This window comes from Anastrepha ludens, chromosome 6 (genome assembly GCF_028408465.1).
Source record: "Anastrepha ludens isolate Willacy chromosome 6, idAnaLude1.1, whole genome shotgun sequence".
Taxonomy (NCBI): Eukaryota; Metazoa; Arthropoda; class Insecta; order Diptera; family Tephritidae; genus Anastrepha; species Anastrepha ludens.
The window spans coordinates 49,294,412-49,366,500 of NC_071502.1; the positions used below are offsets into that span (position 1 = coordinate 49,294,412).

The 72,089-nt window shown below is 36.5% G+C and overlaps 3 protein-coding genes across 3 annotated transcripts; all 3 read right to left on the minus strand.

Moving 5' to 3' along the window:
- Window positions 1–3,238: 3,238 nt before the first annotated feature.
- Window positions 3,239–5,447, minus strand: LOC128867054 (uncharacterized). Its single transcript, XM_054108149.1, has 2 exons — window positions 5,043–5,447; window positions 3,239–3,571 (listed from the first exon to the last, which is right to left on the minus strand). The coding sequence occupies exons 1-2, from the start codon at window positions 5,445–5,447 to the stop codon at window positions 3,239–3,241; spliced, it is 738 nt and encodes a 245-aa protein (XP_053964124.1).
- Window positions 5,448–31,421: 25,974 nt separating this feature from the next.
- LOC128867967 (uncharacterized) lies at window positions 31,422–32,697 on the minus strand. The gene is made up of 2 exons (XM_054109616.1): window positions 32,180–32,697; window positions 31,422–32,065 (listed from the first exon to the last, which is right to left on the minus strand). The coding sequence occupies exons 1-2, from the start codon at window positions 32,558–32,560 to the stop codon at window positions 31,526–31,528; spliced, it is 921 nt and encodes a 306-aa protein (XP_053965591.1). The 5' UTR covers window positions 32,561–32,697; the 3' UTR covers window positions 31,422–31,525.
- A 5,549-nt stretch (window positions 32,698–38,246) lies between these two features.
- Window positions 38,247–51,899, minus strand: LOC128867056 (serine-rich adhesin for platelets-like). The gene has a single exon (XM_054108150.1). It carries the CDS (start codon window positions 51,897–51,899, stop codon window positions 38,247–38,249), a length of 13,653 nt encoding a protein of 4,550 aa, XP_053964125.1.
- Between the last annotated feature and the right edge of the window lie 20,190 nt (window positions 51,900–72,089).

Below are 72,089 nucleotides of genomic sequence, written 5' to 3' on the forward strand. Positions count from 1 at the left end.
TTTCGGTTCTATTGGTTTTCGCAGTAAAGAAAATTCGGTAAATTCTGGAAGACGGGTGAGTTTTTCAAGGACTTCTTGACAACTGTCATTTTAATTTTTTAATGTAAAAAAAATTGTTTTTGTAGCGATTCCAGCATATGGTATAACGTTGAATTTAATACCACCAGTGCATATTTAAAATTGTATTGGTTTAGTGAAGCAAACTGAAAACTTTTGAATGCCTATGACAATATTATGCATTCTAACTTAGGAGCCGTACAAATATAAATTTTTTATAAATAATAATGAAAATGGTCAATGCCAATGTTTTTTAAAAAAAGTGTTCGCTTCCATTGAAATTTGCATCCTTGAAAATTATGCTGAATGAGGTGCATACATTTCCACCTAGAAAGCGATTTCATACAAGATAAGTATCGGTTAATTCGTGTTCTCTTACACCTCCTTTCAAATACACATAGTTAACCACCCAACATCGAGTGGCCGATAAGAGTTATTGGACATTCCTTTAAAAATTCGTGTGCTGTAAGCTTCCAAGATGGAATCGGGAGTCGAAGCAGAGGTTTTCTCTAAATCAGCCACTTTATCTATCTTAAAGGAGAACACTGCTAGTGTTTTTCAAGCAGAAGTCTTTGCGATCCTGAAGGCATGCAAAATGCTTAGGGAATGTGGGAGCGAGGGAGACATTAACATTTTCTCCGATAGCCAAGCCGCGATTAAGGCTCTGACGACGTCATGGTGCAGAACGAAATTAGTAAGCTCCTGTAAGGAGGAGATCAAATCTCTTGCGTGCGCAAGTAACATTTCTCTGATCTGGGTTCCAGGACATAGGAACATAGAGGGATATGAAATTGCAGAAAAGCTTGCCAGGAAGGGGGCTGAATTGGCCTCAGAGACATCCTACCCGGTCATTGGTATCCCCCTGACAGTTGTTAAGGGGAACTGCACATATTATTTCTCAGGAAAGCGCAGAAAAGATGGAGCTCCATTTCTTCATGTGCTATTTCGAAAACCCTTTGGCCCCAATACGAAATACGAAGGACTCAGAAAGTTCTTTGGACTCCTCGCAATTCAATTTCCAAACACGTAGCTGTGTTTACCGGTCACTGGATAATCGGCACACATGCGGAAAAGCTAGGGACCTTGCAAAAGCTATGAGGACCTTTCAGAGAAGGGGACTGTAGAGCTTTTTTTCTGTAAATGTCCGGGCTTGGCAGCTAGAAGACTAAGGTCACTAGGAGATCCTTTCTTGGACAGCCTGTGGCAATGCGCCAACCTAAATCCAATCAATCTTCCCCATTATATCAACAACTCTGGTTGGTTGTAGATATCTGCCTGTTGGAGGTTTCATATTGGTATCAAAACGGCGCTTTAGTGCTACTTGAGGAGTGCCAGATGCACTTCAACCATTTCACCTACCTTGGCTTGATTATGTATAAGAAAAAGGAAACTCAAAAAATTAAAAAAAAACTTAATAAATTTGAGATTTATTCAAGGTAGAAAGTTTAGCTATAGTTTTGTTTTTAGGTGAGCTATATTCGTTTTTTTTTCAACATTACTAAATTTTTTTTAACTTTCAAAGACAAAATTTTGTTTAAAAAATACAGCTTTTTTAAGAAAATTTTTCAGGACAAAAACTTTTTCTGTAATTTTTTCCAAAAAAAAGAAGAATTAAAACTATATTTTATCTGAAAAATTAAAAAAAAACTGTTATTGTTAAAATACTAAAAGACACCGCAGACATTTCGCTTCAAAAAAAAACTCTACACAAAAATTATCCACATTGAAAAAATTCAAAAACTATTAAATTTTTTCTTAAATTTTTTCAGTTTAATGACAGGAGAAGAGATAAATCGAAGCTTTTTGAAAAATACAATAACGAAAACAAAAAAATTCACCAAAATTTAAAAAAAAAATGTTTAAACTTTATTTTATACGGAAAACTAAAACTAAAATTTAATTCTTAAAATGTTAAAAACAACCGAATATATTTCCCTTGAGAATATTCTACAAAAAATTCCAGCATCGAAGATATTTCACTTCAAAAGACTTGTAAAACTTTTCCAATTAAACAAATTTTTTCAACATCTCTCCAGTTTAGCGACGAAAATAAGAGAAAAATCAGAGGGAGGTGTTTTTCGAAAAATAACAAAACAGTATTTCCAATTTTTTTTTAGAAAAGAACAATTTTTTGAAGTACATTTTATACGAAAAATTAAAAAAATTATATTAATTGTTAAAATGTTAAAAAGCACCGAGGATATTTCATTTCACAAAACTCTATAAAAATTTTCCATATTGAACAAATCAGAAATCATTAAATTTTTGCAAAATTGTTGCAGTTTAGCGACAAAAACAAGAGAAAAATCGGAGAAAAGTGAAAAATAACAATCAAAAAATATTCCCATGAAAATAACACAAAAAAAATATTCCAAAAATTTTTAGAAAAAAAGCATGGTTATTTTAATTTTTAAACAAATTTCCTCAGTATATTTTATACGAAAAAAAAAATTATTTTAATTTTTAAACAAAGTATAGAAGTATATTTTATAGGAAAAATTAAAAAAAAAACCCGAAGATATTTCACCTCAAAATACCCTCAAAAATTTTTCCAAATTGAACAAGTTCAAAAATTATTACCTGTTTTTCAAAATAGTTTCAGTTTACTGGCAAAAACAAGAGATTGAATAAATTCCACAACTCTAAATTTTCTTCACAATTCATTCCGTTTACTTCTTATTAATGGAGCCTACAAATAAACCAATTTTTATAGGAATTAAAGGCAATGTTTGAAATGCTTGAATCATTTGACATGGAATCACTCGTTAATAAAGTGTATTACAAAAAATGTATAACAATAACCAAAATAATATAAAACAAGCTGTGTTCGCTGTATTAAAAAAAAAAAAAATCTTTTTTTCTCTTTTTTATTTGAAAGATAGATCGGAAATCTTGCTATTAAATTATCGCATCTTAGCTATGGCTACCCAAACGAGGGCCCACTTGGGCGAAGAATCGAGTTCGTCCATTTGGTTGCCATACAGGGGCAAAACAGCTTATATTCAAAATTTGTATTTCTATTTCTTCACTGATTACTTTATTTTGAATAAATTATTATAAATTCGTTTAACTACTATATTTAATTTGAATATTCCTGTATTATATGGAAATTATAAATTCTTTGTTATCACTCCAGTCCAGTTTCACTCTGCATTCGTCTTTGCTTTCCGAGCTTTCCTACCTATTGACGTCCCATAATATTACGTTTACGGCGATAAACATCCTCTTCTGGGAAATTCTCCGTTACTGGATCAACAGTTGTTTCTGCAGCTTCGGTTGTCGTAGTTGATGGCGCTCCTGTTGATGACTCTTCAGTTGTTGGCACCCAGTTGCCTTGCAAACATTTTTCTAGATTATTTGCGCTGGCAGATAAGTTGGAGATGTAAGCAACTCGGGCAACAGCAGTGCAATTAGTTAAATCATTTTCTACACGTTGATATTCGATATTCAAAACTCGTAGAACCGACTCCGAAGCGGCAGAAATTTCAAACAGTTCTTGAGTGTTATTGCTGGACTATATGCACGTGGAAAGGAAGAGAGGAAAGTAAAAGATAAATAAATATTAACGAAGGAAAATAGTGGATAAAAGGATAAGAATTTACGATCAAAGCCTGTGATTTGAATGAATTTATATTTTTTTGGTTTCGAGTTTATTATTTGTATATCTTTATTTATTGGGCACAGTTTTGCAAAATAGCGGCCATTTTCGTAGACGAGTACGTTTACGAGCAACTTACTGCCAGTATTTCCAGCGATTGATTTTCCCACTGCAAATATTGCTATGAGTTTCAAGTAGTTTCTTCTAAAATCTAGTTGCCACGTGTGCAGCAATATTTGGCTGCAACCCTCAAATTAGATGCATTTTTGACTATTTTTCAAAAAATATATTGCGTTCTTGGAGATAGCCGTCAATTTCCTCTTCGAGAATCCCCCAGAGTTCTATGTCGTACCGTACTTGGGCACTCACACAGATAGGAAAAAACTGTTTCTCTAGATTCTTCTTGATTGCAGCTTTTACATTTATTGTAATGGGGGTAAGGTTGTAATAAAAACTTTTTAAAAGCGATTTCATGAAGAAATAATTTAAATTTTTACAAAAAAAGTGGTTTGTTGAACTTTTCTCGTATTCAAGCGAAATTCGTTTCCCGAAATATCAGGATCACAATAAAAATATCCCGAAATTATCGACAATTTTCGGTAATGATTGCTTCCCCATACCAAATTCTCAGCAATCTCTGCAATTTGGAGTTTAGATAGACAAGTTAGATGGCAAGAGTACCATGTGTACACTTCAAGTGGGACAACAGTGCCTTTTTGATACCATAAAGTAGACCACTACCTACGAAATAAGACCTCTACTTGAAAAATAGAACTAGTTTTCGGCAGTTTAAAGGAGACTGAAATACTGGCTGATCTAGAAAAATCCCGCTCTAACTCCAGATTTCGTCTTCAACTCGTCGGTGAAAACCGAGGCACCTATGTCCGTGCAGACTCTGTCCTCCTTTTGGAGTTTAAAACACAGAATTTGGTTCAATACACACATACATTCATGTACTTATACATTCTTCCTCCCTAAGTATTTTTTTTTGTTTTTGGTGGGTGAGGTAGGGTTCAAAATGCCTTCGCACTTACAGCGACCGTCGTCTACTGCGTCGTGTGGTGTGGCCACTAAAACGATCCCTCCTCTCCTTCTGGGGAGACACCCTTGAATGTTTAAGGTGAATTTTTTTGCTAGCGAATCAAATAGTAGTACCACGTTCTGTAAACTAAAAATTTACAATGTTTCATGGAACGACAATAAGAACTTTTGCAATGACAACTCGTACAAGATTTAAAAACTAGAATATTCAAACGCTTTTCTCATAATAAGTACATACTTTCCTCAAATATTTAACTTATTTCATTTTCATTTCTTCCCACCAAATAGCAATTTATCCTTCACTCTCAACTTACATATTTCTCCTTCTATTTCACGCAGCACTTACCGCATTATTGTAGCAAGAGTAGAATTTCAAGCCATCGTCAATCTGCTCACAAGCGCTAAGCGTGTCACACATGCTTTGACCACGATTCACAAGATCATCGCGCTCTTTGGCGTTTTGCTCCGACAACGTTAGCTTCGATTGAGTGGCCTCATATTCGCAGTTGTCGTATTCCACGTTGTAGGTTTTAAAGATATTAGACTGGTCGCTGCCATACCAATTGAAGCAGAGAGTGTAATTCACAGAGATTGCCCTAGCGCTGCGCGTCTCACTCATTGAGTTCACCATATGGCGCATAACCAACTGTTGTTGAGCCAAAAAGGACTGCCAATCCGGTGGACTACTTGCAAGGGAAGCGGCGGGGCAGGCTGCTACCACCAAAACAGGAAGTACAAATTTTGCAAACATTTTGTATTGGTTTATTCGGAAAATTTTTTTAATGCTTAAAATCTTGGATAATTTTTTCGAACTCTTCACTTCATATGCTGCGCCCGTTCACTTTAAGACTGTACCTTTGGAGTATTGAGGCTCTGCATTTATATAGATATCTCCACTTTTTGATAAACTCATTCGCATTGATTATATTTTAAGAAAATATTTTTTATCGACTTCTTCATTGCTGACAAATTTTTTGCAAATTGTAAATTGAACCCTTAATCAGACGTGATAGACATTTTGATATGGTTTGGACATACACTCATCAATTTTATGACTAAAAAATGCCGCAAAAACGTGAATATTTAAAAATTCGTCATTGTTGAACAAGTTAATAGACTTTCATTGTGAAGTATTGCCTTATATCAATGTTTAGTACCTTACGTTTAATTGTTGAGTAGCACACAGTTCACTCACTTATAGTCAGAGTGACCTTGTCTGTGGGGAAGTTCAATTTCAAAGCGCTTACCGTACAAAAAAAAAAAAATACCCACACCTTTGGTGTTGATAAATTCTAGCACTTTCAGCACAGTATTTTCGTAATTACATTTTATTTTATTGAAAAACTTCGAAATACTTTTCAGCAAACATTGAGCAAAGAAAAAAACATTGCTAAAAGCATTACTAAAGGACTTAAATTATTCTTTTATCTTAAAGATTGAACCACTCATTTTTTTTTATTTAACAAAAATGATAAAAACAACTCTCGAAAATTAAAAACAAACATATTTTATGCTAAGAAATTAAAAACAAAATATAAAACCGCAGATATTTCACTTCAGATACTCGTAAATCTCAAAATCATTAGCTCGTAAATATACCATTTTCAGAAAAATTTACGACATTGTCCAAAATACTTGGATTACTTAACATGGATTCGCCCACTTCAGCTGCCCAATCAATTGGACGATTCTAATCGCGTGAGAAATGTTTAAATACAAATAGATGAGCCTGTGCATGTACTGTCCTACCATAAGCAGGCCCCTCATACCATTCAGATTGATAACTCCTTTTGGCAGCTAAATCTATGCTGAGCTATTGCAGGAGGGTACGTCGATTGTTTATTTTTCCTGCAAATATTTAAATGATAAAAGATATCAAATCAGCAATACTCATAACTCCTGCAGTGGCAGATACACTGCTGGAGACCTTCAGTCTTTTTTATTTTTTGCAGTCAGATGTTCAAGTATCTGACTCATTAATCTTTTCTTCTAATTTGTTGCTCTTGGGCTCTGATAGGGTTGGTGATTTAAGTGATCCCGGTGGTGTAGATCTCGAAAATTTAGGGTATTTTCAGGAGCTTTTTTAATAATAAAAAAATTAAAAGCGATATTTCAGTTTTTTAGGTTTTTTATTTAACTTCTTGTATATATACTTATTTATTTATTTGTTTATATAAATAGAATATAGTAACACTAAGGTCTTTTAATAGTACTTCAACAATATTATAGACAACTGGAATATTTTTAACATACAAGTTTCTTAATCTAAATTTTACACCAGTTCATTTACGAATCAATCCAATATACTTAACTTAACTATAATAATAAGAAGAAAAGAAGAAATAGGAAAAGAAAAGAAGGATTTAGAAAAGAAAGAACAAAAGTAGTAATTAGAGAATGTAGTGAGAAATTTAATGCCCTAATTTAATGCAATCAAACGCTTTTAAAGTAATTATAGACTTGTGCCCTGAAGTTAAATCTGTTAAGTTCAGCCTTCAACGTGTCGGGTAGTGAGTTCCACACTTTAACAGCGTTAATGAAAAATAATCTAGATGATGGTAGGTAATTAAATTTTGGAACGATGAATTTGTTGTGTCTGCGAGACCTTACTGGTATCAACTTCTCTGTCAGATAGGGAGGAGACTTGAATAACGTAAGTTTGCACAAAAATATGCATATTCTAGCAGACAAATAACTATTAAGGCAACAGCCCAGTAACCTTGTTCGCCATACAGAGATATGGTCATATCTGCCAATCTCATATACATACATACCGCGTGGCGTTATTAAATGCCACATTAAGTTTATGGCAAGATGTGACGTCGAGTTTGCTGTATACCACCTCAGAGTACGTAATGAGAGGCATAATTAGCTGGAGAACTAATTTGCGCCTCGTTTTCTCTGGCGTGAATGTTGCAAAGACTCTCAGCTTACGCAATGTAGCATAAATGTTCCCCACAACCCTATTTATATGGTCAGCACAGGTAAGTTTTGTGTTGAGAATAAACCCCAAATTTTTTACCTTATCCATAAAGGTAAGGGAACTTGTACCTATTCAAATTTTAGGGATATTGTTAACATGCACAACACTATTACATATAGGTAAGACATATGACTTTGACGCGTTCAGACATAAAGAGTTTTCATTAGCCCATATAGAAATAGCAGACAAATACGACTGGACAAGTACAATTGTATATCATCAGCATACGCATGGACATTCACAAACTGACAAACGTTAAAAACATCATTGACAAAAAGACTGAATAAAAGCTGACCAAGGATAGACCCTTGCGGAACACCAGTGTGTACGTATCTAGACTGAGATGTTGATTTACTTGTCTTGACCTTCTGCGTTCTGTCTCCAAGGTAGCTGGCCATAAGCTTCACCGCACTGTCTTTCAAGCCGAAATAGTGTTTAAGCTTCAAACATAACAATTTGTGATTCACTGAGTCAAATGCTTTAGAAAAGTCAAGTAAGCAAAGTAGAGTCAAGTCTCCGTTGTCAAAACTAATTCTAATGTCGTCCAGTATTTTAACCATTGCAGTCGAGCAGCTGTGACTTTGTTTGAAGCCAGATTGTAGTGGAGAGAGAAGACGATTGTTCTGTACAAATGATGAAATTTGTGTGGCCATCAAGTTTTCGCAAACTTTGGAAAATGTGGGCAGTATGCTGATAGGTCTATAGTCACCAGCATAAATAGCATTTGCCTTTTTTGCGACTGGGAAAACTATAGCCTTTTTCCATACTGCTGGGAAACATGAACTAGTCAAGCAATGGTTTATTATATGGGTAAGGGGTTCTATTATATATTGGATGACTATACGGACGAATTTTAGCGAGATACCATCGTCGCCTATTGCATTAGACTTTATTTTGGATAAAGCTTTCAGGACATCTACCTCACAAACTGTCATAAATTGAAATTGTTCTTTTAGAGTAGCACAAGGTGAGGACTCTTTTAAAGCAGGAGCACAATTTGTTTTCTTACCAACACTAATGAAGTAGTCATGAAGTTCATCAAGGTCTATCTCATATTCGGGACTTTCCTTGCCATGAATTTTAAATTTTTTTAGGTTGCGCCACAGTTCTCTTGTTGGAAGTGACGGATCAAGTTTTGAGTGACTGTACCAACGTTTCGCTTGTCGTATTATTGCAGTGGTTTCATACTAAAATATTTTTTTTTTTTTTTTTAATTTTAATTATGTTAAAAAGAACGCTCAAGTTGACCCTCCCAAAAAATTGGACCTGGGTGGTGTTGTCCAATTGGCTCTTCTGTTTATGTGAAACACAAAAACCAAAAAAATTATTAATGACTGTATGACTGTAGCTATGTCCCGTAGTAGAATAAAGAAATTTTACAAAATGGCGCCTTTTTCAATTTGGCACTCTAAAGTCGGGTTTTTTTTCAGTTTTTTAATCAAAAAAATACGAAATATTTGATATAATAATATAATTCTAGTACGGGCAGTAGCCACTCATGTTGTAAACGTCATTTTAAGATTTCAGGCGATTCGGTTGAATAGTTTTTTGTTTTTTTTTGGACAACTCCAGGCCGGAAAAAGTCGTTTTGAGATAATTGAGTTTAGAGTTAGGTACTGGAGCGCGCGGGCCAGTCTCTACCTAATAGGACTATGAATAAGTTCGTTTCGGTTTTACAACAGATGGCGTAACTTGATTATTATTCCATCGATCCACATTTCCAAACATTCATTGGAGAGCTACTGTCGTAAGGCACAAACGTCAGTATAAGTTTTTTATTTGAAGCGTAAACAACAATATTTTTACCACACTTGAAAATGTCGAATTTCGTGCCAAATAATGTGTTTTTGCGGGGAATTCTTCTTCATTATTTTAATATGAAGAAAAAAGCAGCCGAAAGTCATCGTATCTTGGTGGAAGTTTATGGTGAGCATGCTCTATCTGAGCGAACGTGCCAGAAGTGGTTTGCACGCTTTAAAAGTGGTGATTTTGGCTTGGAAGACGAAGAACGCGAGGGTGCGCCGCCAAAGTTCATGGATACCGAATTGGAGGAATTGCTCGATCAAGATCCGGCTCAAACGCAAGAAGAGGTTGCAAAAACTTTGGGAGTTGATCAATCAACCATTTCCAAACGTTTAAAAGCCATGGGAATGATCCGAAAGGTAGGCCATTGGGTGCCGTATGAATTGAAGCCAAGAGACGTTGAACGCCGTTTTATGGCATGCGAACAACTGCTTCAACGGCACAAAAGAAAGGGTTTTTTGCATCGAATTGTGACTGGCGATGAAAAGTGGGTCCATTACGACAATCCAAAACGTCGGGCAACGTATGGATACCCTGGCCATGCTTCAACATCGACGTCGGCGCAGAATATTCATGGCCTGAAGGTTATGCTGTGTATCTGGTGGGACCAGCTGGGTGTTGTGTATTATGAGCTACTGAAACCGAATGAAACGATTACGGGGGATGTCTACCGACGACAATTGATGCGTTTGAGCCGAGCACTGCGAGAAAAACGGCCGCAATACGCCGATAGACACGACAAAGTTATTTTGCAACATGACAATGCTCGGCCACATGTTGCACAAGTGGTCAAAACATACTTAGAAACGCTCAAATGGGATGTCCTACCCCACCCGCCGTATAGTCCAGACCTTGCGCCATCCGATTACTATCTCTTCCGATCGATGCAACATGGCCTGGCTGACCAGCACTTCCGTAATTACGATGAAGTCAAAAAATGGATCGATTCGTGGATTGCGGCAAAACCGACCGAATTTTTCACAAAGGGAATCCGTGAATTGCCAGAAAGATGGGAAAAAGTAGTAGTAAGCGATGGACAATATTTTGAATATTAAATTTGTAACCATTTTACGTCAATAAAGTTTCAAATTTCGAAAAAAAACCGCACGAACTTATTCATAGTCCTATTAGTTAATGGGGTTTAGAAGCTATAATATTGGAATTTCCGCATGAAAATTTCGCAGTATATTCTTAAGATACTACACTTTCGAAATATCGAAAAAACAAAAAATCGATTTTTTGGAATTTCTAATACCAAAAAAATTCAATTGTTTGTCTCATCAACGCTCGTCTCATTTCAGTAGCTGTTTCTATGTTGTTTCATCGTGCTTATCTTCATCAAATTCTTTTCTTTTTTTATATGTTCTGTTTAACAATCTGTTAAGTTCCTAATTAGTAGCACTCACATGTTCCCTATCGTAGCAGAAAGGAGGAACATTAAAATAATTGTCAAAAAACAGTTCGCATGTTTGCATCAATTTCTTGTATTCTCCGTCCTCGATCATTTGTTGGTAGCGAGTTCTTTAATTCAACATAAAATATGCCGCCTTTAAATTTTTGCTTTCTGTTAAATAAAGTGATAAAATTATATAAAATAAAGTAAAAGTTTCATTATTTATTCTTAAAAACATGCACTAAACTATTCAAAAAATGGGTCAAGGCACATCAAATATACTCGCCTGAAAACCTTGTCGCTTCGAATTTGATGAAATTTGACGAAGCTGCTCTACTAAACTGTAGCAGCACCGCACGGTGCATGCAGTACAATTGACCAATGTATGTAGAGTTGCTACAAAAAATAAATAAATTTAAAACACAACTTGTTTTTTTCTAACAACAACACATTGATTAGTTACCATGCGAGCCGTGGCGTTTAAGTAAAAAAATAAATGATGACATTGAAAATACTCATATTAGGTATCAGATATTTGGAAAACTCCAAGCTTTCATTTGAATACAAACTTATAAAAAAATTCATATATTAAAATTAAAAACAAAAAACCTAAAAAATTTGTTTAAATAATAGCAAAAAAATAATATATATTATAATCTTCAAAAAATAAAAAAAAAACATTATAAAATAGGTTCAAAATAATTTAAGAAATTAAAAAAAAAAATATTAAAAAAAAATAAAAAATTAATTTCTTTAAAATAAAAAAAAAGTATGATTTATATGAAATTCAATTAAAGAAATAGTGTGTTTAAATTTTTTTAGCTAAATTTTAAAATAATTTTATATATATAATTGGCGCTTACACTCTTAAGTGGCGCAGCTCCTCCAGCACTTTCAAATTTTCATTTTTTTGTTAGCTTTAAAAATTCATTTAAAATTTGGAGAATATCTTTCCAATGTTTTACGATTAATAGAAACTCTAAAAAGCCCTTAAAAAGTCAGCGAAGAAATGAGCGTCGAACGAAGGATGCATAAGATCGAAAATTTTAATCGCATCTTTCTCAAAATACGTTTTTATTCGCGCAATCGAATATACAACAACTCAAAAAGTCATCAAGATATCAACTTAAAATTTTACGGGGATATTCTTTAACATTTTGATCTTAGCATATACCTTCAATTTTTTTATTAATTATCACTAAAAACGCTGTTTTGATCAATTTGTTTATAAAAAAGTTTAATTTTTTCCTTTTTCACTTCAAATTAAAAATTTGTTTTTCGTCAAAAATAGTAAGTGCAAAGCGGAACAACTTATTTTAATGAAAAAATGTTATCTGATCTAATTTGTATCTCGTTATCGACTCCAAGGAGCCATGTTTGAGCAGCTTTAGCTCCGCCATTTTATTTTTCCTTATTTCAAAAAATTTTTTGTATATCCTTTTATGCATGAATATTAATATATACAGTGCACTCGCGATAACTCGAACTAATTAAAACAGGCGCTGTTCGATTTATCGAATTTGTTCGACTTATCAATTGAGTGTGCTATGTTAAAAAAACAGTCATCGATATCGATTTTTCGATCGATTGTTGAAAATGGAAGCCAGTAGAAAATTTCTGTAGTATAGTTTCGTTATACGAATCACATTTTGGTCCATTGGCTGGATCAATGGTGTCACATTCGGCGGCATAAACATAGTTAAAATTAAACCATCCTCGGACATTAATTCGATTTCGTTGGGATGTGATGGGGCATTATCAATTAGAAGAAGAGCCTTCTCAGGTAGTCCCCCATCTTTCAAATATTTTCTTACCTAAATATTAAAGTAATTTAACTTGGTTAAAAAAATTGTTTTAATGAATCTGGATTTTACCTGCGGCACGAACGAATTATGAAACCAGTCTTTGAAAATCGCCGAAGTCATCCAGACTGATTTGGAATTTTTGTACTCCACCGGACAGTTAAAATTTTTGAAAACACGAGGATTTCTTGCTTTGTCAATAACGAGAAGTTTAAGCTTATGGTTGCCGGTAGCGTTAGTGCAAGCCATAAATTGCCTTATCTTTCTTTTTTATAAGACTTATGGTGGACTTGGCTACCCCATATTCCTTCGCTAGAGAAGTAACACTACGTCCACGTTTAATTTTGTTAAGGACTTCAGCCCTCTCTTCTAATGTTAAACACTTCAACCTTTTACAATCCATTACTCACGTGCACTGATACACTACAAATGACAAATTTAAAGCAATTTGGTCAATGCAAGATGTTGTTCCCAGAAAACTAACGGGATATTAACGCCGAAATATTCATATGGACAATACACTAGTATACATATAATTTATATACATATACTATTACATATGTATCTATGTACAAAATGTACATGTTTGAAAAGAATGTGTGTACAAATAAATTTGTTTTTTTGTTCGAGTTATAGCGCTTTCTTATTGTTCGAGTTACAAAGAAGTCAATAGGGGAAAAAATGTGTTCGAGTTAGCACGTCGTTCGACTTAGCGGCTATTCGAGTTACCGCGAGTGCACTGTAATTTATTTTAAGATAATAAATTCACTCAGCTTTTCGCAAGAAAAATTGAAAAATTCGTTGTCCGGAGGAGCTGCCCCCCTTAAGTGAGCGTTTTAGCTGAGCTCCTATTCTTATTTGAAGTGTGCGTCTTTATGTTCTTTATGCCGCTCCCGAACCACAAATGGTTTTTTTTATTTTTATTAAAAACTTTTTATTGCAGAAATACACTCTGAGATTTGCCGTTCTTTGCCGAGGAGCGAACACTATTAGAAAAATATGTTCTACCATTTGATGCTTTTTTATTGTCTTTTTTTATAATATAATAGGACTATGAATAAGTTCGTGCGGTTTTACAACAGATGGCGTAACTTGATTATTATTCCATCGATCCACATTTCCAAACATTCATTGGAGAGCTACTGTCGTAAGGCACAAACGTCAGTATACGTTTTTTATTTGAAGCGTAAACAACAATATTTTTACCACACTTGAAAATGTCGAATTTCGTGCCAACATCGACGTCGGCGCAGAATATTCATGGCCTGAAGGTTATGCTGTGTATCTGGTGGGACCAGCTGGGTGTTGTGTATTATGAGCTACTGAAACCGAATGAAACGATTACGGGGGATGTCTACCGACGACAATTGATGCGTTTGAGCCGAGCACTGCGAGAAAAACGGCCGCAATACGCCGATAGACACGACAAAGTTATTTTGCAACATGACAATGCTCGGCCACATGTTGCACAAGTGGTCAAAACATACTTAGAAACGCTCAAATGGGATGTCCTACCCCACCCGCCGTATAGTCCAGACCTTGCGCCATCCGATTACTATCTCTTCCGATCGATGCAACATGGCCTGGCTGACCAGCACTTCCGTAATTACGATGAAGTCAAAAAATGGATCGATTCGTGGATTGCGGCAAAACCGACCGAATTTTTCACAAAGGGAATCCGTGAATTGCCAGAAAGATGGGAAAAAGTAGTAGTAAGCGATGGACAATATTTTGAATATTAAATTTGTAACCATTTTACGTCAATAAAGTTTCAAATTTCGAAAAAAAACCGCACGAACTTATTCATAGTCCTATTATATAAAAATAAAATAAAATTTTTAAAAATAAAATAATTTTTTATTTATATAAAAATAAAAATAATTATACATATATATTTAAAACGTCGTTTTATGTTTACATATATTTACATTTAACAATTTTTAATATAATTTTTTTGCATAAAAAAATTCTTGAAATTTTCAGCACAAAATACGTAAAAGGTTTTACACAAAGCATTAATTTTGTTTTCTTTCAGCTCGACAATTACTTCATTTAGAATTCATTCAATTATTTTATGGAATTATGTATATATGAAAACAGATGTTCGAATGAAATAGCGAATTTTAGCTAATTTTTGAAAAATTCTAAAAATTATTTTTACAGAAAACTAATGGCTTTTACAAATAATCGTAGTAAGATCCAGCGGACCTTTATACAACTCAGGTATTGTATGTATGTATATTATAATTGGCGCGTACACCCTTTTTGGGTGCGTCTTGATGTTGTTCCACAAATGGAGGATATTACTTAGAAAATAAAAGAATGAGAAGGTGTGCCGTAATTTTTTTCTTTTAATATATGTTCAGTACAGTGCCACTTACTTCGCCCGAAATAGGAGCAGAAGTCAAAATGTTCAATAATATTCCCAAAGACCTTATCATTAATTTAAGGACCAGTAGAAATGAGAAAAGCTTAGGAAACAATTTAGGAAGCTATCAACTAAATCCAACTTCTATACATTATTTACAAAGGAAAGCGTTAAGGCAGCTTGATTGCTTATAAAAAATGGTTGTATAGCATCAGTTGACGCAAGTGCCTTATCTTTTGTTATATATCTAAAATATGCAGTGTCTTCAAAACAAAACTACACTGCAAACAGAAAGTAATTTGCAATTTTTCACAAAAAAAAGTCCATTCACTTGTGCATATAATAAATAAATATAAATAATTGGCGCGTACACTTCTGTTAGGTGTTTGGCCGAGCTCCTCCTCCTATTTGTGGTGTGCGTCTTGATGTTGTTCCACAAATGGAGGGACCTACAGTTTCAAGCCGACTCCGAACGGCAGATATTTTTATGAGGAGCTTTTTCATGGCAGAAATACACTCGGAGGTTTGCCATTGCCTGCCGAGGGGCGACCACTTGTGCATATAGTTGTAGATAATATTTCATAAGAATTGCAGAACAAAAATCACAATACTTCTACGAAAAGACAAAACATTGCAATGAATGATTTTCAGAATGCGATAACGACGATTTATTGAGTTCAAAATTAATCGACAAACTCATTTTTAATGGCACCGTCGTTTTTGGAGTACAAAAAAGGCTGGGTATTTTGACAGGGAATAAATTTTGGTGGAATTTGTTTTACTGATCAGTAATTCATAAGCAATTAAAATGGGCTTATAATCAAGTTTAGCTGATCACACCACAACCAGGGGATTAAGGGAAATATTAAATTAAACAATATTTATTAACAAACGACTGCCAAATGTTTGGTGAAGACTAGACAACTTTATTCAAACGTTCATTAATTGCATCAAAACTATTTCTTAAGTCCCCTACGAGAAAACTTCAGCACAAATTCTTTTGGACTTCGATTTTTTTTTCTAGATCCAAAATGGTACTACATCTTCAAAGGAATAACCAGTAACTAACTTCAGCTATACTTTTCTATAACCAGTAATAAAAAAAAATATATATAAAAAAATGGTAGGATCGCTTTAGTATTACACTATACGTCACTTGTCTGGGTATCTGACCAAGCCAAATTTGTTTAAGAGATGAGGTCATAATTAGAAAAGGATTTTTTCCGATTTTCAAAGTTACCCACCTCCCCAAATAAAGGGTGATTTTTTAGCTATTATCTCTTTAAACCGTTGGTTTAAACAGCTGACGCACGTTTCGTGTTTTGTTTCACTGTCAAACATCTTCCGTTTTGCCTATAATTTAACCATGAATCGTCTTACAAACGAACAACGCTTGCAAATCATTGAATTTTATTATAAAAATTCGTGTTCTGTTAAGAAATTTTAAAGTCGAAAAATTGCGTTCAGCAACGAAGCTCATTTTTGGATTAAAGCGTCGTTAATAAGCAGAATTGTCGATTTTGGAGTGAAAATCAGCCAGAAGAATTGCAAGAGCTACCAATGTATCCAGAAAAGGTAACAGTTTGGTGCGGTTTATGGGCTGGAGGTATCATTGGACCGTACTTCTTCAAAGATGCTGCGAATCGTAACGTAACTGTGAATGGCGAGCGCTACCATGAAATGATATACAACTTTTTTTTGCCCAAAATGCAAGAGCTTGACTTGCATGACATATGGTTTCAGCAAGACGGTGCCACATGCCACACAGCACGCGTAACAATAGACGTGTTGAGAGGCGAGTTCGGTGAACATTATATTTCACGTTCGGTACCTGTCAATTGGCCACCCAGATCATGCGATATAACGCCTTTAGCTTATTTTTTGTGGGGCTATATTAAAGCTCATGTCTATTCCGACAAACTTGCTTCAATTAGCGCATTGGAAGACAACATTAAAGCATTTATATGTGAGATACCGGCCGAAATATTGGAAAGAGTATGCCAAAATTGGACTAAGCAGATGGACCATTTGAAGCGCAGTCGCGGTCAACATTTGCATGAAATAATCTTCAAACATTAAATTATATGGACTGTACTATCGATTTAAATAAAAATTTCATGCATTTTTCTGAACTTTACGTGTTTTTATTTTTTAAACACATTCCTATAGCTCATAAAAAATCACCCTTTATAAATAAAATATATATACATTATTGGTGCTTACTCCCTTTATTGGATACTTGGCATTCATTAGAACATCACAGCAGACAAAAAGCCAGGAGTTTGAGATCCATTTTATCTTTTTTCCCGAAACGCCATATTTTAAAGCAACTGATTTCTTAAGCTCTTTTTCGCTTTTTATGAGAAAATAGTTGCAAAAAAACAAGAAAAACGACAACACCAAATGACGTAAAAATTTTTATGCATTCATATTTTCACCCAATGAAGGTGATAGGCATGTTTTTATGATGCCCCCAGGCCGCGCCACCACTCTCATTCGTCACTAATCGTCGAATATTTGCTTAAATTTAATCTTAAAAAATCTTAGTTTTTCCTATTTCCCACTATTTATAGCACACTCTAGACTTAATGATCCGCATAAGCTGTTCAAGTATGACCCAAATGCAAAGTTCAAAAACGGTTTGAGATAGAAAATTAATAAAAATAATTTTGCTTGACATTTTTCTGATTGGTTGTTTTGATTTCATTCAACGAGGCATAGCAACGGATGTCGGGTATTGTACTATTATAGTTATTAATAAAAAATTACTTTCTATAAAATTATTGTTTGCAATTCTTTTACATATGTACATATCCTAAACTCCTACGCGAGCGGGCCGCGGGTTAAAGCTAGTTTTCAATATATTTCAAAAGAATATAGTTTCTAAAAACATGAAAATTCCTAGCAAAAATTTTAACAATATACAGCTATTTCATATAAAATTCAAATTAATCCAAATATGTATTTTGGGCAATTTAAATTTTTCCGAATTTTTTTATTTATAAATTACTTTTGTGATAGAAAAAAAAAATGTTTTTTGAAAAAAATTGTACATTCTTCTTAAACAATTGTGTAAATTTTGTTTTTTTTTGTGTAATTTGAAATCTTTTACTTTAAAAATCATTTTTCCAAAATTACAACATTGAATAAATAAACTAAATAAATTTCAAAATTATTAAGTTTTTCTCAAACGTTTTTCAGCTTTCTTCTTATTATACTCAATCATACAGATAAACTAGTTTACGGCTATATCTAATATACTTGGATCACTTGGCAGGAATCGGTCTACAACAAAAATTGAAAAAATTTTTAATGAAAAATTTTGGCACAAAACATGAAAATTGGTATTAAAAATTTCAACTACATACTAAAATTAAATGTTTACTCACTTTGAGTAAATCTAGTTCTTGTACCTTGCGTGTAATTCTTCACTGATCAAAATTACTTTCGATTTCAAGTGATTTGAACTCTCGTGTTCGTGGAATTCGGTTGGATCGATTGAATCTTTATAATACATTTTTTTTATTTTCTTTATTTTTTGTGCTGCGTCAGCAGTTCAAAATATATAGTAAAAAAATCAGAATTATAAACACCTTTAATTTCTCCGAAAAATAACGCTTATAAGAAATACAAATCGTACACACAACCCCTAAATTGGATTAAATAATATAATTGAATCTTTAACCAAGTAAATATGTGTCTGCAAATACTATTTTGAAAACTTATTTACGTTAAAACTGAAAGCCAAAAAAATCTTCTCCATGTTTGTTGGCTTTTTACCAAAATTTGATGAGTAAAAATAATACAAACGAGATTTCATAACAACATTCCTGCAAGAGTGAAGTATTTTATCAGTTAATGACCACTTTAAAATTTTTGTATTTTTTTTTTTATGATTGCAAACCACATCAAACTAGTTTCAATTAAATACAGGTTCATGCCCTTAATTATCTTCACATGCAACACAAATTTCAAAACCAGGCCAAGCACCTTTTGGATGGAAAGATAACGATTGAGCGCTTGAATTGTATTGCGGCCAAAAATAACCCATAATTGTTTAAGGGGATACTACTGGATATTCATATCTACGTATGTATACTACTGAATATTGATATGTATATATGTATACCTTATATTTTGTATACTCGTATAATACGCGAATGTGCAATAAAGTGTATTGACCAAACAAAAAATAATAATTACAAATAAACGATACCTTTCTCCCCACTTGGATCACAGAGAATTTGGCGTATTTTAAAACTTGCACCAAAATATTTTATCTGGCAATTTAATAAACAGACTAATATATGTATGTATGTATACCTGCTGATATGGCGGCACGTGCATCTAATTGCTCGTTTGCAAGTTCATTGGCGCAATGTGCAATACCGTAGCCTTTTGTTAAGAAAATGTATTTCTCCATTAAATTTCATGAATGAAAGAATTTTCGAAACGAAATGGAGTTACCTCAACAGTAAATTTTCGCAAATTTCCAAATTAAAAAATAAAATTTTAAGCAGAAAAATTTCGCAATTTTATAAACATTTCGAATCTCGCCACCAATTGAAAGTATGATCTCAAATATTGTTAGAAAATCAGTATGGTTTAAACAAAGCTGATCCTTTCAATTACACCAATATCTGTATATTAAGAGAAATACAAGGTGGCGTAAATTTATAATTTTTTCCAGTAGTGTCGTATGTCAATTATATTTAAATCTTCTGAACTAACAGCTGCAATATACAAACACATAAGCAATGAAGCGTATAAAGGTAAAAATAAAGATTTCCATCATTAAAAATCAATAAGAAAGTTATTCAAAAACAAAATTAAATGATTAATTTTGTGCCGCCTTGAAAAAATTTCTCAGCGTTTGCTTTTTTTTTTTGTTTGCTATTTTTCAAATAGCTTCAGACAAAAGCATATTTCTATGAGAAGCGAAGGTATTTCGCTTTAAAAAATTATGTACTAAAAGCGTTCAACCTTGAGTACATCTCAAGATTATTAAGTTTTTTTTTCAAACATTAACTTCTTATTAATGAAGCCTATAAAAGGAGCCAACTGTGACAAAAATCGACGACAATGACCGTAATGCTTGGACCACTTGACATGGATGCACTCCTCTGTTAAATGTAGCCAGTCTGATCCAAAATACTCTTTTTTCTTTCCTGTCCACTAAAAAATCTATTCCCGTCCAGAGTCTCTTTGACAGCTTCTTGGACTAATACTTTCGACTTCGACCTTACATCCGGGATCATTAGAAGCCTCTGAGTGCGCTTATTAAACTTCTTTTTTCTTCGTACGACATATAAGTATTATGTTTTCCAGCCTAAAATAAAAAATAAAACCAAAATAATAAAAGTACAACAAAAAAGAATTTTTACAAATTTTGAATATGGAGCGTAAGTTGGGTATGACTCACCCGGTGCTTACTTTGATTATCACTTGCCGGTTAGTGGACAAGTGATGTTACACAACGTACATATTTAAAGGGGCTGCCCCCTTCTCCAGACAACGAGCTTTTCAATTATTTTTTGCGAAAAACTGAAAGTATTTATTATCTTAAAATAAATTACATATTAATGCTTAAATGAATAAACAAAAATTTTTTGGAACTAAGAAAAAACAAAATCGCGGAGTAACTGCTGCTCAAACGTGGCTCCTTTAAGTCGATAACCAGACAACAATTAGTTCAGACAAAATTGTTTCATTAAATTAAGTTATTCCGCTTTGCACTTACTATTACAAAAAATTTAAATTGAAGGGAAAAAGAAAAAAGTTGCACGTTTTTTATAAACAAATTGAACAAAATATAGTTTTTAGGGGTAATTAATATACAATTTAAGGTACATGCTAAGGTCCATAGGTTAATGAATATCCCTGTGAATTTATATGTTGATATCTTGTACACTTTTTGACTTATATTCGACAACGCAGAGAAGCCCATGTTTCGAGAAAAACGCGATTAAAATTTTCGTTCTTATTGATCTTTCTTTCGACGCACATCACTTCACTGACTTTATAAGGACTTTTTAGACTTTCTATTGATCTTAAAACATTGAGAGGATATTCTATAGATTGCAAATGAATTTTTAAAGCAAAAAAAGAACCAAAATGGAAAATTTGAAAATGCAGGAGGAGCCTAATAAAATGATATTTAAAAGCCTAAAATAATATCGAGTTTATTAAAAATCCCCACCATCTAAATATTGCATTTTGTCAAGCCCTTGAGGAATTTAAAAAATGAGGTATTCAAACCGGAGATTCACTGGCTCTTTCTAAGTGTAAATTACTTCATATTTGTCAAAAGAAATTGGGTTTTTATCCGCTATTAATTTTTGATAATAATGCTATATATTGTGTTGATACACTAAAAATCTTAGGTATATATTTTGATAAAAAATTCAGTTTTCAGTGCCAATGTTTGACTCTTAAAAAAACATGCTACAAATGTTAAACATAATTAAGTAAACGATAAGCTAGACGATCTTTTGTTCAGACTAATAGTCAAACTAATGTAACAAGAGCTTCAATGCTCTTTTTATGGTGTGCTCGCACTAACATCAATTAACTTCAATCTCCTTATTATTCGATGAAGCATAACGCTTTTGCAACCTCTTCTACAAAATGCAGTCTTGCGGAGAGTTGTTTTCCATCTACTGTCCCAAGAAAAGGGTGTTTGAGTTGACCATGCAGCTTATCCCAAACCTATTTAATCCGTCTAATGGAGATATTCATGAAGCCTTGGTTATGGCCTCACGACATAAATATAAATTTAAAATTAACTCTACGCTGCGAAGTTTTATTACTTATGCAAAATAGCTTTGTATTAATCTACCTAAAAAGCGTCCAACAGCAAACGACCAACCCGTATGGCTGCTAAATAATACCTCCATCGACACATTCTTATATATAATATATACATATTATGTTTTAGAGGTATGGCTCCTTCGGCAAAGTTTCTTATTTTGATCCCTAGAATATGATTTTCACAGAGCAATGGGCGATTTTTTTGCCTCCCCGGCCTAATATATATATATATAATATATATATATATTAGGCCGGGTCGATTTGTGGGGAGGCAAAAAAATCGCCCATTGCTCTGTGAAAATCATATTCTAGGGATCAAAATAAGAAACTTTGCCGAAGGAGCCATACCTCTAAAACGAATTCTGATGTTCCCCAATTTGGGTCGAACTTTTTAGTTTCTGTTCTCATGTAAAAGCCAAAAATGGTGATATTTTGAAATGATTGTATGGGGAACCCCCCAGAGTGATTCCAGGGGGTGTGCCACTGGCATGGGTGGATCGGCCGTCCAAAGTTAGTGGGGGTCGGTCATACATTTGGACTCGATGGAGCACTCTAAATAGTTCAAAGTGGGATTTTTCGTTCGAACCAAATTGGGGGACATCAGAGTTCATTTTAGAGGCAAAGTTTCTTATTTTGATCCCTAGAATACGATTTTCACAGAGCAATGAGCGATTTTTAAATCGACCCGCCCTAATATGTATTATATATAATTATAATTACAATTTAGCCGCGCTCGTCTTCCTATTTGTGGTGTGTGTTTTGATGTTGTTCCACGCATAAAGAAAAAATGTGTTCTAATAATGGTCGCCCCTAGGCAGGGAATGGCAAACCTCCGCGCGTAGTTCTGCCATGCAAAAGCTCCATCTATACATCCTTGCATACCTTAAAACAAAAATCTATTACTAGGAACAATCATACCCCAAAATGTTTTTGGAAGTAATAAATAAATATAAATCTCTAAATTGGATGCCTAATACAGTTTTTGCCGTTGCAACTCAAGACAAAAAAAAATATATTGCTAGAGGAATTCTACTATAATACTCTACCGCTCTAAATGCTGAAAGTCCTTGAATATGCTACACAAAGAAGAGGAAAATTTGACATGTATAAGTAATCGTCCCCTTAGTATTAAAATAGCCTATAAATTTTTTGATGTTTTGAGAAAATGAATTTCAAACTTTTTGTCGAAAGTAGCTCTCACTCAAATTTCGTTATGTCTGTAAATATTTATTATTTTTCAACTGACGTTTTGATCCACTTTGTGGAACTAGAATTTGACAAAATTTTGACCACATATGAAATCGACAATGGAGAATCCAAAAATTCAATAAAAAAATAATAACCTATGAGCACATAGGCTATTCTTATACTAAGGGGACGTAATATAATAGCACTTCTACCACAGTTTCCGAAATTCGAGACCTGTGTATTAAATATAGTAATAAAATTGCCTTGCTCTGGGTGTCTTGTAATGCTGGGTTAAGTGATAATGAATATTTTGGCAGCATTGCCCGATTTTTTGAAGCTGGCTCAGAGAGTTCTGAGTAAATACATTCATCAACACATTATTGCATGTAAGACATCAGATTGACTTTATTTTAAGCATAAAGACACAAAAATAAACCATACCCCGAAAAAAGCATATACCCCAGGAGTACTACACGAGTTCAATCAACAATTTTTACACGCCTAAGGATGAACATACAAACATAACCCATCAACACCTATGGTCAGGGAGTTCTATTGCCTCACTCGCATCAGTAGCACATTTCATTAACGAATGTTAATTTTTAGAGAGATCAAGAAAAAATCACTTTGGCTGGTGCTTAATACTAATACGAGTACTATTTATATACTACTTAATAAAAAACAGTAATGATATCGAGGGTATTTCATCCAATCTAACGCCCGCTTGGTTGAGATACCAATATTCAATAGATGTGTACCAACGGAACAAAAACTCACGCATAGATGGCGCTATCTACAATTGTATAAATGAGATCTTGTATCTGCTGGCTTTATAGTTTAAAATAAACTTTTGCACTTTTCAATTTAATCAGAGTGCGATAGCGATAGCAGTTGTCTGATTTTATCTCTCTATAATAGCCTTTGGTATTTCTCGCTCTCACATTGTTGTCACTATCAACATTGTTGCCTACTTATCTGAACAGTGCTATTCGTTTATTTAAAGCCAGCATGAAAAACCCTAAACTTTTTGCTGCAATTGGCATCACGGCAACTGAACATATTTTTTGTTTACTGGTAAGGTTTTTTAGGCTATGCTTCCTTGTTGTTTTTTTTGGCTATTTTTGTTTTTGTTTCTTTTGCTCTTACTGGACGATATGTCACATTTACATGCGCATCGACCGACAGGTTGAATATTGTGAAGTAGTTTTCAAATTTATACGGTTAGTTATGTTGGATTTACGGTTAAAAGTCTGCTTTGGGAATTTTTTGTGTTTCATGGTAACTCTCTGTTAACATTTTAGAGTATTAAAAATACCCCCTGCTTTTTTTTCTCAGTTTTTTCAACAAGAGTTAGCTTTGCACAATTTCCGCTTAATTGGTTATCCTTCTGTGTAAATATTCTTTAGCTCTTTTTAGTGGCTAACAACATGAAGAGGTTTACTGGCATAGCTATGGGATTTTTCATTAAAAACGCTCAAGCTATGATGCTAAATAAAACGAGCAGGGTAAATCATGTTGGTATTTTTTTGTTTTTCAGATCCATTTGATGGCGTTAAAGGTAGAATGTACAAGTACTTTCGATCAAGAGGCTACCATGGCTCGAAGCATTGACTTTTTTGGAGTGAAGAGGGACCTGATGAAATTCCCCTAAAATTGTTTTGGAGATTTTCATCACTCCAAACCGGGCAATTTGGTTTTTTTTTTATAGAGCCACGTTACCAGGAATAAGCCGTATTACTGAAAATGCTTTTCCTTATGAACTTTTAATGAGCAGAGCACTGCTTTTTATGATATATTTGGTCAATATCAGCAAAATGGCAAATCATTTAGCGGAATACATATATTGTGGACAAACGAAAGTAAAAAATGTTATAGAAACTGGATGAAGAAAATATGTTCGGCGTCCAAGTAATGGTATGGTGGCGCAGCCTTTTATATAACGGAGTAGAGCCAATCCACCAAATTCAAGGATTATTCGTTTATGTTTACATGGAGGCATTAAATAAAGTTATGTTGACAAACACCGAGTGAAATATGCCATTCCAACAGGAAATGACTTCAATTCTCATATCATGATTAGCTCAGTGGGTAACATTAAGAAAATAGTGCAAAAGTAACGTCTTTTTTGCTCTTAATTTAATAGAGGTATTAATGGAAAAATACACTATGCAGCTGTGATTTCAGTGATTCTATGTCTCGGGGGACTGCAGTACTTCTTATAAAACCGAAAATGTGTAATTGTTTTGCTATTGAGCAAATATTAATATTAAAAATATTGTGTTGACTTACAGCGCTCAGATATGGGGTTGTTCCAACACAAGCAATATTCAACTAATTAAATAGTTTCAGAATAAAGTGCTAAAATGTGCCGTTGCTGCTTCTTGGCATATCCGTCGCTCTGCTCTCGAACGTAACCTCGCTCTTGATTCAGTTCCAGACACAATGAGAAAGATAGACAATTCTCATAAAGAGAGACTGACTAAACACATAAACACAGTGACCACCACCTTGCTGACCCAAATAAACAGAGAAGAAGACTTATGCACAAAAGCCACAAGACTTCGTCATTAAAAAAAAACATTCGTATATTTATTTCCATAACATTTAAGTAAAGTATCCCAATATTAATATGTTTTATACAAACTCACTACAATTTGCTCGTTAGTTTGAAATATTTTGTAACTAGGCGCAATGAAAACTTAGTAAAACACTTATGAATAACTGTATTTTGAAATTATTATTTTTTAATGTTCTGTGACTCAAAACTGTTAGATACATTCGTCATCGCCGATACAAAACCAATAGATAGAGGCATCTTTATTAGCTGTCTGCCTGAACTTCTCCTTAAATTTATGATGTACTACCTGATGTTCTCGCACAAATGGAGCGTCTTATAAAACGATTCAATCAGTGATTGAATTTTTCAGAAAATTGGTTTATTAGTCAATTTGAGTATAATAAAAACTAAGCTGGCAAAATTTGTATAAACATTTATTGTAATAATGTAGAGATTTATTCAATGATAAAAACATCTAACATTCTAACTACCTATTTCTTTGGGATAAAAATATTTGCTATTCTATACAAAAATTTGTTTGTTGGTTTTTATTTTGTCCTTTGTAAAAATTACCTTTTGTTTTCAATAAAAATTGAAACTGTGTGCAGGAATCTCTAAATCTCCTAGTGAGATTATATTAACTCTTCGAGGTTTATTCAAATACAGCGTGCAGAGATCAAGGGTCATTCAAAAGTGACGCTTAGGTGTCAGCAGTGAATAATTCTTATGAAGTACCTTTTATTATGTCACCTTCGATATTTGTTATTTTAACTAAGGATACTTAAAACAACGCGTTAAAATTATTGTAGCTTATATAAAAATGGTCGATCTTTAAGAAGAACACATTCCGGAATTCCTCATATTTTTGGTAGAAATAATCGTCCGAATGTAAAGTTGGTGAAAAGAATTGAAGATACTGGTTCTGTCAAATATAGAAAAGGGACTGGCAAACTTAAAACTGGACGTTCTGTCAACAATCTTGCTGTTGTAGCGCAAAGTGTTGCTGAAGAACTTTTAACTTCGATATCTCGACGTTCTCAACAATTAGGCATTCATGAAGCGACTATTTGGCGGACTTTGCATAAGGATTTGTATTCTTACAAAACTCAATTAAGACAAGAATTGAAGTGAATAGATGCTGATGTAGCTCATTTCATAATGCATGGATTTGTCAACGAACAAAATTGCCGCATGTGAAGAAGAAAACCTTTGAGTCATTTTATATTAGTAAAATCATTACATCCATTAAAATGTACTGTTTGCTATTTGCGGTTTTTCGGCTAGTGAAATAATTGTCGCGTTTTTCTTTACTACTTTCTATTACTTTCAATGGGCATCGCTCTAGGCAACCGATTGAAGATGTTTTGTGGTCTAAGTTTGAAGGAATAGACATAATTACTTTTCTATAGGATGGAGCCACAAGACATACAACACCGGAAAACATCGGATTATTGTGATCTAAGTTTCCGGGTTCATTAATTTCACGTATTGGTGGCATAAACTCGTCACCTGTATCATGCAATCTAATTGCACTGTGGAACAAATTCAGGTTAGCAAAAATTAGGTCCATTCTGAGAGTGGCGGGTGAAAATAGAGGCGAAATTAGAAGACCCGTATCGCGCCGTTTTTTTATGTTAGTTCGAATTTTTTTTTAATCGGCATTCGAAGTTCGAAATCGGAGCAAAATTGTTTATATGGTTTCTTGGCTATAACTCGTCGACTAATTGATATTTTTTCAATCTGTAAAAGCCAAATTATTGCTAGAGACCTGTGCAACAATTACAATTTTTGAAAAAATTGATTTCGAAAATTGTTGTGGTACTTATGAAACAATATACTGAAAATCGGCATTTGACTGCAAACTTCGAAGGCCGATTAAAAAAAAATTCGAACTAATATAAAAAAACGGCGCAATACCGGTCTTCTAATTTCGCCTCTATTTTCACTCGCCACTCTCAGAATGGACCTAATTTTTGCTAACCTGAATTTGTTCCACAGTGTTGCACAAGCCACCTTGTTTGGGTTTTTTGACAAGTAAAGTCTATGTGAGTAAGCCGAATTTGATTTCAAAGCTGAAATATAGCATTCGGATCAAGGTTTCTAATGACGCCTGGTGGACATTTAAATGTTTCCATTTTTCACATATAATTGTTAATTTACACGCTTCTTTGGAAATACCCTGTACTATCGAAATCAAAATAACAATTTTCGGTAAATTTATATTTCGTGTTCACAATGGACCTTGAACTGAATGATAATGGCACATACACTTCGCTACGCCAGCGAATTATATTCCACCAAAAACATATTTTTCAGATTATATCGCGAGAAGAGCCTATTTGATAATTTTCAAAGTATTTGGTCGTTGATTTATTAAACATTGTTAGGTTTGTTTGTTTTATAACGATATTATCATAAAATTTTCATAACAAACATTTCTTTCGTATGAATGATAGCTGACCATACGTATGTATGTCGTGTGTGACTTATTCTGCTGATAATAAACTGATATCTCTAGCATAATAAAGTTGTTGCACTATCATTCCAGCACATTTGAAATATTATCAAAAGAACAATTGCTTGTTGCATAAATATATTAATAAGACCATTTTTAAAAATATTATCTCTCTTTAATCAAATTTAATGGAATTTTTATTGATAGATAAAGCAACTTTCTGAATTTATTACTATTATTTTTTAAATATTACTCCCCAGTTATGGTCCAGTTTGGTTTATATTCAAAACAAATCAATTGCCAATGTTTCCTGCCGCTCAATCACCATCAGGGGTCGTTGCAGCTCGGAGTGAGCTTTAGCTTCATCAACTAGCCTTCGCCAGTTGCACGATTCAAGGCATCCAGTTTTCGTTCTTATAAAGTAGAGTTAAAAGCAATTTATAGTTACTCAAGCTCTCGTTTTCGAAAAAATCGTTAATAATATCAGTATTCTTATTATTATGTATGTCCGAAAAAGATTGGCGAAAAAAAACTGAAAATGTAAACAAATGTAGATATTAGTAGATAGGCTGAAAAAAGTCCATATACAATAAATATATTTTTAATTTCGTATAATTTAAGCGCAAAAAGTGAAAAATAAGTAAAAGCTACTTTTAACAAAAAAAAACATTTTCAAATATTACAATCAAACATATTTGCTAAAAAGTTAAAGCTAATATCGCTGTTATTGGCATTAAAAAAATGCTTCTGCCTCCATTTCGAATGCTTCGTTCGAAATTTCAAATGCCGAAAATTCCATGATCGCAGGCAAGTAATACCAAATCCTTTAGATCTCGGCTTATTATCATAGGGTTATACTTATATTTAGCCAATTTTTTTTTATATTTTCTACTTGTATTCTATACCACACGAAAAAATTATAAGGCCAACTAAGTCCCTTATATTTTTATTATCAGTTTAGCGCTGATAATTTATGTTTGTAACATTTAAATAATATAATATAATAATAATTTAATAAATAATAATAATTTTTAAATAATTTAATTTAAAAAATAATTCATAACTTTGACTAAGAAATGACGGAAACTTATTAATGGGAATAAAAAAATAATAATATAATTCTTTACAAAGTTTTTTATAATATTTTGATTAAGCTTTGACTATCCGATATTGATCACATTTCTAATGGCTTTAGCGCTATCAAACTGTATTCTATTTTTGAAAACCGATTAAGAAAGTATTACTCATACATTTACGATTGGTTTAAAGTGGACCATTCTATAATTGGTATTTTTTTCACTGCCACAGACCCTTTTGTTGCTTTCGAAGCATGAACGGCTGCGTTGTCATGCTGGAAAATCCACTCTTCGTCGAAATAATCATGAATTAAAAGTAATAATTGCTTCGTTTACAAGTTTTATATACTAGGCACTATTAGTTTTTGTAGATATGAAACATAACCATGACAGAAACCCGTCCGAAATTTCGAGCCATTTTATTTCGTTTATCATACCAATACCTTTTGGAACCATCGGGCTTCTCTAGATCCAATTTTTTCCATCTGAATAAATTACTCTTTCCCGTTCAACTTCCCAAAATTGGTACTTTTCTACAAATGTTAATCGGGCCTGTCGGTGTCATGTGGTTAACTGTGGTTTAGATACTCGTTTTACATATTCTAGACTCGAATGTGCTTCCAAAATTTGTTGCACACAACGGGTAGTAACATCCAAAATAAGGGTGTATTTAATTTCAGCAGGGCTATTTGATTTATTTATAGCTAAATGTTTGATTCCCGCACACCTCTAGCGGTAAGTTTTGATTTTCTACCACTCCTCTTGGTACATCTGTAATTTTTTTCAATTGGAAGTAATGCAAAACCACAGTTTTGCTTCTTTTTACTTTTGAAGTAATCTCTCACAGTGTAAGGCTATTCCTCTCCTTGTTCCCTGCTCAGATTCAAACAAAGCTTCCCCACGCGGCATATTTTTTGTTTCTTAACTAAAACCACTACATAAATATGAGATGGAATAAAGCGGTCAAAAGCACTTATAATATAATAATTTTAACATAATAACTTATATTGTACACTTTTAAATTAAAATCAAACGTTTTTGGTCTTTCAAGTACCTATAATTATTTCATTTTGCACGGAACAAAAATTCGCGCACTACTAAAATACCAGCAATAAATGCGAAATAATTTTCGTAATTAAAAGCCGTTTTAAACATGCAATCAACGAAATGGTATTAGGACATTTTTCTACTATTGTTTTAGTTGATATCATCATAATCATTTTGATCTTATAATTTTTTCGTGCGGTGTATTCTAAATCAGAGAGGCGCCAGAAGCGCGCTAATGTTTGTTTAGGAAGTATAAGAATTTACCGCTGCGTCAGAAGTTGTTTAATGACATTATTTATCACTTTTGTCCAAGTACAACTAATTCAAGGGTTTCGCATACTATAATTTGTAGGAAAACAAATTATTATTTAACAAAAACTAAAATCAATAAACATCAACCTACAAAAAAAACGAGTTATATATAGATATATATAATATGATTGGCGGGTACACCGTTATTGGGTGTTAAGTCGAGCTCCTCCTCCTCTTTGTGGCGCGCGGCTTGATGTTATTCCACAAATTGAGAGACCTACAGTTTCAAGCCGACTCGGAACGGCAGATATTTTTATGAGGAGCTTTTTCATGGCAGAAATACACTCGCAGGCTTGCCATTGCCTGCCGAGGGGCGACCGCTATTAGAAAAAACTTTTTCCTAATTTTGGAGCTTCACTGAGATTCCAACCTACATTCTCTCTGTGGATTCCGAATGGTAGTCAGGTACCAACCCATTCGGCTACGGCGGCCGCCGTAATATACAAAATATAAAAAAATATTTACAAAAAACTATAATAAAAATAAATTAAAAATAAAATAAAAATAAAAATAAATTAAAAATAAAATAAGAACAAATAAAAAATCACACGTTCGTTATTTATATGGTAGAAGGCATAGCGATGACGCGGCTACTTTTCGAAAGTGGAAAAATAAGAAGCACTGCAATATGTATTCAATTTTACACTAATTATTCCGAGCGTCAGTGTTCTGTAACACCTTAAATCTTATCTCTATTACATTTATCTTTTTCGTTTTTCAAATAATTATTTTCATTTTCCTGCTATTGTGTTTGTAAAGAATAACACAGCCCTAATAACTATAACTGAAAATTATATTATCTACCGTACGCCGCCGTTTTCACTAATCAATTGCCAGATTATTGTACTCGTATTAAGCAGGCAGGCAATAAATATTAGTAATATCAACTTTATCTTTCACGTTCTACTCACACATGCAACTACATATTCACTTAAACACATTTGGTCATATTGACAATTATAAAATTTTTATTACTATTTACTTTATTGTGTCATACATTAAAGGCCATCATAAATATTTATGTGCTTCCGCTTTTCAATGCTTGCGTACTGGAGACCTCATTTTAACAAAAGTATTTCTGGCGATTGCAAACAAATCTTCTTCAGGCAATAAATTATGTTCTGACGAATCTGTATCCGAGGAGGCAGCTGTTGTAGTAGTTGGATCATCGGTGGTCGATTCCACGGAGGAGCTTTTTGTAGGTGGCTCCTCAGTAGAGGTTGGCGTGGAGGCAGCTGTTGTAGTAGTTGGATCATCGGTGGTCGATTCCACGGAGCTGCTTTTTGTAAGTGGCTCATCAGTGGAGGTAACCCTGGAGGCAGTTGTTGTATTTGGGTCATCAGTAGGACTTGGTGTTGGTGTTGTTGTCGTTGTTGTTGGCACCGGTGTATCGCCCCTTAAACAACTTTGTAAATCCAAATTAGCTTGATAGATCTCTTCGACGTAAGCACGTTCCGACGTATTTGTGCAACGATTCTCTTCGGTCTCAATCAAGCGATAGCTTTCGCGCACTTCTGCTAATGTTGCCGAGGCATTTGCTGAAATTTCGTACATATTTTCAGTATTTTCCTTGCCCTAGAGTATATAGCCAAAATAGGAAATTAAAAATAAAAAAAAATGCGTTTGAAACAATAACCTTGAACAGTTTGTTAAAATTTGACTTCATTTCATTTCAAATTCTCTACTCACAGTACTCGCAAAACAACTGAAGTAATCGACAGATCCATTGAGCAGGGTACACTCTTGTAGAGCTAGACATGAGGATCTTGCCACATTTTCAATTAAATCTCTTCTAGGCTGAGTAGCAGCATCGATCGCCTCCCTATCCGCATTCCCTTTATCAACGCATGCAGCATAAGCCTCCTTGTACTCCTCGCTTATACTATCAAACAGCGGTAGATAGTAATCAAAGCAACCCATGCTGCGTGTTGGATTTGAGCGTTGAAGTTGTCGCGTGTCCATCATGGCTTGCAATAAATTCATTTCGGTTTTGCTCAGTAAACTGTAAGGTGACTTCGCCCAGGATGTGGCCACTCCAAGGCAGAGTAAAAACAAGGTTAATTTTTGCATTTTATGCACCAATTATTTTTATTTGCAAAAAACGAAACACTTTTCGAATATTAGCACAGTAATAATAGATTTCCTTTTTCAAAATAGAACTTGTGCGCTCACATGCGTTGTTGATACGAAACTATTGCCGTTGCAAGAACTTGGCATACTTTTTATAGGTAATGCCGTATTTACAAATTTACACAAAAGAGTGACATTTACAACACCTATAAAATTGACCAATCACTGTTTCCTTTTCTGTGTTTTTTTTTTTTTTTGTTTTTGCTAGTTCGGTGTTATATTTATTATACTAAGCATACTTGCATATACAGCCGTTGGAAAATACTTAAGAACGATGCGTTCGAATCGCAATGTGCGCTAATCAACATCTTTGGAAAAAATTCTGGTATTACAGGTATTTGCTGCAATAAAGTGCAAGTTTGAAGTGCTTCAAAAATTTATTTGTGTCATAAATAATTTGTGATTACTTTTCGTCGAATAGTTGACAAAATTGGAGGTAATATGGATGCGCTCAAGCGCGTTGTGAGATACTGCAAAACGTAAAGCGTACAATAAGAATACATAGCTAATATAGAAATTGCATACATCCCAAATTATAGACAAGTTTTTTTGAACGCCACTCAATCACGATACTTAATTGGCCATCATCAAGTGCTGATCTCAATCCTCAAACTCAACTGTAGAGATACACAAAAAATACGCCTAGTATACAGTACAATATAACTTTGGATCATGCCCAGAAAGCGTGTGAGTCAATTCCCTTTTAAAGTTGTAAGAGTTTAGTAATGTGGAACAGCTGCGATAAAACAACACAGGGATTTTTGGCCTCTAGCTTAGAAATATTAGGAGAGCGGAAGTGTCACTTGAGTTACGAACTGAATTTATTTACGGTTCTATTTATTTGAGCTGCATAGCGCACACCAGTGTGAAGTGGCTGGCTAACTTTTATTAGCTACTTATAAGATTTACTCAAAACGGTTTTCATTTGCTGCAAAAATTATTGTAAGTTTCTTATGTTTCGTATATTAGAAGGAAGACTGTTGAATAGCATTTAAGATGCAAAAGTGTAAAACTTACGACAATGTATTTTCTTAATAGCTTGAACAGAAGCCAAAATTTATAGTTAGCTTCTCAAGAAGTAGTTAATGGGTCAATGGCTTTGTATTAGGCCGGGTCGATTTGTGGGGAGGCAAAAAAATCGCCCATTGCTCTGTGAAAATTATAATATAGGGCTCGAAATAAGAAACTTTGCAAAAGGAACCATACCTCTAAAACGAATTCTGATGTCCCCCAATTTGGGTCGAACTTTTTAGTTTATTTTTTCATGTAAAGGCCAAACATGGTGATATTTTGAAATGATTGTATGAGGAACCCCCCAGGGGAGTTCCAGGGGTATGCCACTGGCATGGGTGGATCGGCCGTCCAAAGTTAGTGGGGGTCGGTCATATATGTGGACTCAATTGGAGCACTCTAAATGGGTCAAAGTGGGATTTTTCGTTCGACCCAAATTGGGGGACATCAGAATTCGTTTTAGAGGTATGGTTCCTTTTGCAAAGTTTCTTATTTCGATCCCTAGAATACGGTTTTCACAAAGCAATGAGCGATTTTTAAATCGACCCGCCCTAGTTTGTATATAACTGAATTTTATTGTAAAACCCTGCAAAAATAAAAATGTAAAAAATTTTAAGAGTCTTAAAAATTCAATAGATTGCTCGCGAGTATTTGAGAGTAAGAGGATTGCAAAAGCGATGAACAAGAAAATTTGGCTATCGTTCTTAAGAATTTTTCAATGGCTGTACATATATGCAGACGCACAGGGTTGTCCATTTTAAGTAAGAGCATTTGTTTCTGTAAAAAAAAATATACAATGAAACCCATACATTTTCTCATTGTTCATTATTTTAGTTTATAATGATTTGTGCAAACTTCTTTTTGTAGACAATAATGCACAAAAGACCAGCTTTTGCCTTTATGGACAAATATTCTATTTTTTACGGTATTTTCCATCACGTTGCACAAGGTTTCGTGCGAGGCTTCTAACAAAGCGGCGATTTCATATCGTATATTGGCTAAAGCTCTATGTTGAATAATCTCACCACTAAAAGTCTGCGTAAAATTTAAGTCGCCTTTTTCGATACCAGCCGCCTTGATTATTGATTATTCTTCGAGCAGTGTGACATGTTATACTGGTCCGATAACTCTAACTTTTGAAGTTTGAAGTAGCTCCATCATTATTTTAAAAAAATATATTTATATCTCGATGATTGTCGTCTTCATGCAAATATCGCGCCAAACTATAACTTTTTGGTCATAAAAAGACTGACATAAAACGGACAATTTAGATTTTAATGCTTCTATTCAACACGAAATGCACCTCGACTAACATAAAAAAATTTCAATCTGATGTAAATTACTTAAGATATGGTTTATTTCTAAGCTCGAGTATAAAAGAATATGATAAGAAGTAAACTGAAAAAAATATATCAGGTGTTAAAATGGTGTATAGTGTTTTTAAGTGAAACATCTTCGTTTTTTACGATTTTTATACAATTTTATTTTTAATTTTTTAAGATAAATTATATTTTAAAAAATTTTAGGAAACAATTATATTCTTCTATTGAAAATTTTTGAAAGAAACAATTATTTGCTCGCATGTGGAAAATATTCTACCTTAGTAAATAAAATCGAATCTTCAAATATAAGCAAGTAATTGTTTCCCACAAATTTCGAACAAAATAAAATAACAAATTATAATATATATTTTTTTTAAATATAATTTTTTTCTCAAGTATATTTTTTAGAGTATATATCGTTCCCTTAGTATTAAAATAGCCTATACATTTTTTGATGTTTTGAGAAAATGAATTTTAAACTTTTTGTCGAAAGTAGCTCTCACTCAAATCTCGTTATGTCTGTAAATATTTATTATTTTTGACTGACGTTTTGACGCACTTTGTGGAACTAGAATTTGACCAAATTTTGACCACATATAAAATCGACGATGGAGAATCCAAAAATTCAATAAAAAAATAATAGCCTATGAGCACATAGGCTATTGTTATACTAAGGGGACGATATCATCTTTAAAAACTCAAACTGCACAAAAGTGTTAACAAAACAAAACAAGATATTTCACTTCAAAAAACTCTAAAGTTTTCGTATAGAAGGAATTTCAAAATTATAAAATTTTTTCAAAATTTTTTGCTTACTTCTTTTTATACTCAAACCAACAAATAAACAAAATATAGAAGAAGTAAAGACAATGTCCAAAATACTCGGAGATCCCTCAACGTGGCATCACTCATAAGAATTTTTTGCCAATACCGAAGTTATTTTGAATGTAAAGATTGGCAATTTTAACTGGTTCACTCAGAGCAGGGCTGGCAGGGCTATCAAAAGTTATAGCGTTCCATATTGATTTCCATTTCAATGGCCTACCCTATACTTACAAGCACTCCTCCATTGAACATTTACAATCTTTACATTGAGTTTATCGATTAGTTGATATTAAAGAGGAATGAGGAAATGACATTTTGAATTTCATAAGACTTAAACGAATTTAATTGATAGCCATAAAAATTGTTTATTGCCCTTGCTTTCGATGGTCATATGAACAGATAGTACAATAAAAACAAAAAAAAATTGTATAAATAATTTATTTTTACTTATTCATATTTTTGTTTCTAATCTTTGGAAAAACAAAAGCGAATGCTAATCAGGAAAACTTTGTCAAGGTGGATTGCATTACCCAATTACTTTTGTGTTGAGATCTTAGCAGATATTAGAAACAATTTTTTAACTAACCTTGGGTGATGTTATTTTTAAACTTGATACAATAAAATATTAACCCTGTCGCAACTCAACTCAACACAATCTCTTACAATGATTGGATCAAATCTAAAATATTTCTTAAAATTTGTCGAGGAGCTGAATACAACTTTGTAAGGCGAATTTTTCTGTAAATTTGTTGGATTAAGACAAAAATCCAAAATGGCGGGAAAAAGTCAGAACTATTCCTCTTCGACTGGCCAAAGCCGGCCTTTCCCTTTAGATGGAGCAATTGTTGATAGTACAGGTCGGTAGTAAGAAATTTGAGTGACCAATTTTGCATCACCAGCCAACATCTGCCTCAACAGATATTCGCCGATGAAAAATCAATCCATGAGTTTATTTTTGTATTATCATGGTATATACTTTCTTTCAATACTGAAATCCTGGACAATCGAAATCCCAGACATAAAACTACCTCAAATACACCAAACGTGATTGGCAAACAGAATGCATGTAACACTGCTGCTCGGCTTGCCGCAACTATTCAATGGCCATAACACTCGCTCGGGGTTCAACTAATTCTGTTGAGTATTGTTTGGATGAACTACATTTTATTTAGTACTAGTATTCTACCTAAACGTGAGTGGGTGGCCCAAGCGTGACGATTAAGTTGACTTTGGCGGCCACTGTAAGAAGTCTAAGGTAAGCGTTTCAGCTCGTCTTCCTAATAACTGTAGCTGAAACTTCAGACTGAAATTCTAACCACTAATGAGGTAGCTATCTGGTTAGGTAAAAATGTGACTACCTTTAGCGAAATCTATAGCTAAGCGACGATTAAATCTGTTAATGGAGCTGACATCACTTGAGCTGACCAAATTAATGCAATGGAATACAAAACAAACCCATAGCTGAATTTCCGAAATAACGATGCGCATATATATATATATAATATAATATATTAACACTCATTTTCAGTCGAGCTTAGCCCGTATCTTGTGCAAAAAATGCTTTAAATAAACAACTCCATCCCTACATTCATAAAAAGTAAAATTATTATTACCTACCGATTATAACTACCGGTTACCAACTAAATTTAATTAACCAATCGCACGAAAAACCACTTGTATCAAAACCAAACGTACTAAAATCCCATTTAATACTAAATTATATTTAAAACATTCTTCATGTTCTTCCTTAGATCGTCCCCTTAGTATTAAAATAGCCTATACATTTTTTGATGTTTTGAGAAAATGAATTTCAAACTTTTTGTCGAAAGTAGCTCTCACTCAAATCTCGTTATGTCTGTAAATATTTATTATTTTTTGACTGACGTTTTGACCCACTTTGTGGAACTAGAATTTGACAAAATTTCGACCACATATAAAATCGACGATGGAGAATCCAAAAATTCAATAAAAAAATAATAGCCTATGAGCACATAGGCTATTGTTATACTAAGGGGACGAGATAATTTATATAAAAATACACTTATATATAAAATTTTAAATTACACAAATAGCGAGTGATGAAAATTACTCAACGCAAGTTGTGGTCGAAGTATTCCTGTTTCACGTCAAGTGGATTTTGCCGCGGTTGATGGAACTGGCAGATTATTTAGAGGTTTTGAACATCTTAGCTGATAAATTTGTTGTTTCTGCATTTTCATCAATTGACAACACAGAAAAAGAATCTGCTGCCGGAGCGGTTTCCTTTCTTGTTCCGCTAAAAGCATCTGTTATTACTCCAGAAGGAAGGTCAAAAGTGCAGTAAATGTTGCCGAGGCTGATGCAATTGCTGTTTTAGAAGAAGACCCAGTTGTTGCTTCAGATAATTGCGAGGTTTATGATGAAATGGATGTTGATGCAGTTGATAGAATTGCAGTTTCGGAATAAGAGTCAATTGTTACTTCAGCTCATTACGAGGTTTCAGATAAAGTGGTTGCTTCGGAGATCGTAGGAAATGTGTTTGTTGTTTTTGCATTTCCGATTGAAGACGACGGAGATTCAGAATCTGTAACTGTAGCTGTGGTTGGCAGAATTGTTGTTTCGGAAAAAGAGCCAATAGTGGCTTCAGATGATTTCGAGGTTTCAGAAAAAGTTGTTTCTGCATTTCCGATTGAAGACAACGGAGATTCAGAATCTGCAGCCGTAGCCGTGGTTGGCAGAACTGTTGTTTCGGAAGAAGAGCCAATTGTTGCTTCAGATGATTTCGAGGTTTCAGATAAAGTGGTTGCTTCGGAGATCGTAGACAATGTGTTTGTCGTTTCTGCATTTCCGCTTGAAGACGACGGAGATTCAGAATCTGTAGCTGTACCCGTCGTTGGCAGAACTGTTGTTTCGGAAGAAGAGCCAGTTGTTGCTTCAGACGATTTCGAGGTTTCAGACAAAGTGGTAGCTTCGGAGATCGTAGGAAATGTGTTTGTTGTTTCTGCATTTCCGATTGGAGGCGACGGAGATTCAGAACCTGTAGCTGTAGCCGTGGTTGGCAAAATTGTTGCTTCAGATGATTTCGAGGTTTCAGATAAAGTGGTGGCTTCGGAGATCGTAGAAAATGTGTTTGTTGTTTCTGCATTTCCGCTTGAAGACGACGGAGATTCAGAATCTGTACCTGTGGCCGTCGTTGGCAGAATTGTTGTTTCGGAAGAAGAGCCAGTTGTTGCTTCAGACGATTTCGAGGTTTCAGATAAAGTGGTAGCTTCGGAGATCGTAGAAAATGTGTTTGTCGTTTCTGCATTTCCGCTTGAAGACGACGGAGATTCAGAATCTGTAGCTGTAGCCGTCGTTGGCAGAATTGTTGTTTCGGAAGAAGAGCCAGTTGTTGCTTCAGATGATTTCGAGGTTTCAGATAAAGTGGTAGCTTCGGAGATCGTAGATAATGGGTTTGTTGTTTCTGCATTTCCGATTGAAGACGACGGAGATTCAGAATCTGTAGCTGTAGCCGTGGTTGGCAGAATTGTTGTTTCGGAAGAAGAGCCAGTTGTTGCTTCAGATGATTTCGAGGTTTCAGATAAAGTGGTAGCTTCGGAGATCGTAGATAATGGGTTTGTTGTTTCTGCATTTCCGATTGAAGACGACGGAGATTCAGAATCTGTAGCTGTAGCCGTCGTTGGCAGAACTGTTGTTTCGGAAGAAGAGCCAGTTGTTGCTTCAGACGATTTCGAGGTTTCAGACAAAGTGGTAGCTTCGGAGATCGTAGGAAATGTGTTTGTTGTTTCTGCATTTCCGATTGGAGGCGACGGAGATTCAGAACCTGTAGCTGTAGCCGTGGTTGGCAAAATTGTTGCTTCAGATGATTTCGAGGTTTCAGATAAAGTGGTAGCTTCGGAGATCGTAGAAAATGTGTTTGTTGTTTCTGCATTTCCGCTTGAAGACGACGGAGATTCAGAATCTGTACCTGTGGCCGTCGTTGGCAGAATTGTTGTTTCGGAAGAAGAGCCAGTTGTTGCTTCAGACGATTTCGAGGTTTCAGATAAAGTGGTAGCTTCGGAGATCGTAGAAAATGTGTTTGTCGTTTCTGCATTTCCGCTTGAAGACGACGGAGATTCAGAATCTGTAGCTGTAGCCGTCGTTGGCAGAATTGTTGTTTCGGAAGAAGAGCCAGTTGTTGCTTCAGATGATTTCGAGGTTTCAGATAAAGTGGTAGCTTCGGAGATCGTAGATAATGGGTTTGTTGTTTCTGCATTTCCGATTGAAGACGACGGAGATTCAGAATCTGTAGCTGTAGCCGTGGTTGGCAGAATTGTTGTTTCGGAAGAAGAGCCAGTTGTTGCTTCAGATGATTTCGAGGTTTCAGATAAAGTGGTTGCTTCGGAGATCGTAGAAAATGTGTTTGTTGTTTCTGCATTTCCGCTTGAAGACGACGGAGATTCAGAATCTGTAGCTGTAGCCGACGTTGGCAGAATTGTTGTTCCGGAAGAAGAACCAGTTGTTGCTTCAGATGATTTCGAGGTTTCAGATAAAGTGGTAGCTTCGGAGATTGTAGAAAATGTGTTTGTTGTTTCTGCGTTACCGAGTGAAGACGACTGAGATTCAGAATCTGTAGCTGTAGCCGTCGTTGGCAGAATTGTTGTTTCGGAAGAAGAGCCAGTTGCTGCTTCAGACGATTTCGAGGTTTCAGATAAAGTGGTTGCTTCGGAGATAGTAGAAAATGTGTTTGTTGTTTCTGCATTTCCGATTGAAGACGACGGAGATTCAGAATCTATAGCTGTAGCCTTGGTTGGCAGAATTGTTGTTTCGGAAGAAGAGCCAGTTGTTGCTTCAGATGATTTCGAGGTTTCAGATAAAGTGGTTGCTTCGGAGATCGTAGAAAATGTGTTTGTTGTTTCTGCGTTACCGATTGAAGACGACTGAGATTCAGAATCTGTAGCTGTAGCTGTAGCTGTGGTTGGCAGAATTGCTGCTTCGGAAGAAGAGCCAGTTGTTGCTTCAGACGATTTCGAGGTTTCAGATAAAGTGGTAGCTTCGGAGATCGTAGAAAATGTGTTTGTTGTTTCTGCATTTCCGCTTGAAGACGACGGAGATTCAGAACCTGTAACTGTAGCCGCGGTTGGCAAAATTGTTGCTTCAGACGATTTCGAGGTTTCAGATAAAGTGGTAGCTTCGGAGATCGTAGAAAATGTGTTTGTTGTTTCTGCATTTCCGCTTGAAGACGACGGAGATTCAGAATCTGTAGCTGTAGACGTCGTTGGCAGAATTGCTGTTTCGGAAGAAGAGCCAGTTGTTGCTTCAGACGATTTCGAGGTTTCAGATAAAGTGGTAGCTTCGGAGATCGTAGAAAATGTGTTTGTTGCTTCTGCATTTCCGCTTGAAGACGACGGAGATTCAGAATCTGTAGCTGTAGCCGACGTTGGCAGAATTGTTGTTTCGGAAGAAGAGCCAGTTGTTCCTTCAGATGATTTCGAGGTTTCAGATAAAGTGGTAGCTTCGGAGATCGTAGAAAATGTGTTTGTTGCTTCTGCATTTCCGCTTGAAGACGACGGAGATTCAGAATCTGTAGCTGTAGACGTCGTTGGCAGAATTGCTGTTTCGGAAGAAGACCCAATTGTTGCTTCAGACGATTTCGAGGTTTCAGATAAAGTGGTAGCTTCGGAGATCGTAGAAAATGTGTTTGTTGTTTCTGCATTTCCGCTGGAAGACGACGGAGATTCAGAATCTGTAGCTGTAGACGTCGTTGGCTGAATTGCTGTTTCGGAAGAAGACCCAATTGTTGCTTCAGACGATTTCGAGGTTTCAGATAAAGTGGTAGCTTCGGAGATCGTAGAAAATGTGTTTGTTGTTTCTGCATTTCCGCTTGAAGACGACGGAGATTCAGAATCTGTAGCTGTAGACGTCGTTGGCAGAATTGCTGTTTCGGAAGAAGAGCCAGTTGTTGCTTCAGACGATTTCGAGGTTTCAGATAAAGTGGTAGCTTCGGAGATCGTAGAAAATGTGTTTGTTGCTTCTGCATTTCCGCTTGAAGACGACGGAGATTCAGAATCTGTAGCTGTAGCCGACGTTGGCAGAATTGTTGTTTCGGAAGAAGAGCCAGTTGTTGCTTCAGGCGATTTCGAGGTTTCAAATAAAGTTGTTTCTGCATTTCCGACTGAAGACGACGGAGATTCAGAACCTGTAGCTGTAGTCGTGGTTGGCAAAATTGTGGCTTCAGATGATTTCGAGGTTTCTGTTAAAGTGGTTGCTTCGGAGATCGTAGAAAATGTGTTTGTTGTTTCTGCATTACCGATTGAAGACGACGGAGATTCAGAATCTATAGCTGTAGCCGTGGTTGGCAGAATTGTTGTTTCGGAAGAAGAGCCAATTGTTGCTTCAGACGATTTCGAGGTTTCAAATAAAGTTGTTTCTGCATTTCCGACTGAAGACGACGGAGATTCAGAATCTGTAGCTGTAGTCGTGGTTGGCAAAATTGTTGTTTCGGAAGAAGAGCCAGTTGTTGCTTCAGATGATTTCGAGGTTTCAGATAAAGTGGTAGCTTCGGAGATCGTAGAAAATGTGTTTGTTGTTTCTGCATTTCCGCTTGAAGACGACGGAGATTCAGAATCTGTAGCTGTAGCCGACGTTGGCAGAATTGTTGTTTCGGAAGAAGAGCCAGTTGTTGCTTCAGATGATTTCGAGGTTTCAGATAAAGTGGTTGCTTCGGACATCGTAGAAAATGTGTTTGTTGTTTCTGCATTTCCGACTGAAGACGACGGAGATTCAGAATCTGTAGCTGTAGCTGTAGCTGTGGTTGGGAAAATTGTTGCTTCAGATGATTTCGAGGTTTCAGATAAAGTGGTAGCTTCGGACATCGTAGAAAATGTGTTTGTTGTTTCTGCATTTCCGCTTGAAGACGACGGAGATTCAGAATCTGTAGCTGTAGCCGATGTTGGCAGAATTGTTGTTTCGGAAGAAGAGCCAGTTGTTGCTTCAGATGATTTCGAGGTTTCAGATAAAGTGGTTGCTTCGGCGATCGTAGAAAATGTGTTTGTTGTTTCTGCATTACCGATTGAAGACGACGGAGATTCAGAATCTATAGCTGTAGCCGTGGTTGGCAGAATTGTTGTTTCGGAAGAAGAGCCAATTGTTGCTTCAGACGATTTCGAGGTTTCAAATAAAGTTGTTTCTGCATTTCCGACTGAAGACGACGGAGATTCAGAATCTGTAGCTGTAGTCGTGGTTGGCAAAATTGTTGTTTCGGAAGAAGAGCCAGTTGTTGCTTCAGACGATTTCGAGGTTTCAGATAAAGTGGTAGCTTCGGAGATCGTAGCAAATGTGTTTGTTGTTTCTGCATTTCCGCTTGAAGACGACGGAGATTCAGAATCTGTAGCTGTAGCCGATGTTGGCAGAATTGTTGTTTCGGAAGAAGAGCCAGTTGTTGCTTCAGATGATTTCGAGGTTTCAGATAAAGTGGTTGCTTCGGAGATCGTAGAAAATGTGTTTGTTGTTTCTGCATTACCGATTGAAGACGACGGAGATTCAGAATCTATAGCTGTAGCCGTGGTTGGCAGAATTGTTGTTTCGGAAGAAGAGCCAATTGTTGCTTCAGACGATTTCGAGGTTTCAAATAAAGTTGTTTCTGCATTTCCGACTGAAGACGACGGAGATTCAGAATCTGTAGCTGTAGTCGTGGTTGGCAAAATTGTTGTTTCGGAAGAAGAGCCAGTTGTTGCTTCAGACGATTTCGAGGTTTCAGATAAAGTGGTAGCTTCGGAGATCGTAGCAAATGTGTTTGTTGTTTCTGCATTTCCGCTTGAAGACGACGGAGATTCAGAATCTATAGCTGTAGCCTTGGTTGGCAGAATTGTTGTTTCGGAAGAAGAGCCAGTTGTTGCTTCAGACGATTTCGAGGTTTCAGATAAAGTGGTAGCTTCGGAGATTGTAGAAAATGTGTTTGTTGTTTCTGCGTTACCGAGTGAAGACGACTGAGATTCAGAATCTGTAGCTGTAGCCGTCGTTGGCAGAATTGTTGTTTCGGAAGAAGAGCCAGTTGCTGCTTCAGACGATTTCGAGGTTTCAGATAAAGTGGTTGCTTCGGAGATAGTAGAAAATGTGTTTGTTGTTTCTGCATTTCCGATTGAAGACGACGGAGATTCAGAATCTATAGCTGTAGCCTTGGTTGGCAGAATTGTTGTTTCGGAAGAAGAGCCAGTTGTTGCTTCAGATGATTTCGAGGTTTCAGATAAAGTGGTAGCTTCGGACATCGTAGAAAATGTGTTTGTTGTTTCTGCATTTCCGATTGAAGACGACGGAGATTCAGAATCTATAGCTGTAGCCGTGATTGGCAGAATTGTTGTTTCGGAAGAAGAGCCAATTGTTGCTTCAGACGATTTCGAGGTTTCAAATAAAGTTGTTTCTGCATTTCCGACTGAAGACGACGGAGATTCAGAATCTGTAGCTGTAGTCGTGGTTGGCAAAATTGTTGTTTCGGAAGAAGAGCCAGTTGTTGCTTCAGACGATTTCGAGGTTTCAGATAAAGTGGTAGCTTCGGAGATCGTAGCAAATGTGTTTGTTGTTTCTGTATTTCCGCTTGAAGACGACGGAGATTCAGAATCTGTAGCTGTAGCCGATGTTGGCAGAATTGTTGTTTCGGAAGAAGAGCCAGTTGTTGCTTCAGATGATTTCGAGGTTTCAGATAAAGTGGTTGCTTCGGAGATCGTAGAAAATGTGTTTGTTGTTTCTGCATTACCGATTGAAGACGACGGAGATTCAGAATCTATAGCTGTAGCCGTGGTTGGCAGAATTGTTGTTTCGGAAGAAGAGCCAATTGTTGCTTCAGACGATTTCGAGGTTTCAAATAAAGTTGTTTCTGCATTTCCGACTGAAGACGACGGAGATTCAGAATCTGTAGCTGTAGTCGTGGTTGGCAAAATTGTGGCTTCAGATGATTTCGAGGTTTCAGATAAAGTGGTTGCTTCGGAGATCGTAGAAAATGTGTTTGTTGTTTCTGCATTTCCGCTTGAAGACGACGGAGATTCAGAATCTGTAGCTGTAGCCGTCGTTGGCAGAATTGTTGTTTCGGAAGAAGATCCAGTTGTTGCTTCAGACGATTTCGAGATTTCAGATAAAGTTGTTTCTGCATTTCCCACTGAAGACGACGAAGATTCAGAATCTGTAGCTGTAGTCGTGGTTGGCAAAATTGTGGCTTCAGATGATTTCGAGGTTTCAGATAAAGTGGTTGCTTCGGAGATCGCAGAAAATGTGTTTGTTGTTTCTGCATTTCCGCTTGAAGACGAGGGAGATTCAGAATCTGTAGCTGTAGCCGTCGTTGGCAGAATTGTTGTTTCGGAAGAAGAGCCAGATGTTGCTTCAGACGATTTCGAGATTTCAGATAAAGTTGTTTCTGCATTTCCGACTGAAGACGACGGAGATTCAGAATCTGTAGCAGTAGCCGTGGTTGGCAGAATTGTTGTTTCGTAAGAAGAGCCAATTGTTGCTTCAGAGGATTTCGAGATTTCAGATAAAGTTGTTTCTGCATTTCCGACTGAAGACGACGGAGATTCAGAATCTGTAGCTGTAGCCGTCGTTGGCAGAATTGTTGTTTCGGAAGAAGAGCCAGTTGTTGCTTCAGACGATTTCGATGTTTCCGATAAAGTGGTAGCTTCGGAGATCGTGGAAAATGTGCTTGTTGTTTCTGCATTTCCGCTTGAAGACGACGGAGATTCAGAATCTGTAGTTCTAGCCGTCGTTGGCAGAATATTTGTTTCGGAAGAAGAGCCAGTTGTTGCTTCAGATGATTTCGAGGTTTCAGATAACGTGGTTGCTTCGGAGATCGTAGAAAATGTGTTTGTTGTTTCTGCGCTACCGATTGAAGACGACGGAGATTCAGAACCTGTAGCTATAGCCGTGGTTGGCAAAATTGTTGCTTCAGATGATCTCGAGGTTTCAGATAAAGTGGTAGCTTCGGAGATCGTAGAAAATGTGTTTGTTGTTTCTGCATTTCCGCTTGAAGACGACGGAGATACAGAATTTGTAGCTGTAGCCGTCGTTGGCAGAATTGTTGCTTCGGAAGAAGAGCCAGTTATTGCTTCAGACGATTTCGAGGTTTCAGATAAAGTGGTAGCTTCGGAGATCGTAGAAAATGTGTTTGTTGTTTCTGCATTTCTGCTTAAAGACGACGCAGATTCAGAATATGTAGCTGTAGCCGTCGTTGGCAGAATTGCTGTTTCGGAAGAAGAGGCAGTTATTGCTTCAGACGATTTCGAGGTTTCAGATAAAGCGGTAGCTTCGGAGATCGTAGATAATGAGACTGTTGTTTTTGCATTTCCGATTGAAGCCGACGCAGGTTCAGAATCTGCAACTGTAGCCGTGGTTGGCAGAATTGTTGTTTCGGAAGAAGACCCAATTGTTGCTTCCGATGATTTCGAGGTTTCAGATAAAGTGGTTGCTTCGGAGATTGTAGAAAATGTGTTTGTCGTTTCTGCATTTCCGCTTGAAGACGACGGAGTTTCAGAATCTGTAGCTGAAGCCGTGGTTGGCAGAATTGTTGTTTCGGAAGAAGAGGCAGTTGTTGCTTCAGATGATTTCGAGGTTTCTGATGAAGTGGTAGCTTCGGAGATCGTAGAAAATGTGTTTGTTGTTTCTGCATTTCCGCTTGAAGACGACGGAGATTCAGAATCTGTTGCTGTGGCCGTCGTTGGCAGAATTGTTGTTTCGGAAGAAGAGGCAGTTGTTGCTTCAGACGATTTCGAGGTTTCAGATAAAGTGGTAGCTTCGGAGATCGTGGAAAATGTGCTTGTTGTTTCTGCATTTCCGCTTGAAGACGACGGAGATTCAGAATCTGTAGTTCTAGCCGTCGTTGGCAGAATATTTGTTTCGGAAGAAGAGCCAGTTGTTGCTTCAGATGATTTCGAGGTTTCAGATAACGTGGTTGCTTCGGAGATCGTAGAAAATGTGTTTGTTGTTTCTGCGCTACCGATTGAAGACGACGGAGATTCAGAACCTGTAGCTATAGCCGTGGTTGGCAAAATTGTTGCTTCAGATGATCTCGAGGTTTCAGATAAAGTGGTAGCTTCGGAGATCGTAGAAAATGTGTTTGTTGTTTCTGCATTTCCGCTTGAAGACGACGGAGATACAGAATTTGTAGCTGTAGCCGTCGTTGGCAGAATTGTTGCTTCGGAAGAAGAGCCAGTTATTGCTTCAGACGATTTCGAGGTTTCAGATAAAGTGGTAGCTTCGGAGATCGTAGAAAATGTGTTTGTTGTTTCTGCATTTCTGCTTAAAGACGACGCAGATTCAGAATATGTAGCTGTAGCCGTCGTTGGCAGAATTGCTGTTTCGGAAGAAGAGGCAGTTATTGCTTCAGACGATTTCGAGGTTTCAGATAAAGCGGTAGCTTCGGAGATCGTAGATAATGAGACTGTTGTTTTTGCATTTCCGATTGAAGCCGACGGAGGTTCAGAATCTGCAACTGTAGCCGTGGTTGGCAGAATTGTTGTTTCGGAAGAAGACCCAATTGTTGCTTCCGATGATTTCGAGGTTTCAGATAAAGTGGTTGCTTCGGAGATTGTAGAAAATGTGTTTGTCGTTTCTGCATTTCCGCTTGAAGACGACGGAGTTTCAGAATCTGTAGCTGAAGCCGTGGTTGGCAGAATTGTTGTTTCGGAAGAAGAGGCAGTTGTTGCTTCAGATGATTTCGAGGTTTCTGATGAAGTGGTAGCTTCGGAGATCGTAGAAAATGTGTTTGTTGTTTCTGCATTTCCGCTTGAAGACGACGGAGATTCAGAATCTGTAGCTGTAGCCGTCGTTGGCAGAACTGTTGTTTCGGAAGAAGAGCCAGTTGTTGCTTCAGACGATTTCGAGGTTTCAGATAAAGTGGTAGCTTCGGAGATCGTAGATAATGTGTTTGTTGTTCCTGCATTTCCGCTTGAAGACGACGGAGATTCAGAATCTGTAGCTGTAGCCGTGGTTGCCAGAATTGCTGTTTCGGAAGAAGAGCCAGTTGTTGCTTCAGACGATTTCGAGGTTTCAGACAAAGTGGTAGCTTCGGAGATCGTAGGAAATGTGTTTGTTGTTTCTGCATTTCCGATTGGAGGCGACGGAGATTCAGAACCTGTAGCTGTAGCCGTGGTTGGCAAAATTGTTGTTTCAGATGATTTCGAGGTTTCAGATAAAGTGGTAGCTGCGGAGATCGTAGAAAATGTGTTTGTTGTTTCTGCATTTCCGCTTGAAGACGACGGAGATTCAGAATCTGTAGCTGTGGCCGTCGTTGGCAGAATTGTTGTTTCGGAAGAAGAGCCAGTTGTTGCTTCAGACGATTTCGAGGTTTCAGATAAAGTGGTTGCTTCGGAGATCGTAGAAAATGTGTTTGTTGTTTTCGCGTTACCGATTGAAGACGACTGAGATTCAGAACCTGTAGCTGTAGCCGTGGTTGGCAAAATTGTTGCTTCAGATGATTTCGAGGTTTCAGATAACGTGGTAGCTTCGGAGATCGTTGAAAATGTGTTTGTTGTTTCTGCATTTCCGCTTGAAGACGACGGAGATTCAGAATCTGTTGCTGTGGCCGTCGTTGGCAGAATTGTTGTTTCGGAAGAAGAGCCAGTTGTTGCTTCAGACGATTTCGAGGTTTCAGATAAAGTGGTAGCTTCGGAGATTGTAGAAAATGTGTTTGTTGTTTCTGCATTTCCGCTTGAAGACGACGGAGATTCAGAATCTGTAGCTGTAGCCGACGTTGGCAGAATTGTTGTTTCGGAAGAAGAACCAGTTGTTGCTTCAGATGATTTCGAGGTTTCAGATAAAGTGGTAGCTTCGGAGATTGTAGAAAATGTGTTTGTTGTTTCTGCGTTACCGAGTGAAGACGACTGAGATTCAGAATCTGTAGCTGTAGCCGTCGTTGGCAGAATTGTTGTTTCGGAAGGAGAGCCAGTTGCTGCTTCAGACGATTTCGAGGTTTCAGATAAAGTGGTTGCTTCGGAGATAGTAGAAAGTGTGTTTGTTGTTTCTGTATTTCCGATTGAAGACGACGGAGATTCAGAATCTATAGCTGTAGCCTTGGTTGGCAGAATTGTTGTTTCGGAAGAAGAGCCAGTTGTTGCTTCAGATGATTTCGAGGTTTCAGATAAAGTGGTTGCTTCGGAGATCGTAGAAAATGTGTTTGTTGTTTCTGCGTTACCGATTGAAGACGACTGAGATTCAGAATCTGTAACTGTAGCTGTAGCTGTGGTTGGCAGAATTGCTGCTTCGGAAGAAGAGCCAGTTGTTGCTTCAGACGATTTCGAGGTTTCAGATAAAGTGGTAGCTTCGGAGATCGTAGAAAATGTGTTTGTTGTTTCTGCATTTCCGATTGAAGACGACGGAGATTCAGAACCTGTAACTGTAGCCGCGATTGGCAAAATTGTTGCTTCAGACGATTTCGAGGTTTCAGATAAAGTGGTAGCTTCGGAGATCGTAGAAAATGTGTTTGTTGTTTCTGCATTTCCGCTTGAAGACGACGGAGATTCAGAATCTGTAGCTGTAGACGTCGTTGGCAGAATTGCTGTTTCGGAAGAAGAGCCAGTTGTTGCTTCAGACGATTTCGAGGTTTCAGATAAAGTGGTAGCTTCGGAGATCGTAGAAAATGTGTTTGCTGCTTCTGCATTTCCGCTTGAAGACGACGGAGATTCAGAATCTGTAGCGGTAGCCGACGTTGGCAGAATTGTTGTTTCGGAAGAAGAGCCAGTTGTTGCTTCAGATGATTTCGAGGTTTCAGATAAAGTGGTAGCTTCGGAGATCGTAGAAAATGTGTTTGTTGCTTCTGCATTTCCGCTTGAAGACGACGGAGATTCAGAATCTGTAGCTGTAGCCGTCGTTGGCAGAATTGTTGTTTCGGAAGAAGACCCAATTGTTGCTTCAGACGATTTCGAGGTTTCAGATAAAGTGGTAGCTTCGGAGATCGTAGAAAATGTGTTTGTTGTTTCTGGATTTCCGCTGGAAGACGACGGAGATTCAGAATCTGTAGCTGTAGACGTCGTTGGCAGAATTGCTGTTTCGGAAGAAGACCCAATTGTTGCTTCAGACGATTTCGAGGTTTCAGATAAAGTGGTAGCTTCGGAGATCGTAGATAATGTGTTTGTTGTTCCTGCATTTCGGATTGAAGACGACGGAGATTCAGAATCTGTAGCTGTAGCCGTGGTTGCCAGAATTGCTGTTTCGGAAGAAGAGCCAGTTGTTGCTTCAGACGATTTCGAGGTTTCAGACAAAGTGGTAGCTTCGGAGATCGTAGAAAATGTGTTTGTTGTTTCTGCATTTCCGCTTGAAGACGACGGAGATTCAGAATCTGTAGCTGTAGACGTCGTTGGCAGAATTGCTGTTTCGGAAGAAGAGCCAGTTGTTGCTTCAGACGATTTCGAGGTTGCAGATAAAGTGGTTGTTTCGGAGATCGTAGTTGATGGTTTTGTTGTGTCTGTATTTTCGGTTGAAGACGACGCAGATTCAGAATCTGTAGCTGTAGCCGTGGTTGGCAGAATTGTTGTTTCGGAAGAAGAGCCAGTTGTTGCTTTAGACGATTTCGAGGTTTCAGATAAAGTTGTTTCTGCATTTCCGACTGAAGGCGACGGAGATTCAGAATCTGTAGCTGTAGTCGTGGTTGGCAAAATTGTTGCTTCAGATAATCTCGAGGTTTCAGATAAAGTAGGTGCTTCGAAGATCGTAGAAAATGTGTTTGTTATTTCTGCATTTTCGCTTGAAGACGACGGAGATTCAGAATCTGTAGCTGTAGCCGTCGTTGGCAGAATTGTTGTTTCGGAAGAAGAGCCAGTTGTTGCTTCAGAGGATTTCGAGGTTTCAGATAAAGTGGTTGCTTCGGAGATCGAAGATAATGAGTTTGTTGTTTCTGCATTTCCGAATGAAGACGACGGAGATTCAGAATTTGTAGCTGTAGCCGTGGTTGGCAGAATTGTTGTTTCGGAAGAAGAACCAATTGTCGCTTCAGATGATTTCGAGGTTTCAGATAAAGCGGTTGCTTCGGAGATCGTAGAAAATGTGTTTGTTGTTTCTGCATTACCGATTGAAGACGACGGAGATTCAGAATCTATAGCTGCAGTCTCAGAACGTTCTTCAGCCGTTGGTGCTGCCGAAGATTCTAAGTATTTCTCCTCGTAACTCCGTTCTCTATCTTCGTCAGAAAATTCAGAGCTATCGCCGGCCGAAAACATAAATGAATCTTCTTTGGTGTAGTATTCTTTTTCGCCATTATCAGAGGACTTAGACTCGTTTGAAAACGGATGCTTATCATCATCAATAAATCCTGATTCTTCGGTTTCCAAACTCGAAGACTTATCGACATCTGTGTCTGTACCTGAAGATTCAAGGGATAATTCTTCATTACTAAAGGAGCTACTTTTATCTTTTCCTGAGGACGAATCCTCTTCATCATCAATAGATTTAGAGTCACTAATTTCCATGCTCGAAGACGTATCTAAATATGTCGCTGCTCCTGAAGAGTCAAAAGATGATTGTTCAATACTGAACGAACTGATTTTATCTTTTCCTGAGAACGAATCCTCTTCATCATCAATAGATTTAGAGTCACTTATTTCCATGCTCGAAGACATATCTAAATATGTCGCTGCTCCTGAAGAGTCAAAAGATGATTGTTCAATACTGAACGAACTGCTTTTATCTTTTCCTGAGGACGAATCCTCTTCATCATCAATAGATTTGGAGTCACTGATTTCCATGCTCGAAGACGTATCTAAATATGTCGCTGCTCCTGAAGAGTCAAAAGATGATTCTTCAATACTAAACGAACTGCTTTTATCTTTCCCTGAGGACGAATCCTCATCATCATCAATAGATTTGGAGTCACTGATTTCCATACTCGAAGACTTATCTAAATATGTCGCTGCTCCTGAAGAGTCAAAAGATGATTCTTCAATACTGAAGAAGCTGCTTTCATTTTCCTCCGAGGACGAGTGCTCATCATGATCAGAAGATTCAGAGTTGCTGGTGTCCATAACCGAAGAGTCATCTTCATCTGTTGCCGAAATTGATGAGTCATGGGAGAATTCTTCATACGTATCCGAAAAGGTATTTGTATTCCCGAAGCATCGTTTACGGCGTTTACCTGTTGCAAGAAATTGCTTACAATATTCTCGCTTTAATCGTGTACCCACTGTTTGCATATCCAACGTGCTTGTAACCTTCTCACATTCCGCTATGATACAGTACTTATATTCTCTGTTAATTTCCAGCTTTTCTAATATATATTCGTTCTCTGCAATTTTTAGGCAATCTCTATCGTTTCCACCACATTTACTTATTTGAATTTCATTTCTAATTTGTGCAGATTCTAATTTTCGCTTAACGTGTGAAAAACAAATATTGTCCACCCATTTCGCAGAAGGATGCGTGGAATTGATTACAACAAGTGATATCATACAAACGGAGAGGACGAAAACTTTACATAAATCCATTTTCACTTTTGCACTTAGTTATTATTTAGTTATATGACTCGGAAATTGTTAGGCGACTAAAGAAAATCCGCGGAGACTAAAGAAAATAAGGAGAAGTATTTTCTATTTATATACCCCTATTGAGCGCGCTCCTTCAGTTTTTACTCCAACTTCATTTTTGTAGCTAATTGTTTCAGTAAATTGGAAAGATATCGACAAGCAATATTTTACTTCAAAAGTTAATATTTTTACAAAAGCTGTAAAATGATTTATTTTAAGTGGAAGAAATGAAAATTATGAACAATAAATAATGATATTTCATATTATATGGCCATAAACAGTAGGCCTCATCATTTAAGTACTAAATTTTTCCTTCTTCAAAGTGGTAGAGAAGTAATGCTTTTCTAGGTATAAAACAATAAAAATACAAATCTGAGAAACTCTTATAGTTCGAAAAACATTAATATTCGGTGGTTCACCTTTTAAGTTGATAACAGCAATCTTCAAGCCACACTGCTCGTTAGCCAAATCTTTATTAATTTACTTTTGCTCGATATGACCATCTATTGCCTTAACTATGGCCTTGAGACGGTCCAGAAACGAATCTCAAGCTGCCCGAATGTGACTTGCTGCACATCGCCCACTCGCAGACAATGGCTTTTTTCAGCGTCTCGAGACTGGTGAATCTTGTAGTTCGCTCTTTGCTCTCCAAAATGGCCCAAAGAGAATAATCCATCGGATTCGCGTCTGGTGAATTTGAGAGCCATTGTGCGGAAGTTATGAAGTTGGGAACGTTGTCTTTTAGTCATTCTTGGTTCACCCGAGCTTCGTGAGACGGTGCCGAGTCCTGTTGAAACATCCATGGTCTGCCACCGAAATGTTTGTCAGCCCACGGCTTCAAAACAACCTCGAGAATACTTTCCCAATTACCTTGATGCCAGGCTCGATGAAAACGATTGGAGAGCGCCCATCTGCGATTTAAGCTGCCCAAACCATTATATGTGGTGGGTGCTGCCTCCTGGTGTCTAACCGATAATTCAAATTCTCGTATGAACGGTCGGTCAAATAAACGAATTGCTCAACTTGAAAAGTTTTCTCGTCAGCAAACACAATGTTTGCAAATTGACCGTTTTCGGCCAAGCGAAACAACTCCTTCGGTCTAGGCTCTCTAGGCCTCTAGTCTGACTTGTTGCTCCTTTGGTGTGCGATCATGCGCCTTTTGGACCTTGTAAGGCTTGGCTTTGAGATCATTATGGTCATATAGTAATTTTAGTTCTTCACCATTAGATTGGCACTTCGCCTGGATTTCGCTCATGTCGCTTCTTCACTTTTTGAACCATTTCACGTGACGTTGCAGTATTTTGATGACCACCTCCATGACGTTTCGCGATGCTCCGGTATCACTGTAACGAGTAACTGTTGGTGCGACAAACAAAAACTTTGTTCGCTGGTTCTGATTTTCCAGCCAAATATAATGCAATCACACTATTACGGTTGAAGTCCATTACTGGTTTTCGTTTTTCGCGCTTACTCTCGGCAAAAGTCTTCCGCGCGCTTGTAAATAATTCTCTGGACTGTCATTTAGTCAACTAACAGACAGCTAATTCCCGTGCATCAGCTAATCGAGCGGTCTGAAGTTGGGTACACTTTGAGTGCCAGACCCTGTATTTTCTTAACTTGAATGCTTTCGTCAATCAACGAGGCACAATCGGAACAAACCAAATCATCGACCGCAGCACGGATGGCCTTAAACTTGAACTCTTACTACCCTCGTTTGCTTATATTTTCGGCATTGTAGGGCCCTCCAAGCTACCGCTAATATTCTTAGCAAGTGATGCTTCAAGCACTTTGGAGCAGAAGTTACCTCAGAGCACCGAGTTACAGTGCAAAAAAAAATTTTTAATTTTATTTTTCAACCCAATGTTTCATGTGTCCTCATAAACCGGTTTTCAAAAGAAAAGAGCTCATAAAACTTGCATTTTTCTTAAAATTGTTTACCGATTAAACGAACTATAAAGGGATTTATTACTTTTTATAAGGTATAATAAATCGGTTAATTTTAAGTCATATAAATTTTTTTTTTTTAAACATGCGCATATGCACATATCTACATATATACGCAAACGTAGATGGTGGGGTGTAATAGATTTTTCACTAATCTAATCTATTATTCAATAAGAGATAACTTGAAGTAAATTGATAATATGTATGACACATGGGATTTTTCTACTGCAATAGAAATAAAGAAAATAAAGTGACTAAGTTGGTTCACTCCATGGGATTTTTTTTTTAATTACCCCTTGGTTGAAAGCTTCTGTGCAGAGTAACTTGAAACAAAACATTTATTTTTAAATCACCCTAATAACGGCCTAAAGTCATTACGGGGTCCAAAAAAATTTTTTTGCATATCGAGATACTCACTAATCTTTGTTTTCATTTCAAATAAGCGCTGACTTTTTTGATCTCTTCTAATGTGTGCACACAGGCGTATATTTCCAATAGAGGTAACTACATTGTGAAAGTTCAAAAGGTTCAAAGAACATATTAATACACATACATACACATATTAACTTTTTTAAAGAATAATAATAGAAATTTCCTTATTAGAGAGGTAAATTTTATTTAGCTGATTAAATTGAAAAATTCTTAGAAAAATTGTATGCCGGTCCGACTCCACGATTTCTAGGATTTTATTCACATTTTCTATGATGAGCCTACCAGAATGCGCCTCATCTTTGAAGCCCATATTATCAGCGGGGAAACTTTTAAACCGAAAAAATGTACATGGCTGTTTACTCCAACTTTTTCCTGTGGAAAGATTCCATGTCAAGAATCCAAGTGTTTTAGATATTGGCAGGTTTGAGTATAAAACGAAGTGAACTAAAAAAATTGGGCGAAAAAATGTATAATTTTGAAATTTATTCAATGTTGAAAATTTTGAAGTAGAGTATTTTAAGGTTAAAAAATCGGTTCTTTTAAACTATTTAAAATTTTAAAATTTAATTTTTTAGTATCAAATGTATTTTTGGTTCTGTTAAGCTATTTAAAATTTTAAAATTTAATTTTTTAGTATCAAATGTATTTTTGGTTCTTTTAAACTACTTAAAATTTTAAAATTTAATTTTTTTAATTTTTTAGTATCAAATGTATTTTTGGTGCGGAATGCCTTCTAAAGGCGTTACACCTCTTCATTTCTGCAAAGAATGGGTTAAGACCGGGTCAAAAGTGTACCAGGAGAATGTCTTAGAAGGCATGGTAAGGCAGTTGAACAGTACTCTCTTCAATGGAGAGCGTTGGATCTTCCAGCAAGATTCCGCTCCAGCTCATAGGGCAAAAACCACCCAGCAGTGGCTAAAACCCAATATTCCTGGGTTCATAGCCGGAGAAGAATGGGAGTCTGGGAGTACAGATCTGAAACCATTGCACCACAGTTTGTGGTCAGAATTGGAGAACGTAACCCGTCGAAGACCTCATAAAAATTGTATGTATAGTTCTACTGCAAAAGCTGAATGCCGTAATCGTTTGAAGGCTTGTATAGAAATGACAAGACAACTTCGAGTGAAAATTAAATTTGTTTTTAATATTTATATATGAAATTAAAATAAATTCTTGTAGAAAAAGTATTATAATTTCATATCTATAACGGACTTAACTTGAATCAGCGGTCGATCGAAGATCTTGCTAAAATTTAACAGAGAAGCTATAAGAAAAATTATAGGGGTATTAACTGGTCATTGTTTAATAGGCAGCCACGCTAGAAGGTTAGGACTCCCGTACTTCGATTTCTGTACAAGCTGTCTTAATACAGAAGAAGAGGAAACAGGCGGACACCTTTTATGTGGGTGTGAAAGCCTAGCTATGAGAAGGCTGCGCACTCTTGATACAGCATTTCTTATCGATGTAGCGGACATAGCCCATATAAAACTAACGAAGCTCTGCTCGTTTATTAAAGCAACCGGATGGTTTCAAAAGGAACACGTAGGGTAAGGATAAGCTACAGTGGTATCACAATGGACCTGCGAAAGGTCTAAGTGTTTCTTTACGACAACCACCCTACGTACCTACCTAACTTGTATCAGAACTAATGGCAGGATTAAATATAATCTGACATGTAAAATTGCTAACGCCTGAGACTATAAAATAAATGAAATGCATTTGAATTCATTCTCATTTCTCAGATTTATTTCATGATTTGCATGCCAGCCAAATATCGAAAATGATTGACAGCTAATTATCAAGTAGCAGTTTGTTTAATTTCAGCTTAATACGTGAAATTGTACACCAATTTTACTGCATTTCCATTGGATATCCAGTTCTTCGCTCTGGTTTTGTAAAGCTTGCCGTTTTATCGCAAGTTAAACTTTTATACTTTACAATCCTTTGCCTTCCGCGCTTGGTGTCAGCGTAAATACTGGAAATTTTATTTAGTTTATAATTGACTGGATAAATATTTAATGATGTTGTGATGATGTCGTTCAGTGTCACTCAAGCACACAAACATACTTGTATTCATAGCTTGCATAATAATTTGAAACAAGTTTTTTCCTGACACACACAGACACACAAATTAGCATATATACATACCTACAAGCGCAACTATACACTTTATTAAATGTACAAATTTACACTATATTCTGCAAGGACACGTTGAAGTGTCCTTGCTTGTGCCGGTTGCATCGCGGCTTGACTGCTTGGCTATTTGGCACCAGTAAGCGTTTTCGCACACGCTTCAAGTCATATCTTTGCTTCATTTGCATATCTTAATTACGATTTTGTTGGTCTGTTTGTGTTTGGATTTGAGTGTGTGCCTTTTCCCGCACTCTTCCAGCGCATCTCATTATAACGCATACTCTCACCAAAAGCAGCGGCAGCCCACCAACATTCTTTGCTGGCTTCTTCTTGTTTATTTTTATTTCTTTTTCTCTGCGGCTTCCTCGCCATCTACTTCTACCATTTTCACATTTTGCTCATTCATAGCGAAAAGTAGAGTAGGTGATGACGCCCGCACGGCTGACATGCTGCAACACGTTAATGCAACTGCTAACTCTGCATAAGTTATTAGCATCATTTACCGCATCGACGCTGCATTTGTGCGAATATCGTAAGTTGCTCTCCTATGATGATGGGTGAGCGACAACCCTTAGTCAGCGAGGGTTGCCTGTATTGTGCAACTTAGCACGCGTAGTGTCGCCATAACCACAACCGCAAGTTTAACAAGTTAGCGTGGCGAAGAGTGAAGTAAAGCGAAAAGGAACAGAACTAAGAAAAACTAAGAGACCCTATTGCGTAAATAGCTCGAAGCGAAGACGGGAGTAGAGTGATAAAAGAAAATATTAATAAAAACAGGTATGAGAACAAACAGCAGCACAACAAGTGAGACAATCTAGGTAGCTATGGCTTGCTTATCTGTACCCAAGTGAGCTCGGGAGTAAGCACAGAGGTAAGTGCAGAGCGGAGTGGTAAAATTGAATCAACAAACATTGACAACAGTCACGCTTTGCGGCTCGCGAAGTAAGTGCAAATTTTTTCATTGGCTTAGTCGCCGTGCAGAAAGTAAGAAAGTTGGAAGGCAGTTGATATTACCGTTTATTAGTTAGGTAACTATGGTTTTAAGGGTCCATTTTCTTTTACCATTTTTTTTTTTTTACTTTTCTTCGCTCCATATAACTATATATTTTGCTTTTTGATACACTCTTATATATACTTTTCATACTTCGAGTTAGCTTTACTCTTTATTTATTTCAACTCCAATACTTAACCAACTTTCTCTATACACTTTTTCCCATTAAGTTTTGTATTATCCTTTGAAATGCATTTAAAGTTGCCTACTAAGATGGAACGTTGATTTAAACAGAAAAGTTAAAAGCTAATGAAAAAACCGATTAGTACCTAAAGCAACTCTATGCATAAGTGCATAAGTGTGTAAGCGAGGAGTGAGGAGTATAGTTTTAGTTTTAATCCTGTTTTCTTAGATCTTTTGCTAACTTCGCTTTATTCATTTTGTTTGTTTTTTTATCTCCTTTTTTTTTATTTGTTTTTTTTCCTGTTTTTTTTCGCGGTTCACTAGTTTTACCGCTGAATTTGTAGTAGTGTACTAGTTCCTGTTGTATGTAAAGCAAACTTGTGTACAACACCGTTAATGAGCACACACAAAGTTTTAATTAAGTTTGCACTCGTCGTTTGCCATAGAAGTCAATTAACTTACAGAAGCTTCAATACTTCGTATCTCTCTTGTTTTCTTCTTTGTTTGGCAAAAATGACAACAGCAATAAATATCCAATAGTGCTGAAAAAAGTTGTTTTCTAGAAAAGGTGTTAAAGAAATTAAGTGAAAGCTGCTTGAATATAAAGCAAATATAAAGAACTTTCCACTAAGAACGACCCAATGTTGAAGTGGAGTAAAAGAAGTAGTGTGTTAGGTAGAGGTTGCCTTAACTGTAAGAAATGTGCGCCTGCTTTAGGATTTAGGATTAGGATTCTTGTTTTGCGCGAAGTGGGTTTCGTATAAAATTCACTTAATGTTAAATAACTAGCACTAAATCCAAGAAACATTAGAAAAACAAATTAAATCCAAATCACTGTGGACAAAACAAAATATATTCCAGCAGAAACCAAAAAAACTAAAGGGTTTTCCAATAAGAGGTGTTATTTCCGTAAAATATAAGTGGTTTCGTTGCTTGTGTGGCACGTAGCGACGTCTTGTTGAAAATAAACATTGTCCAGATCACTACCATCCAATTCCGGCCATACAAAATCTAGATAGCGCAATCCATTCACCGTAACTGTTGCTCCAGCTTCATTTTCGAAAAAGTAAGGTCCAATGGCGGCCGCCGTAGCCGAATGGGTTGGTGCGTGACTACCATTCGCAATTCACAGAGAGAACGTCGGTTCGAATCTCGGTGAAACACCAAAATTAAAACAAAACAAAAACATTTTTCTAATAGCGGTCGCCCCTTTGCAGGCAATGGCAAACCTCCGAGTGTATTTCTGCCATGAAAAAGCTCCTCATAAAAATATCTGCCGTTCAGAGTCGGCTTAAAACTGTAGGTCCCTCCATTTGTGGAAAACATCAAGACGCACACCACAAATAAGAGGAGGAGCTCGGCCAAACATTTAAAAAGGGTGTACGCGCCAATTATATATATATATATATACGGTCCATAAACCGCACCAAACAGTCACACGTTGAGGATGGAGAGGCTTTTCAACACTAACTCTTTGATTTTCTGGGCCCCAGATCCGACTATTTTGCTGGTTGACGAAGCCACCGAGGTGGAAATGGGCCTCATTACTCAAGATGATTTTTCGATGGAATTCCTGATCATTTTCATGCATTTCAACGACCCAATCAGCAAAGACACGACGTTGTTGATGATCGGCCGGCTTGAGTTTTTGTGTTGACTAGACTTTGTAAGCATTAAGACCTAAATCTTCATGCAAAATTCGGTGGAATGACGTTTGTGGAATACCTAAATCCAAAGAACGACGAGGAATGGACAAACCTGGGTTTTCTTCAGCACTTTCGGCTACAACAGCAATATTTTCGGCTGTTCTTGAGCGACGTGCATGGCACTTACTCTTCACAACACTAAATTTTCCCACAGTGACTCGTTGTGGACGCATTTGCTTCTCTACAGTAACGTGTGGATTTTCTGAGCCCCAAATCCGCCAATTTTGCTTATTGGCGTAGCCACTGATGTGAAAATCAGAAAAGAAGAAGAAGACTCACCACTTTGGAAATAGATTTTCAATACTTCCCAATTTTGTTCAAGCGTATAGCGTCCCATTTCGTAAATGTCAAACCTTTAAGTAAATTATGAACACATTTCACATGTCATTTGTGTTACCATTCTCAAAAAAATAGGTGGTTCAAAAAGCAAACGCTATATGGCCCACCCTGTAGCAGCACCGTCAGATTTGGGAAGAACCTCTACGAGCCATTTGCTAAGAAGCGATATTTCAGTTAGGGAACTCACTGCAATGTTATTATTTTTTCCTTCTTAATCTTAACAGCGTACAATTGCTGGCGTATGCCGATAATATTAACGATCACTCTACTAGTTTTGTCTTTTCTAAGCTGGGTATAACAGCTAAGCGCGTCATCAAATAAACAGTCGGCGCACTCGCGTATCGACACCCACATCATTGTTGTCAATTATAATTTTGAAATAGTTACAGACTGCGTTTATTTATGAACCAGCATTAACACTGATAATAATGTCAGCCTTGAAGTCAATTAAGTAATCTCTTTTGCCAACAGGAAAGAGTAGTAAAATCTTCAATCGACAAACAAAATTAACACTTTTTAAGTCACATACGTAAATGAAGTAAAAGTTTGAACGATGACAACTCCAATGAGGCGTCTCTTGTAGTGTTTGAGAGAAAGATTCATCTTCACGTTGGCGGCAGGGAGTATCGCAGGCGATGGAACAATTAGCAATATATGATTTATGACCACGCAGATATAGTGCAGCGAATAAAGATCTAGCGACTCCTATGGCTAGGTCACGTCAATCGAATGGAAGGAAATGCACCAGCTAAAGAAAAAGCAAGTTTGAATCAGCGCGAAATTTTTTTTGAATTTTGATAATGTTTTTTCTCTGGCGGTGCTATTAATAAATTTATAATTAAATTACACTGTGCAACAAATTCAGGTTAGCAAAAATTAGGTCCATTCTGAGAGTGGCGGGTGAAAATAGAGGCGAAATTAGAAGACCCGTATCGCGCCGTTTTTTTATGTTAGTTCGAATTTTTTTTTAATCGGTCTTCGAAGTTCGAAATCGGAGCCGATTTTCGGTATATTGTTTCATAAGTACCACAAAAATTTTCGAAATCAATTTTTTTCAAAAATTGTAATTGTTGGACAGGTCTCTAGCAATAATTTGGCTTTTACAGATTGAAAAAATATCAATTAGTCGACGAGTTATAGCCAAAAACCCATATAAACAATTTTGCTCCGATTTCGTACTTCGAATGCCGATTAAACAAAAATTCGAACTAATATAACATAAAAAAACGGCGCGATACGGGTCTTTTAATTTCGCCTCTATTTTCACCCGCCACTCTCAGAATGGACCTAATTTTTGCTAACCTGAATTTGTTCCACAGTGCACCAAATTTTGATGGGCTGTAAAAATGCAGAGACACATTTATCGAAAAATTCTGATTAAAAAGTTGGAAATTTAAAAGTTTGAAAAGTTGCTGAATTTTTATATATTTGTACAAGTTCTAAACTTTAATTTATATGATATTTGTCGTAGCACGAACTATGTTTTTATACCAAAAAAAAACGAAAACTAAAAAAAAAAGTGAGGTAGCCAAAACTGTTTAAAATATTGTGGTATTGTAGTTTTTTTCAATTTCATCCCAATAGTAAGACTAATAGGAAAATAAAATTTTTGTAGAAAAAAGTATAATATGTATATATAAATGTATAAGTATTGTTATAATATATAAATATATATATATATATATACGAGTATACATATATATATTTAATTCTGACTGCCTGTAACCCCTTACATCAATTTCAATTTAACAGTTCACCACGAGAGAAGGAAGCCAGTTATGGCTAACAGTTATTCTATTATTTTATTAAACAATTTCTCTTAGTATTATTTAATCAACATTTTGTGGATATATAAAACGAATTCACAGAATTCTATCAGAAAAATAGATAGAACAGTAAAAGGTTGCGATAAAAGAATTTTACAAAAATACAAAAAAAGGTTAAAAAACACCAAGCCAACAAAAAAATTCCCATAAGCTAAAGCTGTAGGAATGCAGTAAATGAAATTCTGCGAATTTTCGCATTTCATCATTTAAGTGAATGCAAATAAAAAGGTGAGCGAATAAATAAATAGCGAAAATGAATGAGTCGAAGTGGATCAGCGTTGAAAGTGCGTAAAGTTATTCTAAATTCAATCAACCAAACCTAAGGTATAAACAGAAGAGCAACAAAAACAGTAAAGTAAACAACAACAAACACAGAACGCACGTTGCAATGAAATTAGAACGAAATATGGGAAATAAAATAGTTAGAAAGTGAAAAATACGTCAAACGTTGAAAAATTACAGAACGAATGCGAGCAGTGTAATGATGGGGTGAGGCGACTGCGGGACGAAAGGAAAGCATTGCGCATGAAGAAAATGAAAATGAGAATTCCTACTGAATACTCGAAATTGCGCGAAAGTGTTGTATAGCAGTTTTGCCACAATTGCAGCGAGCAATGGTGGCGAGGGCGATGAAGACGACGATTGGTTAGAGTTGATTGCAAGTAGCGCTCTGTGTCGACGATGAATTTTCAATTTACCAGCTGGCATTGCAATGCAAATTTTCAACGGTAATAGTGGCGCAACAGAAGCAAAAAAATAAATGATAGAAAATATCTGCCAATGAGTTGGGCTATCACCCGCCCACGTTCAACAAATTACAGCACCCACCCTAGTATGGATAAATTCGCCTTACATATGAACCTACGTATGAACTTTCTACAGCCGCCTGCAGTCACATATGAGTACACACACACAATTACATACTACTTCATAGCCATTCATTCTCACATCAGAATAAGACGCATAGTGGGCAGTTTAACGCAAAATTCTAATCTTCCTTTTGAAATAAACAAAATCTTGTGAATGAAATAACCTCCCCTCTTTACATACAAAAGTAAGCAAAAGTAATTTTTGAGTTTTAGCATGCACATACTTCATGTACAAGGTGGCGCAAAATTAATTAAATTAAATTTTGTTTTTAAATAACTTTTTTGCTAAATAAAAAACATGATTTTGTGTGTTGCAAGTGTCTAGTTCATAAGTGGAAAATATGATTAACGTATGACGCCATTTGCGAATTATAACTCTTCCGATAGGGTGAAAAAATTGATATCACAGGGCACATCAAATCTTGTTGATGAAGCCAAATGTAAAGGGTGATCAGATTGTATATTAGCTATTTTTTCCAATATGTTTTAACAGATCACGAGAGACTACTGTATACTACTACATACACAGTTTTTTTAGTATTCATTAACATTTCATCACGGAAAGATTTAAGCCCCAACAAAATTTGAAAATCGTACGATTGTATATTAAAATTGACGATCTTTGAAAAGTGCTCATCGCGCGCTCAGCCCATCTTATGGAGTTCAGCGATGAAGTCCATTTTTGGCTTAATGGCTACGACACTAAGGAAAATTGCCATATTTTGGTGGAAAAACAAACCGAAACCAGTCAAGAACAGTCATAAAAATAACCGCTTGGTGCGGCCTATGGATTGGAGGAATCATCGGCCCATATTTCTTGAAAGACGAGGCTAGCACTAATGTAATAGTGAATGGCGAATGCTATTGCGTCATTGGTTAGAATAAAACGTTATTTAGAGAAAATTACTTAAATGTAAATGCTTTCTTGTAGATGTTGTAGAAAAATCTCACAGTTTCTAATACATTCATGTACATACTTTTGACTGTTCATGGGATCATTTCGCCAACACCAAAAGCAGCCATACAGCCCCAGATCATAATACTACCTCCCCTATGCACCAGACATCCAAATACCTGTAGGAAAGGAAAAAAAATCGTTTTATAAGATTTGTGTAATTTCCTCGAAATTGGATTACGGTAGCCTTTCTCGAAGTTCGATTCATCAGAGTAGAGACATTCGACCAATCTTTCTTCGTAAAATGCTGGTATCGGAGAGCCCATTCTGAACGCTTTTTAGATTTTTTTATGAAAGCTACAGTTTTTTTCGGGCTTAGCATCCTTTAAACTCTTTTTTACGTTCCTTTAAACACTCGCAATTATGTTTTCAGTGTTCCCGTACACTAGTGGGTGTTTTCTTTCACTTTTTTATTTATTATGGTGAGATTTTGTTTCCACAAATCGCTTAATATCACGTTTAAATTGGCAATCTCAACCTGAGACTTACTAAGTGATTTCTAATCGTATTAGGCTTCTTTTCTTCGCCTAAAACTTTGTTTTTCTAAATTGTTTCATTCAATAATATTTCAGTAGTTTGCTCAAAATAATTTAATCTGAATTATGGTTGTAGCCTGTAAGAGCGCTTTTAGTTGTCTATAGACTTTTTCAATAAAACAAACAAACCAAATTGATTTTTTTATGAGAATAAAAGAAAGAGGGGCGCACTTGAAGATATTTTATATATATATTTTCGTGCACTGCTTTGGTCGAGCCTACGAGTTCTACTAAGTTAACTATAAAGTTTGTGTAATTTGTTTTATTTTGTAGTACAGTGTAAAATTTTTGTTTGAAATCTTCTACAAAATTATAGTATCTTACTATTTTTGGGATCGAGTAATTCATATATTTTATCATTTAAACAATTTTTGACTATTTTTTTTAGTTTTGGTTTTACTTTTACGGTTAAGTCTGAAAATTAAGTTTTTCTATGGCTGTGTATTGCAAAATGTATGCTGTACTATATTACAAAGAGCATTTGGTTATTTTTGTATATTAAAAAAATAGCATTTTTATAAAAACGATTCTTATATTAAATGGTTTATGATAAAAATTAGCAGTTGTAATGGTAAAACTACGTTTTCATTAAACAAATAATAATTTTTATATAAAAAAAATATGTATATACTATGCCGGATATATATATATATACTAGGCCGGATCGATTTGTGGGGAGGCAAAAAAATCGCCCATTGCTTGCGAAAATCATATTCTAGGGATCAAAATAAGAAACTTTGCCGAAGGAACCATTTAGACCCCCAATTTGGGTCGAACTTTTTAGTTTATTTTCTCATGTAAAGGCCAAAAATGGTGATATTTTGAAATGATTGTATAGGGAACCCCCCAGGGGAGTTCCAGGGGGTGTGCCACTGGCATGGGTGGATCGGCCGTCCAAAGTTAGTGGGGGTCGGTCATACATTTGGACTCGATTGGAGCACTCTAAATGGGTCAAAGTGGGATTTTTCGTTCGACCCAAATTGGGGGACATCAGAATTCGTTTTAGAGGTATGGTTCCATCGGCAAAGTTTCTTATTTTGATCCCCAGAATACGATTTTCACAGAGCAATGAGCGATTTTTAAATCGACCCGCCCTAGTGAGCATTCTTATGTACTTCTTTTCAGGAGTAAGGCACTTTTCTGAATTTCAAGTTTTAAGCATTTTGTACATCCACTCCTTTAATCCAATCCACCGTGATACGGTTTTGTTTAGTGCAAAGTGTCAGCGTTTGCAAGCAGAACCAAAGCGCATATTGGCAGCGTTTCCAAAATTTCAAGCAAGCGCCGCTACTGTAAAGTTATGCTGGCTGCGAGTGAGCAAAGCAAGCGTGTGATGCGCTAGTGAGAGGGCTTCTGGGGTTTCACAAGCAGCTTCTACATCTGATTTAAGTAATTAGAGTTTACGCAACACTTGATTGGCAAGGAAGAATTGGTTGGAGAGCGGTGGTCGTTTTTACCATGTGATGATCCACCTAGCGTTTGAAATTTGAGAAATAATTTTTTTCGACTTTTATAATAGGTCTATTTATAAGTTCGTGCGGTTTTACAACAGATGGCGTAACTTGATTATTATTCCATCGATCCACATTTCCAAACATTCATTGGAGAGCTACTGTCGTAAGGCACAAACGTCAGTATAAGTTTTTTATTTGAAGCGTAAACAACAATATTTTTACCACACTTGAAAATGTCGAATTTCGTGCCAAATAATGTGTTTTTGCGGGGAATTCTTCTTCATTATTTTAATATGAAGAAAAAAGCAGCCGAAAGTCATCGTATCTTGGTGGAAGTTTATGGTGAGCATGCTCTATCTGAGCGAACGTGCCAGAAGTGGTTTGCACGCTTTAAAAGTGGTGATTTTGGCTTGGAAGACGAAGAACGCGAGGGTGCGCCGCCAAAGTTCATGGATACCGAATTGGAGGAATTGCTCGATCAAGATCCGGCTCAAACGCAAGAAGAGGTTGCAAAAACTTTGGGAGTTGATCAATCAACCATTTCCAAACGTTTAAAAGCCATGGGAATGATCCGAAAGGTAGGCCATTGGGTGCCGTATGAATTGAAGCCAAGAGACGTTGAACGCCGTTTTATGGCATGCGAACAACTGCTTCAACGGCACAAAAGAAAGGGTTTTTTGCATCGAATTGTGACTGGCGATGAAAAGTGGGTCCATTACGACAATCCAAAACGTCGGGCAACGTATGGATACCCTGGCCATGCTTCAACATCGACGTCGGCGCAGAATATTCATGGCCTGAAGGTTATGCTGTGTATCTGGTGGGACCAGCTGGGTGTTGTGTATTATGAGCTACTGAAACCGAATGAAACGATTACGGGGGATGTCTACCGACGACAATTGATGCGTTTGAGCCGAGCACTGCGAGAAAAACGGCCGCAATACGCCGATAGACACGACAAAGTTATTTTGCAACATGACAATGCTCGGCCACATGTTGCACAAGTGGTCAAAACATACTTAGAAACGCTCAAATGGGATGTCCTACCCCACCCGCCGTATAGTCCAGACCTTGCGCCATCCGATTACTATCTCTTCCGATCGATGCAACATGGCCTGGCTGACCAGCACTTCCGTAATTACGATGAAGTCAAAAAATGGATCGATTCGTGGATTGCGGCAAAACCGACCGAATTTTTCACAAAGGGAATCCGTGAATTGCCAGAAATATGGGAAAAAGTAGTAGTAAGCGATGGACAATATTTTGAATATTAAATTTGTAACCATTTTACGTCAATAAAGTTTCAAATTTCGAAAAAAAACCGCACGAACTTATTCATAGTCCATTAGTTAAAATATCATTCATCATGCAGCAGAAATTTAATTCGTAGTTAGTTTTGTTTCGCCTGAATGTAATTGGGGAACATTAGGAAATTTAGATAATGTTCAAAAATCGGCTAAAGCCCCAATGGTGATGTCAGAGGCGACTGAAGAGTTGGAATTTTAAGTGGAAGTGCCCATTGATTAGGCAAGTGACGAGACTCGTGAAAATGTAAATGTCGGCAAATAGAACTGATAGAATGGGGAGTCCATACAAGGCGATAGCAGATGATTTGTTTTATTTCTTCCAATGCGGTAATTTGAATGTTAAAGTAATATAGTTTTTTTTTTTGTATACATTCTGACTGAAATTTCAAGATTATAGTGATCTAGTTTTTGTTACTGTTTTTTGTTTGTTTGTTTAGACTCTGATTCAAACTTTGACGTTCAGACCACCGAATTGTAAAAACGAAATAAATTAGGTTCTTGTGCTACTGCTACGACTTTGTACGAATTCACCTTAAATAAGTTTCCCTAAAGAAAGCTCAAAAATATGTCATTTATATACCATATATAAATCTAATGCTATATGGATCCCCCGTTTTATTATATATTATCTTATTTTTTATCATTTGTTAGAATTTTCAATGACTTTTAGTAACACCTCGGCAAGCACACGTAAGACGACGGCGGATGAAATCCCAAGACCCTTCTATCGAGGGTATAAAATATATTCCAAAACTTCATGCAGTAAGCTGCAGAAAATTTTGTGGCACATACTAGGTTGTTCAATAAGTTTTGCGGCTCGATAAGAAAAATACATTTTTATGGTTTGAAATATACCTTACTATTCAGTATAGTCTCCCTGATCATCAATACACTTGTTTCAACGAGATCCGACACACTCAAGTGAAGCCAAGTCCTTCTCCACCTGATCATTCCAACGCAGAGGAGGCTTTCCCCTTCCTCTACTACCACCAGCTGGTACCGCATCAAAATACCTTCAAAGCCGGAGCGTTTGTATCCATTCGGACGACATGACCCAGCCAACGTAGCCGCTGGATCTTTATTCGCTGCGCTATGTCTATGTCGTCGCAAAATCTTTCTCTCGAGCACTCCAAGCGTCACTTCATCGGATGTTGTCATCGTCCAAGCTTCTGCGCCATACGTTAGGACGGGCATGATGAGAGTCTTGTAGAGTGTTAGTTCTGTTCGTCGAGAGAGGACTTTACTGCTCAGTTGCCTACTTAGTCCAAAGTAGCACTTGTTGGCAAGAGAGATTCTACGTTGGATTTCAAGGCTGACATTGTTATCGGTGTTAATGCTGGTTCCTAAATACACGAAGCCTTTTACAACCTCGATATTATAACTGTCAACAATGACGTGTGTGGCGATACGCGAGTGCGCCGGCCGTTTGTTTGAAGACAGGAGGTACTTCATTTTGTCCTCGTTCACTACCAGACCCATTCGCTTTGGCTCTTTATCCAGTTTGGAGAAGGCAGAAGTAACAACGCGGTTGTTAAGGCCGATGATGTACAGGGCCCGCCATCTATCGTTACGGATTTGAACTAGGTATTATTTGAAGAATGGTAACACTTAGCTGTCATCTGATTTGACAGAAAATTAGTTTTATTCTTCCGCTGAACGAAAATGGTTGTGTATATGCTCAAAGAACACTGGGAAATATTGCGACATTACTTTGAAAATCATGGTAATGTTGCAGAATGTGTACGAAAATCACGTACGGCAATGGGAAGAAGAAAAGCGCCGAATGAAGCGTATGTGCGTTACTTTGCGAAAAAAGTAAGAGAAACTGGGTTGCTTATTGACAAACCAACGCGTGACCGACCAAAAACCGTGCGTACACCCGAAAATATTGCTGCTGTGGCCGAGAGTGCTCGTGAATCACCAGGAACATCAGTTCATCGTCGTCCTCAACAATACAATCGAAAATGTGTTGAAAAATTGGACCGATCGTATGGGATGGTGCATGGCTAGCCGAGGCAGCCATATGAATGAAGTTGTGTTCCATCATTAACCGAAAGGATTGTACTTCAAAATAAAAAAAACAGTTTGGAAAAATATTGAGTAGTTTCTTTTTTATAGCGTTTTTAATTCCGTAAAGTTATATGGCGGACCCTTTATATATCATCGGCATACGCCAACAATTGTACGCTCTTATAGAATATTGTGCCTGAGCGATTAAGTCCTGCGGCTCGTACGATGCTCTCCAACATCATGTTAAAGAAGTCGCACTACCGCGAGTCACCCTGTCTGAAACCGCGTTTGGTATCAAAGTCCACTTCATCCTTTCAAAATAAATGTTACTGAGAAAGTCGCACTCGAATGTGTTTTGGTTCCATTGTTAGCGAATGTGGCACGCAGAGTGCAGACTGCTTTCTGAACACCAATACTTCAGTCAATATATTTCTTACACTTCTCAATGAGATGCCTAGGGCTTCTACTAAATCTCTTTTAGTCAATCGACGATTTTCGAATATGAAATCCTGTATTTTTTTTGTCTACGATTTCTGGTTTTGCTGCAGTTTGTGGACGTCCTTGACTTGTACAACCACGTTTAAATTCAGAAGCCCATCTTTCGAATGGAAAAATTTATGGCGAAAAGTATATACTGCGTTCAGAAATTTACTTTGCTTTCAAACTTTCCAAAAATTAATTTCAATTATTGCAATTTACCTGATTTTTTCAATTGTAGAAAATACTGTGACACATCGATACTAAATGGCTAGCAGGCAAAAGATGAATTGACAGGTTGAAGTAAAGCTCGCTAAAGTTCTTACGAACCAACCAACATAACAAATAAAAATTTAGGCTAGTAGCAATGCCTTCTCTTATCGAATCGCAAAACTTATTGAACAGCCTAGTATGTTTTCACACGTGTGAACATATGCTGTATTTTAATTTTGATTTTGTCAGATACAAGATTCAAACCTATTTTATTGCTCTTGGCGATTTTTATTATCGAAAAAAATGGTGCAAAAAAATATTTTCCAGCCAAATACAGCGCACTAATCTTATCCTAGCCAATATACCTATGTAGAGATTTTGTCCACTGTGACTTTTCTCCGTGCCTAAAACTGAATAACTCCTATGTCCAGATCATTCACTTAATAGAAAAAATCCCTATTATCGGCCTATAAATAGTTAACTATTACATACAAAATGTTACATTTCAAACACTTTCGTTATTCTTGACGTAGCCACAGACCACCATGTCAACTACTATGCCCATGAGATTTTATGCGAATACCGACCGTAGCTTTATTTAATTCCAAAATCGCGCAATTAAGTCTGCCGCTCGAAGTAATGTAAACAGCGAACGTAGCCAACATAGCCATTAAAGCGGAAAAGCAATGAAGGGGAAAATAATCACCGCTAGCAATTTCCCAAAAATAGCTGCTTGAAGTGTTAATGACGCTGAATGCAGTTATCGATGCGCACTGTGGTAGGCGATATTTCTTTCATGACGCTTGCAGCGGCTTAACAATCACAATTTGCGGTTTCCAAGCGATATGTGGACTGATAATTAACATTTTCGCACATGCACGCACATAAATGTACACCCTGCACTAAATGAAACTAGTTTATGAATAGTGCCAGAAATAGCTTCTCAGTGCCTATGGTACTGGTTCTCGCTCTACTCTCGGGTAATGCTTTCAACTGTCCACCTTTACAGGGCACTGTCGTCCTCTGGAACACTTTGGTACGCGTTCTGAGCCGAGTTCATTTTGGACAGTTTATTGGAATGCATTTTATTGGAAGAAATAACAAAAGTTGAAGCTAAACCACATTGCCGCTGGGGTCACAGTAACCTACTGGTTTCGAGTAAGATTCACTTTTCGAATAAGTAAATGATTCTTAAACCTCATTTTGTAAAAAAAAGTCCTAAGAATTGGTCAAAAACACGCAAAATTTTTGCTATTGGTCTGCTTCTAAGTAGGCGCGAGTGAGTAGATTACTAATTAACCTAAGCTGCATCCGTTTTGCGCTAGTTTCGTGCTAGCCACGAAATATATGGTATGAAACTAGCTCTTTGGGTGGCAATCCTTTTTTTAGTACATGACATATACGCCTATACAAATGGGTGGTGTGCGCACGTGCGGGCATGAGTACTCTCTGTGAGTGTATATTTGGGACCACCATAGTTAGTTGCATGAAAGGTAGTTGGAAAATGTATGCACGTGCATATTCCGTCTACAATGTCAACAGCAGTTTATGGGCGGCGATTAAGACAGCATAACAACGACTTATACAACAACAACAAATGTGCTATTCCTCTACTATATCAGCGTGCGTAATGTTCATAATTAATAGCGTAATTAATAAATGCTGTCTGTGCTCTGCCCATTGGCATTCATTCGTGCAATCAGTCAAGCGAGCGCGTGAATAAGCGCATGAATGTGCCAGGTGGGTGGTTGCGTATACGCCCCATCCGCTACCGCAATTGAAATACTCTGGTAAAAAGGATGAAGAGCAAAGCAATTGCTGTGTTGCATATCATGGAAATTGCTGCATGTCGCATTTATGATGTGCTCAATAATACTGACGTGGAGACATTTATGTGCAGGTATGTAGATTTTAATTTATATATGTATAATATTTACATACATACATCAGGTGGTTTTTTAAAAATCTGTTGAAGCAGCAGAAAATTATGCCTGTATTAATTGTGGACAAAGCGCCAAAGCGCGAATTGATGCGTGACGCTGAAAAGTTTTTACAGCTTGATTTTATTGCCAAATTTTTGAGTATGGAATGGAATGCATTTTGGGGACCTAACACAAATTAATGGTGATGACGTTTGATCCACCAAATATGTACCATAGTTTTGCGTTTCTACAAAATGTGCCTCCCACAAGTAGATTTATCGGCCTAACAGACGTGAAATGCAGGAGCAAATTGATTTCACGTAATTAATAAAGTTTTTTAATTACCACGCACCACTCCTGGGGAGCTTCATTTATTCTTTTTGCGTAGGCTGCCCACGTTTTCTTCACTCGCGCAAGCCAACCTACCAAAATAATGTGTATAAATTAGGGACTTCAATCCCGGAGCCCCGATATTCATATGTTTATGTATGGAAAATCCGTGGGTGTGATACAAATGTGTGGATATGTGAAGGATGTCAATGCCGGAGAATGTCAGGATCCAA

Excerpts from the sequence above, each read along its gene's own strand:
- LOC128867056 (XM_054108150.1), bottom strand. The coding sequence starts at position 51,899 with ATGCAAACAGTGGGTACACGATTAAAGCGAGAATATTGTAAGCAATTT.
- LOC128867967 (XM_054109616.1), bottom strand. The coding sequence starts at position 32,560 with ATGCAAAAATTAACCTTGTTTTTACTCTGCCTTGGAGTGGCCACATCC. Across the intron at positions 32,066-32,179 it reads TCAGTTGTTTTGCGAGTACT|GGCAAGGAAAATACTGAAAA; the intron begins GTGAGTAGAGAA and ends TATATACTCTAG.
- LOC128867054 (XM_054108149.1), bottom strand. The coding sequence starts at position 5,447 with ATGTTTGCAAAATTTGTACTTCCTGTTTTGGTGGTAGCAGCCTGCCCC. Across the intron at positions 3,572-5,042 it reads ACTCTTGCTACAATAATGCG|TCCAGCAATAACACTCAAGA; the intron begins GTAAGTGCTGCG and ends ACGTGCATATAG.